At 46.4% G+C, this 53,315-nt stretch overlaps 4 protein-coding genes and 1 non-coding gene across 18 annotated transcripts; 3 read left to right on the top strand and 2 right to left on the bottom strand.

The window, feature by feature from the left end:
• Window positions 1–14,805: 14,805 nt before the first annotated feature.
• DEDD (death effector domain containing) lies at window positions 14,806–26,179 on the top strand. Of its 10 annotated transcripts, none has more exons than XM_064282846.1 (7): window positions 14,823–14,921; window positions 16,850–16,882; window positions 18,765–18,868; window positions 23,621–24,004; window positions 24,206–24,313; window positions 24,614–24,760; window positions 25,306–26,179. In XM_064282846.1, the coding sequence occupies exons 4-7, from the start codon at window positions 23,680–23,682 to the stop codon at window positions 25,680–25,682; spliced, it is 957 nt and encodes a 318-aa protein (XP_064138916.1). In that variant the 5' UTR covers window positions 14,823–14,921; window positions 16,850–16,882; window positions 18,765–18,868; window positions 23,621–23,679; the 3' UTR covers window positions 25,683–26,179. The 10 variants fall into 10 exon arrangements, with proteins under 10 accessions (XP_064138914.1, XP_064138910.1, XP_064138916.1 ...); XM_064282842.1 differs by having other exon boundaries at window positions 23,616–24,004; XM_064282840.1 differs by lacking the exon at window positions 18,765–18,868 and having other exon boundaries at window positions 14,821–14,921; window positions 23,616–24,004.
• Window positions 26,180–26,769: 590 nt separating this feature from the next.
• NIT1 (nitrilase 1) lies at window positions 26,770–29,733 on the bottom strand. 5 transcript variants are annotated; one of them, XM_010594885.3, is made up of 7 exons: window positions 29,627–29,733; window positions 28,961–29,059; window positions 28,439–28,693; window positions 28,227–28,330; window positions 27,865–27,998; window positions 27,584–27,709; window positions 26,770–27,305 (listed from the first exon to the last, which is right to left on the bottom strand). In XM_010594885.3, coding segments are annotated over exons 1-7 (987 nt in total). In that variant the 5' UTR covers window positions 29,629–29,733; the 3' UTR covers window positions 26,770–27,038. The 5 variants fall into 5 exon arrangements, with proteins under 5 accessions (XP_010593187.1, XP_010593188.1, XP_010593189.1 ...); XM_010594886.3 differs by having other exon boundaries at window positions 29,596–29,721; XM_010594887.3 differs by having other exon boundaries at window positions 29,580–29,703.
• On the top strand, window positions 29,732–50,790 carry PFDN2 (prefoldin subunit 2). The gene is made up of 4 exons (XM_003415193.3): window positions 29,732–29,854; window positions 49,418–49,506; window positions 49,615–49,738; window positions 50,485–50,790. Exons 1-4 carry the CDS (start codon window positions 29,780–29,782, stop codon window positions 50,659–50,661), a joined length of 465 nt encoding a protein of 154 aa, XP_003415241.1. The 5' UTR covers window positions 29,732–29,779; the 3' UTR covers window positions 50,662–50,790.
• TRNAN-GUU (transfer RNA asparagine (anticodon GUU)) lies at window positions 36,203–36,276 on the top strand. The gene has a single exon. It is a non-coding gene; the product is annotated as a tRNA-Asn (tRNA).
• Window positions 50,791–50,869: 79 nt separating the features above from the next.
• On the bottom strand, window positions 50,870–53,022 carry KLHDC9 (kelch domain containing 9). Its single transcript, XM_003415191.3, has 4 exons — window positions 52,455–53,022; window positions 52,002–52,161; window positions 51,712–51,910; window positions 50,870–51,265 (listed from the first exon to the last, which is right to left on the bottom strand). The coding sequence occupies exons 1-4, from the start codon at window positions 52,979–52,981 to the stop codon at window positions 51,099–51,101; spliced, it is 1,053 nt and encodes a 350-aa protein (XP_003415239.1). The 5' UTR covers window positions 52,982–53,022; the 3' UTR covers window positions 50,870–51,098.
• Window positions 53,023–53,315: the final 293 nt, after the last annotated feature.

Here is a 53,315-nt window from a genome sequence, read left to right as displayed (position 1 = left end):
CAGGGACTCTGAGTCCAAAGGACACACTCTGTTCCTGGCTCTTCTTGCTTGGCAATAATGAAGTCCCTCTGTCTCTCTGCTTCTCCTCTCTTTTATATCTCATAAGAGATTCAAGATACAACCTAATCACATAGACTGCATCCTGCTTCATTAACATAACTGCCTCTAATCCTGCCTCATTAACATCATAGAGACTAGGATTTCCAACACATAGGATAATCATTTTAGATCACAAAATGATGGACAATCACACAATACTGGGAATCATGGCCCAACCAAGTTGACTCACATTTTGAGGGGGCACGATTCAATCCATAACACAAGGCATTAACCCACTGCTTTCATTATTGTAGCTTCATAATACATTTTTAAATCTGGTTGGGCTAGCTTCCATTCACTACTTTTCTTTATAAGAATCTTTCTCTCAATTTCTGTTATTTTTCCACATGAACTTTAAAATTTGCTTGTTATATTTTTAAAAATCCTGCCAAGTCCACAGAAAACCTGCTCACAAATGTTTATGGCAACTTTACTCAAAATTGCCAAAAATTGTAAGCAACCAAGATATCCTTCAATAGGTGAATTGATAAACAGACTGAAGTATATCTATATAATGGAGTATTATTTAACAGTAAAAAAAAATCAAAAAACCTCTCGAGTCACAAAAAGACATGGAAGAACATTAAATGTATATTTCTAAGTGGAAGAAGCTAGTTTGACAAAGCTACACACTACATGATTCTAACTACAAGACATTTTGGAAAAGGCACAATTATAGAAACAGTAAAAAGGTCAGTGGTTGCCAGAGGTACAGGGACTCAAGAGGAGAGGGAAGTGAAGAATAGCTGGAGAACAGAGCAGTGAAACTATTCTGCATGATACTGTAATGGTGGACAGGTAACATTATATATTTGACAAAATCCATAGGACTGTGCAATACAAACTGTGAACCCTAATGTAAACTATGAACATTAGTTAAGAATAACGTATCAATATTAGTTCATCAACTGTAAGAAAAGAACCACAGGAATGCAAGATGTTAATAACAGAAGAAACAATGTGCAGAGCAGAGGGGGTATATAGGAACTCTCTGTACTTTCTTCATAATTAAAAAAAATGTGTATAAATGCCAAAGCTTGGAAGAAATAGGATGAGGATAATGTGGGTATTTAGGAAAATTATTTTTGTTTGTTGATACGTGAGTAATTTCTTTTATAAGGATCAACACAAAGCTGGTTCCTATGAGGGAGAGGTTAAAGATGTCCCAAATGTCCAAGTTTTCAGTTTTCTCTACTACTCCATCATCTCTGATATCAACTACCCCTCTTTTCCTCAGTACTCTCCCTCCTGTCTTTGGGTTCCTTAGTTCAGTGCAACATCTCACAGAACTCGAGAACAAACAAGGAAATGGCTCACATGGTTGTGGAGGGTGGCAAGTCCCAAAGCTGTGAGTCAGGCATAGGCTTCTGACTCATGTGGCCTCAGGGTCTGATGAACACAAATTAGTAGGTCAGACAACAGGCTGCTGGCTCATGAGGTTGCAGAAGCTGGCAAATCAGGTCAGATGATAGGCTGCTGGCTCACAGGGCTGCATTAGCTGGTGAATCCCCCAGTCTGCAGGTCAGATGGCAGGCCGCTGGCTCAAGTCCCAAGAACTGGAGGTCAGACAATGATGAGCCAGACCCAGGACCCAGATGCACAGAGAGAGAACCCCACTAGAGTACCCACATGTATATATTGGATGCAAACCATGCCCCAGGGATAGGCATGACTTGAGTAAGGGCGGGACTTGAGTCACACCTTCCTGCAAGGCTGTGATTCAAGATAAACCCCACAATAATCCTGCCCCATTAACATAGAGAGGTCAGGATTTACAACACATAAAATGGAAGATAATTAGGATAATTCCGTAAGATCACAAAATGGAAGACAGCCACACAATACTGGGAATCGTGGCCTAGCCAAGCCGACACACACCACCAACCACCACACCTTGTTAGGGCCCCACATACCTTATTTGCATGGTCTCACCAAAATCATTGTGTGGAAGTCAGAAAGACTATGGCTAGAAGGGTCATACTAATTCACTGCACTGCGGATGAAGGAAAATTATAACATTCCCAGGATTTTAAAGGAGTTCAGGGTCCTAGACCTGGACACAAAGTATTCCAGAAATCAGAAATATTATGTAAATGAAATTGTATACCCATGAGGTAACTGGAGAAACTCAGAACATTGCAAATATCTACATTTTCAAAGAGGGAAATTGTAGATGATAAATTCTGGAAACTTAAAACTACCATTATTGAGTCTAATAAAATTATAGAACTGTTATTGAAGAGTGACTCAGGGGCCCTGAGAAAAGCAGTGATCCCCAGAAGCCTACACTGTTTCATCACAATGTGACTGAGTCACTCAAGGTGTCATCTCTTCCTTGCCTCTGGACCTTGTGCAGGTATTCTTTCAGCCTAGGACACTCCTCCCCACTCTCTGTATGATGACCAGCCCCTTCATCTCCTTTGCATCTCATCTTCCATGTCAGCTTCTCAGAAAGAGACTTTCCTTGACCATTCATTTTTCTGTCACAGCATTCTGTTCTTTTATTTTTCTTTCATAGCACCTGTCTCTATTTAGAATTATGTACTTATATTCTTAATGTTTGTCTACCCACATAAACAGTGAGCACCATGAAGACATGAGCCATGTGTTTTTTTCACCACTGTGCATCCTATTCTATGGCCTATCATAGTATATGACATTACATACATACCAGTTGCTGTTGAGTCAGTTCTGACTCATGGCCACCCTATGTGTTTCAGAATAGAACTGATCTCCATAAGGTTTTCTGGAAGTTTATCATCAAGGGTAAAAATGGTGTGATGTAGTGAAGGCATCTCACTTCTAACTTCACAAGGGTGGGAGGAGAATCAACATCAACAGCCCCAGACTGATTCCTGTACGGAGGAGGTCAGACATGCCTCCTCTCTCTGTCATCTTTACCAATTCAGAAATCATTTGTCTCTCCCACTGTGTGTTAACTTCTCTGCTGAGTTTGATAATTCATTGCAATTCACAGACCATATTCACAGTTATGCAGTTTATTAGGGAAGCAATAGGTTACAATTCAGATTCAGGAACACTCAGGGATCAGTTCTTCGATCAGGGCAGCCTCTTCCCAGCTGTGCCTTCAGGCATGCTTCTCTCTGGCCCCTTGGCCTCTACCCTGCCGGCGTAAGTGTTAAAAAGCTCTTTTAGCTCTGCAGATAAGTGCCCAGAGGCACCCCACCCCACCAGTAAGCCTTGGCCCGATGGCGCTGAGCTGTAGCTTGTGGGTCAGCAAACCTAGCTCCACCAAGTACCTCTAGGCACCCTACTTCTCCAGCAAGCCTCCTGCCCGGAAGGCACTCAGCTTTCTCTCTCTGTGGGCTGGGCAGTCTCCTGCTGGTCTCCAGGCTCTCCTCCTGATTCTCACCATCTCCGGTGTTACAGCTCCTCTCTCGGTCTCCTGCTTTCAGGAGCTTCTCAGCACAGGGATTCTGGGTCCAAAGGACACACTCAGACCCTGGCTCATTTTCCTTGGTGGTAGTGAGATCCTCTCCTCCCACCTCTGGGATGGCTCATTTTAAGTCTAGTGGAATGACAAAACTGACCATTCCCTTCATTAGGGTTCCATATACCTTATTTGCATAGTCCCACTGAACCACTGTGTGTGAGTCACAAAGACTATAGCTAAAAAGGCTATATTAAGTAATTCATTGCACCACTCCAAGTCTTTCTGCTGGGTGGACTCAAACCTCCAAGTTTTTGATAAGTAGCTGAGTGCGTTACCTATTTGCACCATCCAGGTACCTTGTTGTTGTTGTTGTTGTTAGGTGCTGTTGAGTTGGTTCCAACTCATAGCGGCCCTATGCACAACAGAACAAAACACTGCCCGGTCCTGAGCCATCCTTACAGTCGTTGTTATGCTTGAGCTCATTGTTGCAGCCACTCTGTCAATCCACCTAGATGAGGGTCTTCCTCTTTTCCACTGACCCTGTACTCTGCCAAGCATGATGTTCTTCTCCAGGGACTGAACCCTCCTGACAACATGTCCAAAGTATGTAAGACACAGTCTCGCCATCTTTGTTTCTAAGGAGCATTCTGGCTGTACTTCCTCCAACACAAATTTGTTCATTCTTTTGGCAGTCCATGGTATATTCAATATTCTTTGCCAGCACCACATTTCAAAGGCGTCAATTCTTCATCGGTCTTCCTTAGCCATTGTCCACCTTTCACATGCATATGATGCGACTGAAAATACCATGGCTGGGGTCAGGCGCACCTTAGTCCTCAAGGTGACATCTTTGCTCTTCAACGCTTTAAAGAGGTCCTTTGCAACAGATTTACCCAATGCAATGAGTCTTTGGATTTCTTGACTGCTGCTTCCATGGCTGTTGATTGTGGACCCAAGTAAAATGAAATCCTTGACAAGTTCAATCTTTTCTCCGTTTATCATGAGGTTGCTCATTGGTCCAGTTGTGAGGATTTTTGTTTTCTTTATGTTGAGGTGTAATCCATACTGAAGGCTGTGGTTTTTGATCTTCATTAGTAAGAGCTTCAAGTCCTCTTCACTTTCAGCAAGCAAGGTTGTGTCATCTGCATAATGCAGGTTGTTAATGAGTCTTCCTCCAATCCAGATGCCCCGTTCTTCTTCATATAGTCCAGCTTCTCGTATTATTTGCTCAGCATACAGATTGAATAGGTATGGTGAAAGAATACAACCCTGAAGCACACCCTTCCTGATTTTAATCCAATCAGTATCCCCTTGTTCTGTCCAAACAACTGGCTCCAGATCTATGTACAGGTTTCTCATGAGCACAATTAAATGTTCTGGAATTCCCATTCTTCCCAATGTTATCCATAATTTGTTATGATCCACACAGTCGAATGCCTTTGCATAGTCAATAAAACACAGGTAAACATCCTTCTGGTATTCTCTGCTTTCAGCCAGCATCCATCTGACATCAGCAATGATATCCCTGGTTCCACGTCCTCTTTTGAAACTGGCCTGGATTTCTGGCAGTTCCCTGTCGATACACTGCTGCAGCCATTTTTGAATGATCTTCAGCAAAATTTTGCTTGCATGTGATATTAATGATATTGTTCTATAATTTCCATATTCGGTTGGATCACCTTTCTTGGGAATAGGCATAAATGTGGATCTCTTCCAGTCAGTTGGCCAGGAAGCTGTCTTCCACATTTCTTGGCATAGACGAGTGAGCACCTCTGAAGCTGCATCTGTTTGATGAAACATCTCAATTGATAGTCCATCAATTCCTGGGCCTTGTTTTTCACCAATGCCTTCAGAGCAGCTTGGACTTCTTCCTTCAGTACCAATTTGGTTCCTGATCATATGCCACCTCTTGAAATGGCTGCACATCAACTAATTCTTTTTGGTATAATGACTCTGTGTATTTCTTCCATCTTCTTTTGATGCTTCCTGCGTCGTTTAATATTTTCCCCATAGAATCCTTCACTATTGCAACTCGGGGCCTGAATTTTTTCTTCAGTTCTTTCAGCTTGAAAAACGCTGAGCATGTTCTTCCCTTTTGGTTTTCCATCTCCAGCTCTTTGCACATGTCATTATAATACTTTACTTTGTCTTCTCGACATGACCTTTGAAATCTTCAGTTCTTTTACTTCATCAATTCTTCCTTTTGCTTTAGCTACTCGACGTTTGAGCGCAAGTTTCCTCTGACATCCATCTTGGTCTTTTCTTTCTTTCCTGTGTTTTCAGTGACCTCTTGCTTTCTTCATGTATGATGTTCTTGATGTCATTCCACAACTCATCTGGTCTTCGATCACTAGTGTTCAATGCGTCAAACCTATTCTTGAGATGGTCTCTAAATTCAGGTGGGATGTACTCAAGGTCATATTTTGGCTCTTGTGGACTTGCTCTGATTTTCTTCATGTATCTGTCAGTTTGTCGTACTGTGGGGGCTTGCGTGTTGCTGTGATGCTGGAAGCTATGCCACGGTATTCAGATACCAGCAGGGTCACCCATGGAGGACAGGTTTCAGCTGAGCTTCCAGAGTAAGACAGAATAGGAAGAAGGACCCGACAGTCTACTTCTGAAAAGCATTAGCCAGTGAAAACCCAGGGACATTAGTAAATGCTTAATATATATTTATTAAGTTAGTGCCTGAATGATTTTCCTTTTTTGTCAGTTGTATTAGATTAACAAATTAGGAAACCTTCATTAAAAAAAACACAAAACAAAAAACCCGTTGCTGTCGAGTTGATTCCAGCTCATAGTGACCCTAGAGGACAGAGGAGAACTGCCCAATAAGGTTTCCAAGGCTGTAATCTTTGTGGACAAGGAGACCTGGTGGTGCACTGGCCTGCTAACTGAAAGGCCATTGGTTCAAACCAACTAGCTGCTCCGTGGAAGAAAGATGCACCAGTACGCTTTCATAAAGATTCAAAAAAAACCAAACACATTGCCGTCGAGTCAATTCCAACTCATAGTGGTCCTACAGGAGAGAGAGGAACTGCCCCATAGTGTTTCCAAGGAGCAGCTGATGGATTTGAACTGCCGACCTTTTGGCAAGCAGCTGTAGCTCTTAACTACTGTGCCACCAGGGATCCATAAAGATTAAAAAACCCACTGCCGTCCAGTCAATTCCAACTCAAAGCGACCCCATAGGGTTTCCAAAGCTGTAAATCTCTACAGAAGCAGGCTGCCACATCTTTCTCCTTCAATGCCACTGGTGGTTTCGAACCACCAACCCTTCAGTTAGCAGTCAATCTCTTTAAAAAATTACAGCTTTGGAAAACCTGTGGCACAGTTTTATTCTGTAATATAGGGTGGCTGAGTTGGGATCAACCAGACAGCAATGGGTACTCTTTAGGAAGGCAGATTGCTACATCTTCATCCTGTGGAGTGGCTAGTGGGTTCCAACCCCAGACCTCTAGGTCAATAGCTGAGTGCTTAACCACTGTGCCACCAGGGTTCCTTGGAGAGCACCATAGAGGCAGTATATTTCAGATAAATGTAAAAACATTTCCTGATATGTCCTTGTGAAAAAGATATATAATAGGTGTCTGGGGACAGGCCCAGCAAGGAAAGACCCTCGTTGTGCATCCCTAGCAGATAATCCGAAGAACTGACACATAGGCCTTTCTAGATTCATATGTTCAGGGAAACTTACTGACACAGGCAAGCAGTTGGTTTCTCCAGTGGCCGCCAGCTGGAGTATTTTCCGCAACCACCTAGCAAGGGACCCAAGCTTATATACCATTCCAGTTGGTACCAAGGCTCATTGTTTTCTCCCACGTCCTTGGGCAGTCAGTGTTCCCAGGGACTTCACGTCCAGGCCCAGATGTTTTCCTTCAATTTGCTAAGGCATTCCTCGGCCTTTGCCGCTGGCCCAGTCATGCCACTCCTGGCCTTGTACCTTAGCTTGAGCCCATCCCAAATTCATCCCCAGCATGCTTCAGGGAAGAACAAAGCTGATTCCATTAGGGAGGGGATGCATATAGCTGAATAGCATTACCCTACAATGGGCTAGAACATAGGATTTTTTTCTGGCTGAACAACCAACCAAAGAAGAGTTGATTAATGCTCTAATTTAGCTGGTGGGGTTGCTAAGAAGGCTTTTTGTTGTGGCCTGTAGGACAACCAATAACTTGGAAAAAGATTTCCCCATGAGGGCAGCAGAGAGTCATCAATAAACAGTCCCTTGAGTTTCTGACCTAGTGAAAACTGTTACATACATCATACAATAATAAATATTTTAGGTAACATTTATTGAGCACTTTCAATGCTAACACTTCATATACATTATTTCACATAAACATGACAACAGTGATCCATGAAGTGGGTGTTCTATTTTCCTCTTTTACAGAAAACAAGCTCAAAGAGGTTAAGGAACTTGGCCATATTAGTAAGGGTGAGAACTGAGAAAAGAAAAAAAGGGGAGACAGGTTGAAGAGATTTTTTGGACAGTAGATCATTAGGCACCATGATTCAGGGGTTGACTTGATGACCGCTAACAATAACAGGTCATTAGGATTCAGTGACTGATTGTGGTCCCTACTCTTCTATTCGTATCCAGAAGACACTAGAATTCTAGCTAAGGGCTTTGTCTTAGTTTCCTAGTTCTGCTTTCACAGAAATACCACAAGTGGGTGGGTTTAAAGAACATAAGTTCATTTTCTCACAGTTCTGGAGGCTAACAGTCTAAATCATGGTCTTAGCTGTGTTGATTCCTTCCTTGTAGGTAGTCCTGGGCTTTCCTTGACTTGGAGTCAATCATTCCATGATGCCTGCCTTCCACTGTGTGTGTCTGTGTCCCTGCACTGATATGACCTCGACCAATGGAATGCAAACATTAGTTTGCATTGTGGAAGATGATCACATGATATTAGATTACATTGTGGAAAGTGACTAAGTTGAATTACATTAGATGTAAGGTAATTATATTACATTAGATTAAATACACAGGTACATTAAAAAAGAAAAAAACCCTTGCCATCAAGTCCATTCTGGCCCTAGCTCTTAACCACTGCGTCACCAGGGTGCCATACACAGGCACAGGGGCTATGATTCTAACACACATTTGCGGGGGGGGGGGGCTGCAACTCAATCCTTAACAGGTTTACAGTTAGGTTTGAGGCTAAACTGAAGTTAGGAGCAACCAGCAAAATGCCTGGATGAAAATGAGTAACTGGAGCATCCTGGAGTTAGTGGGGAACCAAGAGCTAGAAAAGATCGTCAGGTTGGCAGGCCGTTGTAGGATGAAGTTCAAGACTAAAGCCCAGGGCAAGGACACAGGAATCAGAGTGGGCCCGAACAACTCAATCAGTTCCTTGTGACAATGTGTTGCTGACAGGGTAGACTTCTTTAAGTGAATGCCTGGTTTGGAAAGATCTTAAGTCTGGCAGAGTTGCTTTAATAGAGTACTTAGATCCAGGAAGGTGAGATTCACTGTACTTTGGATTAGTTCTTCCACTGACCTGGAAAAAATACTTAATAGGCACATAGAAGCTATCTGAAAAGCTGACATGTGGCTATGATGTGTTGACTTAGAGGGGAAAATAGGAACAATAAGTTACAAAGATTTATCTTTCTAAATACAGAAAAAAGGCCTTTCTAATCACTAAGATCTGAATTATAGAAGTTGGGAACTATAGCGCAGGACATAGTGGAAATAGGAGCATGTGTGAGGTGGCTGAAGGGTGTCAGGTTCAAGATTCTAGTGAAGGAAGAGCTCACTGCGGGACTAGAGTGTGCTGACAAACGGAAAAGGATGGGAGTCAGAATACAGCTAAAAGGGCCAGGTTTTGAGTTCTCAGTCTTCCTCGTGAAATTTTCCCAAGTTTTTAGTTGAAGCAAAGAGGCTGTGGAAAAAGGACATAAGGTAAGAGATGAAGTTGTTAACTATACAGATGATGTATAGTTTAAGCCAAGGAGGAACAGCTGTCCAGCTATGGCTAACAAAAGAATCAGACTGTCTGAAATAGTTCTCTTCAGTGATGGCTACTAGAGTGCACCATCTCTACACAGGTTCCTTTGGTATTCCACCCCGGGAAATCTGTGCTCTCTTTATGGCATTACAATTTCAAGGCTTCGTGTTGAAAGTATAAACTTTCAGGGCTTCCCACACAGAAAACATTGCTCTAAATGTAGCTATGAATGGATTAGCTAGCTTAGAAACAGCTGGCCAGGCAATTGTCTCAATGTCTGGAGTTCAGAAAATTTGGTTGTTAAGGTCTAGTCTCAGGGAAAAGGATTGAGTCCTGTGAGTCCTTTAGAGGAAGAGGGATTTCTTTGGCAGGCCTAATGAAGACCAACCCCAAGCCCTTCTTCAGCTTTCCATTCTGAGCGAAGAGGGCAATCTGTCTTTTTCTCTTAGGCTGCAAAGAATGGGCTAGACAGCATACTATGACCACTACAGGGTGGTTCTCAGCATGGACTGTCTTCTCTATACCCTTCTAAATGGAGTTGGGTTAGGTTTGGAGAGGTGAGGTGGGCTCCTGCAAAGAAATTAACACCAAGTTGCCAAGCTAGCTAGGTGTCAACCCACTTCAGGATATGGATATGGAAGGAGAACATGATTCTACTTTAAAAAGTAGTGCCTGTGTCTGCTTGTCTTGTGGGCTTATGTGGGTGGCATACATCCCCATTCCACACACCATAGCTAACTCTGTCCTGGTGACTCCTCCTCTGGGAAAATTTAGGGAGGAATCTGTGAAGAAAATGAGAAGACAGAGGAGGTTGTTCACAATGGAACAGACTTTCAGTGGGTACAGAGGGAAAAAATGGTCAGAGATGGGGTAGAATTTTTGGCTTTTTTAAACACCTTTGTAACCTTCTAAAGCAGAAGCTGTTCATCCTCCCACTCCCATAGGAGGGGGTGGCAGGATATCAGCCTTCCCTTTGCTCCCTACTGCTACTTTCAGGCCATTGCACTTCCACCCTGTGATGCAGTAAGTTACTTAATATGGTCCTACTAGCCATAGTTTTGCCATCCCACTAGGCTTAAAAGAAGAGCCAATTCCAGAGCAGAGAGAGGATCTCACTACCACCAGGGAAGAAGGTCCCAGACCTAGGATGCCTGAGCTGAGAAGCTCCTGTACCAGGAGACAGAGAGATAGAGAGAGAGAGGCAGAGCGAGAGAGAGCGCTTAAACACTGAAGACGTTGAAAAGTGGTGGCAGAGAAATGGCTGCAGAGAAGACCGGCAACAGATGGTGCAGTGGGCTTCCCTGCTCACGGAGCAAGAAAGCTGAGTGCCTTTGGGCAGGAGGCTTGCTGAAGTAGGGTGCCTCTGGGCACTTGGTAGAGTTAGGTTTGCTGACGCATGGAACTAAAGCTGAGTGCCTTCCAGCCAAGGCTCATTGGTGGAGTTGGTTGCCTTTGAGCACTTATTGGCAAAGCTAAAAGAGCTTTGTAACACTTGCCCAAGCAGGGCAGAGGCTGAGGGACCACAGAGAAGCATGCCTGTGGGCACGGCTGGGAAGAGGCTATCCTGATGGAAAAACTATATCCTGGGCATCCCTGAACCTGAATTGTAACCTGTTACTTCCCTTATAAACTCCATAATCATGAGTATTGTCTGTGAGTTCTGTGCAACTATTGCAATGAATTATCAAACCCAGCAGAGAAGTAGAGAGTGCCATGGGAAGGGCAGTTGGTATTAGAATTAGTAAAGATGGTGGAGAGAGGAGACATGTCTGGCCTTTGTCTCATAGGTATCAGCTTTGACTTTGATTCTCCTTCCCTTTGTAATTTAGAGGTCAGATGCTGCACCCCCTCCACGCCATTTTTACCTGGCCCACCAAGGTGACTGGACAGTTACTGCTTAAGTAAATAAAGTATATGGAACCTGTGATGGTTAAGGTTATGTGTGAACTTGGCTGGGCCATGATTTTTAGTGGTTCAGCAGTTGTGTAATGATATAATTTGGCAGTTACGTACTGATGTAGTTATCCTCCATTTTGTGGTCTGAAGTAGCTACCCTCTATTTTGTGATCTGATGTAATTATCCTCCATTTCGTAATATGTTATAAATTCTAGCCTCTATGCCTGTGGCTATGGTCCCATTTGGGAGTCAGCTGCCCATTATGTTAATGAGGCAGTATTAGGGTGGGATGTATCTTGAGTCACTGCCTTACTAGAGGGTGTGACTCAAGTCACACCCTTGTACCACCATGCTAAGTAAGGGGAGTTTCCTTGAGGGTATGGTCTGGATCCAATATATATATGAATGGCTAAACTTTCTCTCTTGCTCTGGATCCTCCATCTGGCTTGTCATCATCTGACCTCTGGTTCTTGGACTTGAGCCAGCAGCCTATCATCTGACCTGATTTGCCAGGTCTTGTGAGCAAGCAGCTTATTGTCTGACCTGCTGATTTGGGTTCATAGGCCCCTGCAGCCATGTGAGTCAGGAGAAGCCAACAGCCTGATAGCTTATCCACAGATTTGGGAATTGCCAGCCTCTACAACCGTGTGGACCATTTCCTTGATGGTTCATGAGTTCTGTGAGACATTGCAGTGAATTGTGGAACTCAAAGACAGGAGGGACTGTACCAAGAGGAGGAGTATAGTCAACGTTACAGATGATGGAGTGGTACAGCAGTTTGGAAAAGTTGGACATTTGGGACATCTTTAACCTCCGCTTCACATAGGAGCCAGCTTTGTGCTGATCCTTACAAAAGAAATTATTCATTCACATCCTTTTGCAAAAACTCTTCACCCTTTGAATCTTTATGCCATCTGGCTCTTTAGCTCTCATACTTACTGAGGACTGCACCTATTAAATAGCCTCTCTTTGTGCCAACTCTTCTGTCATCCTGGGTTGTTTTAGAAGAATCTATGCGACACCTAGTTCTTGACCTCCTCAGCTTCAACTCATACTCCTACTTTCAATTCCTTAACTTCACAATTTCTGGCAATGCAGGTTTTTCTCGGTGGCTATAGTAAGGAATGGGAAGAGGGTAGCATTCTTCAGTGTGGAAAGACTGGTGGTGCCAGAGCAGGCTGCTGCTCACTTCAGGATTCAGTGGGAGACTGGGACTGGCAGCCATGACACAAAAGGGTGGAATAGCACAGTAGCTGGATTGTCTTGTGACACTTGGAGAAAAGTCCACGATCTGGATTTGACCTTTGTGCTGAGCTTCCCTGATGTTCAGTAAACCTAGGTCCAGACGTAAAAGTTCCTTTCTTGTTACCTGCCTTTCTAGGAATATCTGACACTTTCGACAACTTCTACCTTCTTGTAACACAATCTTACTTCTGACTCTATAATTATCTCCCAGTTTTTGTTCTTCCTCATTGGCTGTTGCATTTCAAAGGTCCTCCAAGTGCCTTAAATGTTACAATCCCCGAAAGCACTCTTCTTAACCCTCTGCTCTTCTCTGTAGAGCCTGTCCAAATCTATGGCTTCAGTTACCACAGAAATACTGATGATTCAGAATTTTGGCCTAGACATCACTGGAGTTTTTAAAAAATAATTTTCTATAAAAGAAATACATCGACACAATAAAACAAATTTCAGGACAGTACAGATGGACCTAAAATAAAGAAAAAGTATAGTTTCATGCCGCCTAAGGCCCACATTGTAAGTAATTTTTCAATGTGTATGTAAACATGCCACATTTACTTTACAGCAATTGCTTTTCTTTACATTTAATATTTTTTTCTCATAAGTTTTAAATCTGTATATTCAACTGCCTCTTTTGGACATCTCCACCTGGGTGTCCCACAGGCACCTAAAATGCCTTCCCTCTCTTGGAATTCCTCCTCACTCTACAATCCTATCGCTAGCCTCCTTACAGTCAGCAGCTTAAAAAAATTGTCTTCATATATTATGCCTTTCCAGCCACTCAAGTAACCTCAACCTCCTTTCCACCCTACCATATCTCTGAAACAACTTTCTCCAAAATTACCAAACGTTGCAAACTCCAATGGACACATTTTAGCCCATATCTTACCTGATCTGTTACATTTTAACCAGCTTCCTTCATACTTCCCTCCTGGTTTTCCTTTCTATTTGCCCCTTCTCAGTGCCCTCTTTTCAGCGTCTTTCTCTAACTCATATATCAAATGCAGGTATTCCTCCTTCTAGACCGTCTTATCTACTCCCATGGCTTCAACTGTCATCCACACACACACAGAAACACCCCAAATCTCTTTTGGGTCCTAAACCCACGTTATCTAAGATTCAACTGTCTAATGGATATCTCTTTTGGATGTCCCACAGGCACCTCAAACTCCACATGTGCAAAAAGTGACTCTTTTCCCCAAAACAAACAAACAAAAAATGGCATTATTCTCAGTTTTTCAATCCAGAACACTGGGAATCATTTTGAGCTCCTCCCTCTGCCTCATACTCCCCAAATCCAATCTATTTCTCCCCATTCGCACTACGCCTTCTCTAGGTCAGACCACTGTCATCTCCCGCCTGGATAGGAACTTCCCAATTGTTCTCCTTGCTCCTAACATCACCCCAAACAAGACAACCAACTATGTTTCTAAAATGCAAACATAATTGTTCACATTTTTGCGGAGTTCCTTCAGACTCTTCATTGCCCTTAGAAAGAAGTCAATTAATTTACAAATCCTTGCGTGATCTGCCCCTGCCTACCTAACAGGTTTCATTTATTACCTTTCTTTTAGCCATACCAGGCTGCTGGCAGCTCCAGAACGTACCCAGCCTCCCAATTCCCAATAGTCCTTCAGGATTCAGCTCAGGCGACACCTCCTTTGGAAAGAGAGAGCTCAAAAGACAAACGCTGAAAGAATGAAATCCGAGACCGGATACGAGCAGCCCTTTCAACACCGGGCCCAGGTTTACGGAATGTCCAGGTTACCAGGAAGTTCAACACAAAGGTCAAATCCAGATCTTGAACCTCCCCCGAAAGATCGCGGGTCAACCCGACCCCCGAGCTATTCCATCCTTTTGAGTCACGGCTGCCAGTCCCAGTCTCTCAATGAGTCCTGAAGTCAACAGCAGCCTGCTCTGGCGCCACCAATCTTTCCACACTTAAGAATGCTACCCTCTTCCCATTCCTTGCTACGGCCCTGAAGCCGTCAAGAAAACCCTGCGTTGCCAGCTTGCCCCAAAGCAAGATGGCTGCCATTCTCTATTCTCTCCTCCCAAAGTGAAGCTCTCCACTCCCCGTTTAATGCCGCTGCCAGGCTGCCCTCACCTAGTATGGCTACCCCGGCTCATTTCTCACTATGGTCTCGAAGCCGCCACTAACCGGCCAGGTTCCGGGCGGCGCTGTTCAGGATGCAGCCACCCCCGCCCGTCTCTCCCCTCCCCCACGCCCGCGGCGGCGGCGGCGGCGGCTGGAGCCCGGATGCGGCGCCGTGAGCCAGGCCCGGGAGAGCGGCGCGGATGAATCCAACATGGCGGCGCCGAGCCTGAGCCGAGAGTGAGGCGACGGGGCGGCCGGAGTGGGGAGGGGGAGTCGAGCGGGACGGGGCGGGGCCGGGCGGGGCCGCAAAGGGCTTGGGGAAGGAAAGTGGAGGGGGAGGCGGTGGCGACGTCCAGCCTGAGAACCTCAAGAGGAGGAGGTGACGGGACGCTGCGAGGTGGGGGAGGGGAGCAGCCGAGGGGGGCGTGCGGGGGAGATGGCAACTGTGGGAGAGGGCAGGGGTCGAAGTGGAGGAGTGGGGACGTGAAGAGGGGCGTAAACAAGGGCCGAGGCTGGGCCGGGCTAGGGGTATAAGAGAGGCCGAGGTGGGGAGTGGGGCTGCGATCCGGATGGATTGAGGGGGGTAGGAGCGGAGGGGAGAGGCTGAGGGTGAGAAGGGGAAGGGGGCTTGTGGCATGTGGTTGGAAGGTGGACAGGACTCGTGTGTGTGGGGGGGTGTTGTGTAGAGGTGGAAAAGGTGAGAATGGGACCTCAGACGTTTGGGGGAAGGTTTTGAAAGTGTTAAATTGGGGGGAGGGGAAGGGTTTAGGGCAGAATTTGGGTAGAAAGGAAGAGAACAGAGGTTTGGGGAATGCAGAGTGTCGGTGTGACGAGGTAATGGAGAAAGTGAGGGACTGGGAGGAAAGTTTGGAAGGAAGAGGAATGGGATGGGAGACAGGACAGTGGAGCTCTACGGGTGACAGAGGTTCAGGGGTTTCCCTTTCCCCTGTGGAAAAGAAAGGACGGAGTTAAGCAGCATCACTTGTAGCCAATTCTAATTGCCAGGCCTTTAGCTTTTAATAGGGTGGGAAGGCAGAAGGAAATGGTCATGTGAGTTTGGAAAATTGGGCTTGGATGAGGGTTCAATTGGATTTGCTTACCAGAGGCTCCCTAGTTTATTGCTCCCTTGTTTTTCCTGGTTACGAAGAAAAGGGCGGGGGGGAATGGGGAAGCTGGTGTCGACAGTATGGAAGAAGTAAAGGACTTTTCTAGTTTTAGCAGTTAGTAAGTAAGAATGGGGAAACAGCTATGACTCTGTTGGAGGCTCTTTAAGGCTGAAGAGGGGAACAGAAGAGGCAGGATGGCATCCAGGCTAATTCAATGAGTGATTTAGTTTCCAGACCCTTCTTTTACTGTTAAAGTGCTAGGAGGGAGGGGTCAGTGTGCACATATAAAGTTTTCTGGTGAAATGTGGATGTATCAGTGGATGCCGCCCAGTGGATATTTTGTTCTCCCTGTGTGGTACGTAAAAACCAAAACCAAACTCACTGCCGTCGAGTCGATTCCGACTCGTAGCGACCCTATGGGACGGAGTGGAACTGCCCCATAGAGTTTCCAAGGAGCGCCTGGCGGATTCAAACTGCCGACGTTTGGGTTAGCAGCTGTAGCACTTAACCACAACGCCACCAGGGTTTCTGTGTGGTACGTAAGGGGAGGGGCAAATTTGGAAGATAATTCTTGGCCTGATGGGAAGAAAGTGACTTCTTTGGCTGTAGCCACCTTCCTCCTAGTTCTCTCTGAGGAAGATGAAAGTAAACATTAACATTGTAACAAGATAGGTGGATATTTTAAGGAATCCGGGGGAAGGTGAGAAGGGTTCAGAAAGTAATTGGTTTTTCCAGAAGTTGTTGAATTTGGGACCTTTCTTGCCACATGCCATTAAGAATGGAAATTCTTGAAGCTGGTATTGTTTTATGAAGGTTAGTAGAGAGTTAGGGAAGCCTGGTGTGTGTTTTTTTTTTTTTTTTGATGTGAGTTCTCTCATTTAGCTTAAAGTAGATCATTTCAGTAGAAATGGCTTTAGGCTTGTCTGTATTTTTGCAGCTGAGATTGACTAACTTTTTGGGGCTTTGAGGTTTCAAAGCAAAGCTTGAAAATTGACTTTTTCCCCCCTCCCTTATTTTATTTATTTATTTTTTTGCTGCTGGATTTGAACCTTGTGCTAGGAAGAGGCCTGGGAAATTAAGTTTCTTGCAGAGGTAAGTCTGGAACTTTTTATTGTTTTCAGACAATGGAAGGGAAAGGAAATGGCATGAGAAATGCAGTGGGGTTGAGCCCAGGAATGGGGTAGGCTCCAGGCAAAATGAATTTTCACCTACCCAGCTGAGTGCATAAAGCACAGAGAAGATCTGTTACAGTTACTGTCTTCTTAGGTAACTGGAGATAGGTGGAAAGGAGAGGGGAAATGAGGTGTCTTGGGGCAAACCTCCAGCTTTGGTTTGCTATTATCTTAATCTTGGTCAGCTCTGGGAGAAACATTTTTAACATATGGAACATTGTACGCCAGTACAATGTCTGCTAACTGTTGCCTTTGGAGTGTTGCTGGGGCACCTTCCATGGGAAAGTTTTGCCTTTAGTTTACTCTTTGTTCTAGTTGTTAAGAGTTCCTGGAATCTTTCTTTTGAAAACATAATATGGAATTCTGACTCTCAGATATTTGGTTACGTTTTCCTAGTCCCACCAGCAAGAAAGCTCTTTATTCTTAACCATCTATAAGATTTTCTATGTTGTTTTTAAAAATCACCCTTTTTTAGTTCTTCCATATGAATTTGCTCTGAAGGCTTCTGAGAGAGCCAAATACCTATTAGTTCTCCCATAAACATACAAATATCATCCCTGGTTGGGGTGAGACTAGGCTTTGCTTGGAAGTGGAATCTTTAGAGAACAGCCAATCAAGAGGAAATTCTGTAGATACATATAGACTCTCAGGTGGCCCTTGGCTGACTTGGACCTCCCTAAAGAAAAAAAAAAACAAAAACTATAACTCTCAGGAAATAAAGCAGTTCATCAGAGTCAATAATTTTTCTTGGAAAACTCTAGAGAGGGACCCACATGTTAGGATCTCAAATGGAACCAGATGAGCCTGCAGGATCAGGACTCTGTTTATTGGAGTGTTAGTCTCTTGGTATCTGGCAGTGTTTCAGACACCAAGATTCAGAAGCTCTGTCTAATTTTCTGTTTTGAGGAGTACATTGCCTCACTACCCTGAGACCTTTCATCTAGGATCTCTGCTGAGTTCTCCTGCCTCCCTGCCACAGAAAGCTGGGTATGTTTTGGTTTAAGAGGAAGTTGGTCACATTTTTCTGGTGCTGCAATTAGATTCCTGGAGCCCTATTTGTGCTGCTGAGTGAGTGAACTCATCATCTTAGCGGATAACCTAAGTTATCCTGCCAATTAGCCTGCATGCCAGCCTCCTGACATTTCTTGGGAATGGACTTGGAAAATTTACATTGCTAGTTTTGCTCTGCATAGGCAGTATATGTTTGGTCAGCAACATAAAAAGGAGGAGTCTGCTACTGGTTTAGTTTCAGGTTTTTAAAGGTGGCCCTAAGGGATAAGTGCAGGATCCTTTGTGTTTGTCTTGGAGAGGTTGGCATTTCTCTTATCCCCACAGAGATGCAGACTGAACTAGGTCAGAATAGACCTCCAGGGAGGAGACAGAAGGGAGTGTAGCCCTATACCTGCTGGTCACCTGAATGGCAACAGCAGGTGATGGAGCCAAGGTTGAAATGGGATGGAACTCCTTAGTGCTAGTTGGACTTATGAGTTACCATGAGCCTGTATCTAACTGGCCTTTCTTTTCTTATGAATATTACTTGATCGGTTTGGGTAGGAGGGACCAAATGGCCCCCTTCTTCAGATCTAGGGTAGAATGTGACACGCTGTCTCTTCTCTTGACCCTTCATCATGCTCTACCTAGAATAGGGTTTCTCTTCCTCAGCAATATTGACATTTTGGACTCGATAATTCTTTTTTGTGGGGGGTTGTCCTGTGCATTGTAGGAATTTAGCAGCATCCCTGGCCAATAGTACCACCCCCCACCCCCACCCAAAGTCATGACAATCAAAAATCTCTCCACAGATTACCACATGTCCCCCAGGGGGCAGAATCACCCCTGGTTGAGAACCACTGACCTAAAAGCTCTGACACCTTGAATGATCCAACCTGAGATCTAGGACTTAAAGGTGATTGGTTTCCTTTCTGAAATGTAGGGAATTAACTCTCAGGGGACTGAAGCCTCTTGTAGAATTGCATCCATTGATTAATAATTAGAACCACAGTGCTTTCCTGTGTTGTGCCTTATTTTCCAGTGGCCAGGAATGGGGGAAAATATTTCTTCATTGCCTGGGGTTTAGCTGGGACACTTTGAATTAGGGAGCGTTGGAGCAACCTGCTCTTCTGATTGATTGACTGTGAAACCTGCCCATCTGCTTTCTCAGGGATTCTCACAGTCAGCAGCTGGCCAAAGGGAACAGGTGGGCTAGGGAACAAGAAGTTGTAGGGGCTCTAAAGAGGCTCAGCTTTCTCATGTTGCCAGCTATGAGCAAGAAGCTATTTTCCCTCAGCTCCCTCCATTTGCACCCTGTGACAGCAGCAGGTGAAACAAGAGAGGAAGAGACAAGGAAAACCAGTCTACAGTTGAATAGCTATTTTCCAAGCTGTTTTCCATGCTTTGGGTATGGCATCTGGGATCTCAAAACTAGATATAGTTTATATTTATTTTCCACATATCAGAACCCATGGTATGGGGCTAAGTGATTCCAGTGTTGTAAAAATGGTGGCACAGGGTTGTGTGATCTCCTCTAACTTCAGGAGGGGGAGGAGAGAATCACCATCAACATTAGCCCAAGGCTGATTCCTATGAGGTGGAGGTCAAACACACCTTCACCCTCCAACCTTTTCACCAATTCTGATACCAGCCATCCCTCCCACAGCAGTCTCTACATTTCTGCTGGGTTCGATAATTCGTTGCAGTGACCATACAGAACTCAGGGGTGGATTACCCAGTAAGCAAGGTAGGTACGGGTTTAATTGTGTTTACTTAGTAAACTGTAGCTTGATGTAGTGAAACCCATGGAAAATTGTGTACTACAGATTAGTAAGTAAGCACAAGTAACCCCATGTGTACCTTACTTATTGGGTAATCCGTTGCTGCTCACAGACCATACTCAAAGTTATGGGGTTTATTAGGGAAGTAACAGGTTACAATTCACGATCAGGAATGACTCAGGATATAGTTCTTCAATCAGGACAGCCTGTTCTCAGCTATGCCTGCAGGCAGGCCTCTCTTGGCCCATCTGCCTGCCCTTTGCCCTGCTCAGACAAGTGTTATAAAGCTCTTTAGCTCTGCCAATAAGTGCCCAAAGGCATCCCACTCTGCCAGTAAGCATCAGCCCGAAGGTGCTCAGCCCTCTCGCTCTAAGTTGGCAAGCCTAGCTCTGCCGACAAGTGCTTAGAGGCACATCACTCTGTCAGGAGGCCTCCTGCCTGAAGGCACACAGCTCTCTCGCTCTGTGGGTCAGCATACCCACTGTAGCGGCCCTGCTCCGTGGGTCAGGAAGTACCACCGTCTCCCACTGGTCCCCTGGTTCTGTTGCCACCGTTTCTCTGCTGCTGCTTCATGCTGTCTTGCACCATCTCTGGTGTTACAGCTCTCTCTCTCTGTCTCCTGGGTCTAGTAGGTTCTCAGCACAGGAACCCTTGGTCCAAAGGACATACTCTCATCTCTTCTTCTTGGTGGGAACGAGGTCCCCCTCTGCTGTGGGATTGGCTCTCTTTTAAGCCTGGCAGGATGGCAAAACTGACCAGTCCCCATGTTAGGGTTCCATACGCCTTATTTGTATGGTCCCACTCAAGCAGGGGCTCCACACACCTTATTTGAATTATTAGCAGGCTGTCCAGTCCCCTTGGTGGGCCACAATCATCTTATTTGCATGGTCCCACCCAGTCATTGTATAGGAGTCACAAAAACTATGGCTGGAAGGGGCATATTAAGTAATTCACAGCACCACAAGGATGTACCTTCCCTTTTCTTAAGGGGATGAGCCCCTCTGTGCTTCCATTTTAGGTTTACTGAGGAAGAGAGGACCAGATCCAACTTGCTCTTCAACTTTCAGTCCCCATCAGTTTGGCTCTTCTGAAGTAGCTTATCATTTTATTTTCTTTCCTAACCTAGCCTCAGTTTCTTGGTGTGTAGAATGGGCAGAGCAACCTATCTTTCTGCTGAGTAGGGTACTTCTAGGTTGCATGTTGTGACGTGGGTAATTCTGCAGTGTGGGGGAGGCTGTGGCTAGCCAGAGTATATGTGTGGTAACTGAGTTGCATGCATTTTTAACAGGGCCCTCTCACTCTTGGACTTACATGAGTTTGTTTCTTAATTCGTGTTGCTTGTGATGATCTCTTGGAGATTGTTTAGTTCAACAACAGGACTCTATTCATAGCTAAAAAAAACCTAGTGTCGTTGAGTCAATTCCAACTCACAGCAACCCTACAGGACAGAGTAGAACTGCCCCATAGAGTTTCCAAGGAGTGCCTGGCGGATTTGAACCGCTGACCCTTTGGATAGCAGCCGTAGCACTAAACCACTACGCCACCAGGGTTTCCTAGGCACTAGGAATATTAAGATGAATATGACTCAGTCTCTCTCCATGAGTAGCTTAAGGTCTAATGGGATAATAAGTACACAAATAATCCCAGTTGATAGAGACAAATAATTCACTTTGATAGGGTTAAAGGAAGTATGCACAGGGTTCCATAGGAGCACAGGGACTACTTATCCCAGCATGCAGGTGTAGAGAATACGTTTTGAAGATGGCATCTGAGCTGATTCTTAAAGGATGAATAGAAGTTAGCTATCTGAAAAAGGGTGGTAATAGGGGTGTGGAATGGAGAGGGGAAAGGGGTATTCAGGCAAAGGGAATAGCCTGAAGAAAGGTATAAAGGACAAACAGATAATGTTAGAGAATAAAAGGTGGGGTATGGTTGGTGGAAAGGAGCCCTGGTGGCACAGTGGTTAAGCACTCGGCTGCTAACTGAAAGGTCAGCGGTTCGAACCCTTCAGCTGCTCTGTGGGAGAAAGATGTGGCAGTCTGCTTCCGTAGATTACAGCCTTGGAAACCCTGTGGGGCAGTTCTACTCTGCCCTATAGGGTCAGTATAAGTTGGAATTGACTTGATGGCAGTAGGTTGGTTTGTTTTTGTGGTGAGTGGTTAGATTGAAGAGGTAGGTAGGGCCTAACCTTGGAAGGCTTGGTAGCTTGTGTAAGGAATTTGGTGTGTTCTTATAGGTAAGGAGAGGGGTGTAGGCAGCTGTTAGGCAGGAAAGTGATGTGGTTAGTTTTGCATTTTAGATAGTTAATGGGATAGGGTAGATGGAATTAGGTGGGTTAAGATTGGTGGTAGAGAGAGCCCTTAAAGAGGCCATTACAGTAGCACAGGTGAGAGATTACTAGGACCTGACCCAGGGCAATGGCAGGAGAGGTGGAAAGATGGGGGAGATTTAAGAAATATTTAGAAGTTAGCATCAATAGGAATTTATAATTGGTTGGGTGGTGAAGGTTGTGGTTAGAGAATGAAACAGTATTGGGTTTTGCTGTCTGGCAGGGTAATAAGTATGAGTGATTAGAGGTGAAAGTTGCTGGTCTTGAGGCTTAGTTATTGGCTGGGTCACTGACATTACCAGTATCAAACCAGGGTGATGGAGGACCTTTATGACTCAAAGGCCAAGTTATGTAATGAGTGTAGGGCTGTGATTGGTCATTGACTGGGGATTGGTAAGTGGCAACCAGGAGGAAAGATTGGAAGATGGTGTATCCAAATGGCGTGAACATCAAATAATATTAGTGGCATAGGAGAATTACAAGAATGTTCAACATAGGAGTGTAAAAAATATTTATGGACTTAAATCCACAAGTTTTGTTGACTATTATTGATCAATCGTACTGAGCGGTTACGCTTCAGGACTTGGTTGGATTATAAGGAAAATGAGGATATGTTTGTGGAAGGATGAGTCCGGGCTGCAGAAGTCAAGGATGCTTATGTCTTTGAAATCTTTTTCATGACCGTTTATATGAGGCTTTTTTGTTTACAAAGTGATTTTACCTATACTCATTTGAGTCTTAACAACTCTCAAAAATAGGTTCTTTCGTCCCTGCTTTATAGATGAGGACACTAAAGCTTTGAAGTTAAGTGACTTGCTTAAGGTCACACAGCCAAACATGTTAATGATAGAATTGAAACTAGTTCTAACTCTAAAGATTTTCAGTTTCCCTATTGTCAGTCCCTGGGTACATCTCAGGGAGTGCTGGTGGTGCAGTGGTTTAAGCACTCGGCTGCTAGCTGAAAGGTCAGTGGTTCAAACTCATCAGTGGCTCCGTGAGAGAAGAGACCTGGTAGTCTGCTCCCCTAAGGATTATAGCCTAGGACATCCTATGAGACAGTCCTACTTTGTCCTGTCGGGCTCCTGTGAGTCGAAATCAGCCTGATGGCATACAACAAGAAGTGTGTTAAACGCAGCTTTCATGTTATAGCCAACGGTGATTTCTGCACTTCCTCCCAATTTTGCCTACATTTAAGAGGTGACTGACTGGTTGAAGGGACAGAATTCTCAAGGGACCAAGAGCAGCTTTTTGGTGTCAGGAGGAATACTTAGGGTAACAGCTAATAGCAACTTGTGCTGAGTATGTAGCACTGAAATTGCATAGAGCATTTTCACTTAGGGGAAGTGACTGTAATCGGCTCCAGTAGAGTCTGGACCTAGGGCAGCATCTGTCGGATATGGGCAGAGAGCTCGAGGCTCACAGTTTTGTTTTGTTTTAAATAAACTTAGAGCACTACACTGTGCCAGGCATTGTGTTAGGCACTGGGAATACAGGAATGAATGGCCTGGTTCCCGCCATCGAGTGGCTCACGTGTGCTTTTCCTGTCCTCGTAGTACAGTGGGGATTGCAGCTGCTGAGCAGGGATCCCGGAAGGCGCTGCGCACCTGAGCCCCCAGCATGGCGGGCCTAAAGCGGCAGGCAAGTCAGGTGTGGCCAGAAGAGCATGGCGAGCAGGAGCACGGGCTGTACAGCCTGCACCGCATGTTTGACATCGTGGGCACCCACCTGACACACAGAGATGTGCGCGTTCTTTCCTTTCTCTTTGTTGATGTCATTGACGACCACGAACGTGGCCTCATCCGAAATGGACGTGACTTCTTATTGGCGCTGGAGCGCCAGGGCCGCTGTGATGAGAGTAACTTTCGCCAGGTGCTGCAGCTGCTGCGCATCATCACTCGTCACGACCTGCTGCCCTATGTCACCCTCAAGAGGAGGCGGCCTGGTGAGGGTGCATTGGGGCTGGAGCCCTGGATCAGGGAGACTTGTGGGGGCCCAGGAGTGAGGAGCATAGGAGTCCAAGGGGAGGAGACATTGGCCCTGGGGGGTACCTAGGAGGAGAACAGGTTACGAGGCCCACTGGAGGGTTGGATTGGGAGGAGGGAGGAATGTGTCTTTTCCTGAATGACTCCCCCTCCCTGCGCAGTGTGCCCAGATCTTGTAGACAAGTACCTGGAGGAGACATCAATTCGCTATGTGACCCCCAGAGCCCTCAGTGATCCAGAACCGAGGCCTCCCCAGCCCCCCAAAACAGGTGAGATGTTAATTCCCCTTCATTTCCAGAATCAAGAGGACATTAATCCCATCACACTCAGCTTTGCCAACTTAAGTGAAAGGGTGCTTTCCCCTCACATCTAGCCCAACACAAATCAGGTGAGGCATTAATGCTTCGCCTAGGTCCTGTAATTATCCCCATACCATGTCCTCCTGTCAGGTCCCATCATTGACACTGCTTTTAGTACTAAGTCTAAAGGACCCCTTCCTCATTCCAGGAGAAGTGTGTGAATCTCTGCTTTCACCTTAATGTCTCTTCTCCCCTTTTACCTCTGGTCAGTGCCTCCCCACTATCCTGTGGTGTGCTGCCCCACTTCGGGCCCCCAGATGTGTAGCAAACGGCCAGCCCGAGGGAGAGCCACACTTGGGAGCCAGCGAAAACGCCGGAAGTCAGTGACACCAGATCCCAAGGAAAAGCAGACATGTGGTGAGAAGTTCAAGGGTTCCAGAGGTGGAGTAGACTTGAGGGAAAAATATAAAGAACTTCTAGTATACTGGGCAGTTGATGTTACTCGGTGCAAGGCTCACCTTGATTGCTGTTGCAAAGGGAGGTTGAATGGTATAGTGTCTGGCAGGAGAATTCCCGTTTATCTTTGCAGCATAGTAGTTTCAGTTCTTTTTAGCAAATACTAGATCAAAGCGATGCCGTTATAACATCCCTATTGTAGGGTGAACCAAGTCAGGATGGAGTATTAAAATGAACCGTTGTGCCTGTTAGGAATGTATCTCCTTGTAAGCAAGGTGCTGCTTGTGAGTGATGGGAATAATGCTAACCTGGGCATGTCGCATTTAAAGGAACCTGCTACATTCAGGCAAGGATTTCAGAGGTACATAGAAAAGAACTAGTCCTGCCAGAAAGGTAGAGAAGCTGTCAGATGATGCTCCCTACTTTGCTACTCTGCTGTTCTCTTCCACTTTTCAAACTTGCGTTGGAAACTCATCCCTCATTATAATCTCTTCACTTCCCCACAGACATCAGACTGCGGGTTCGGGCTGAATACTGCCAGCACGAGACTGCTCTGCAGGGCAATGTCTTCTCTAACAAGCAGGACCCACTTGAGCGCCAGTTTGAGCGCTTTAACCAGGCCAACACGATCCTCAAATCCCGGGACCTGGGCTCCATCATCTGTGACATCAAGTTCTCTGAGCTCACCTACCTCGATGCCTTCTGGCGCGACTACATCAATGGTTCATTACTAGAGGCACTTAAAGGTGTCTTCATCACAGACTCTCTCAAGCAGGCTGTGGGCCATGAAGCCATCAAGCTGCTGGTGAATGTGGACGAGGAGGACTATGAGCTGGGCCGACAGAAACTCCTGAGGAACTTGATGCTGCAAGCATTGCCCTGACCTTTCCCCCTTCTCACCTCTCTGGGGACTGTTCCCACCACCCACCTCTGGAGCTTACATACTGTTCTGGGGTTTGCTGTCTACCCTTCCAATCACATCCCCTGCCCCCCCCCCTTTTTTTTTCAAAGGAAAAGACGAAAGTGGAAGTGGTATACCCCACCCCTCCCTGTACCCATGTGCCTGGGCTTCCCCTTTGTTTCCCTTTTCCACTTACCCCAGTATGTGTCTCTACAGCCACCTTACCACTGAGCCGTAAGACAAACGTGTAGGGAGAAGCAAAGTCTATAGAACATAGTCTTTGTGAGGGATTGAAGTGAACACTGCTTGTGGGTGTGTTGAGGGGTTATCAATCCTTCTGGCTTTATGAGGGCTCTTAAATTTTGTCTGAAAAATGAAAGGGCTGTGAGAAAGGGAGCTATGTGGAAGGTGGGACTCTGAAGTGTATTTTGGAAATTAATCACCACCCTCTCCCAAATTATAGAATTTTTAAAAAACAAGCTGTGGCCCTTTCCACTCTCTCCTGGCCTCTGGTGCTGCTCCTCTCTGCCTCCTTTCCTCTCTTCCACGGCTTAAAGCCTCTGCCTGGTGTGGCTCCTTCCTTTTTCTCCCTTGCCAAACCCTCTTCAAGGGAGTAATAGGTGAGAGGACTGGATCAGCCTAGTCACTCCTCCCAACTGTGATGTTGTGTATACACATCCACAGGGTGGATGGAGAAGAGTCTGCTGATGAAAATACACTCCCCCTGAAAAGGGGAAGGGGGAGTGTGACATTTTCCTTCCATGTTCAAGTGAAAATAAATAATGTACCCTGCAGCCCTTTTCCCCTTTGCTTTCTTTTGACTTGGGCAAAGGGCATCATATGTGGAAGTGAAGTCATTCAGTATCAATTCCCTCCTTTTTCCTTCCCCATTCTCCAGCCCCTCTGCCAAGCTCGGGAGGACAGGGCTGGGACATGCACTGAATGTTGCACTTCCCTTCAGGTCGGGAGGCATGCTGAATAAGCCAGGAGGCCAACAACTAGGGCCCAGGCCAGCTGGTACAACACCACCGCCCCTTCCAACTCCCAAAGGAGATGTCCAAACACAAACTTAATGATTACATTTTTTTTTCAATGCCAGTGATGCTCAGCTCTCAGCGTAACTTCAGTTTTCACGAAATAAACAGTGACTATAAAATCCACCTTTCTGAAACTGAAATCTGAGCCCAGGTGAAAGTTTCTTTCCCAAAAAGCTGAGCACGTGTTCCATCAAAAAGAGTCAAAGTTGTCCAAGTGAGGGCTGCTGTGCCCGGGTCCTGCCTACAAGTCACAGCAGTATCGGCTCACAATGGGGGTCTCAACTCACAGAAGTTAAAATGCTTAATACAATGGTTGACCCAGACTGCCATAGAGGTCAGGCCTGCGGTGCTGGAACACAGGCAGGTGTTGGCGCAACTGTCGTAGATAGTTGAGATCGACTCGGGCAAGGCAGAGGCCTGGTCCTTCAGAGCAGCGGGCCACCACTGTTCCCCAGGGATCCACCACCATGCTGTGGCCGTAACTTGCTCTCTTCTCATGATGGTGGCCACACTGTGCTGCTGCCACTACATAGCACTGGGTTTCAATGGCCCGGGCCCTCAGCAACACCTGGGGGCGAGGAGATGCGTGTTCACTTAACTACACATAGCAGCTAATGGGAAAGTAATAGGTGGAGATTACAGGCCAAGTGCATAATCTACCCTTCGTGACTGTTCTGTCAATTGCCTAGGAAAAGTCAACTATCCTGTAACATATGAGAGCTAGACAACAGTTTGGAGAATGAAATTCGCACTAGGTGGAAAGGGGAAGAAAATCTATTAGTAGGGTCCAGGGAGGAGAATGAGGCTAAGAGACAGCCCTTAGGTTTCAAAGAGGCATCCTCTTACCTCCCAGTGGGCTGGGCCTGTAACAAATCCAAAGGCTGAAGGGTAGGTAAGTATTTCTGCACCAGCCTGAGCCAAGGCCAGAGAGAGTTCAGGGAACCGCATGTCATAGCAGATAGCTAGACCAATCTGGAATGAAAAGTCTATTTAGCCTCCCTGTCCTGTTTCCGACAGCATCTAGTCATACCTCTGCTGTTCCACTCCTTAGGGCTTTCCACCCTTTACCACCACTTTGAAAGTACTCCTATCCCCCCTCCTCCTTGTTCCTCTCTCACAACTCCCACCTTGCCTGCTGGTGTGCTGACAGGTGGCTCGAGACTGGGCCCAGGTATGGTAGAGTTGCTTTCATGCATGGGTGCCTGCCCTGGGATATCTACATCACACAGATGAGTCTTCCTATAAGTGGCCACTACTGATCCTACAGTAAGAAGGAGAAGAATTGCCAGTGCTGGTGCACTAGAAGCCCAGTTTAGCTCCTCCGCCCATCTCCAAACAGAAGATGGTTTGTTTATTGGCTAGGAAGAGAAGTACAAACACCCCTAAAACCCTGGGGCAAGGAATTAAAAGTTGAGAAAACAATTCTGGGGATCTAAGTTTAGGTAGAAGAGCCTGGGAAGAGGCAGGCTAAAGGGTTGTGAAGTCTCACCCTTGCTGTTCAGAAGCACATGACAATTGTAGATTTTCTGAGTCTGCTCCCAGTCTTGGCCACGCTCATGGAAACCACCCAAGGACAGCCAGAGTCCACATTCCCTGGGGGGAGGGGACACAGACAACTCTTCTCAAGGCTCTAGCCGCCTACTGGCAATCCAAGGATACTGCACAACAAAGGCTACCTCTCCCTCCCCTTTTCCCTGATACCTGGCAAGCTCCGTATATTCTCCCAAAAGTTTCCCACCCAGTGGCTCAGAGAGGTGTAGTGTCTCCGCAGGGTCCCGTGCAATGAAGTCAAATGCCTCAGGCAGGAAAGCCAGGCAAGCGCCCAGTCTGGCAGCCTCTCGAACCAGCTCAGCACATGTTTTAAAGTTCTGCTCCTTGTCTGGTGTCGATGTTACCTGGCACACAGCCACCAGGGGCAGTTCCCAGGAGGAAGAGGAGATGGCCATGGCTCTGGGCCTGTGAATGGCACAGACAGGATTCTCAGACATCCCAGCATGGGGAAATTCAAGTTTAATGATAAGGGGTTTAAATGGGGAGACAGGAAGGCTGGACTTCCCTTTGATTCTGCTCTTAACAGGGCACACTGACCAAAGCCTAGTGGGTTCACCAATCAAATGTTCTGTGGATGGTTGGCACCCCTGTGTCTCCCCACCATCCATTCATTTAACATTCACTGAGTATCTACTATGTGCCAGGCACTGAGGACACAACAAAACACATTACCTGTGCTGAGCACAAAGTACTGAGAGTCGAGGTATTCGGAGTCCAGGACACAGAAGGAGGGGCAGGAGCTGGTGACAAGGCCTGATGATGAAGCCCAGCCTGAGGAAGATGAAAAATCAGGACACCGATCCCTCCTTGAAGCCATACGTTTCTGGGATTCTCTAACTTCTCCCTTCACACTGTGAGGCTGAATCAGAACCCTGCCAGTAAAAACTCCCAAGTCTTCAAAACACTCTAAGCAATCATAGGCTACAGGAAGAGGTCACAAAGTAGGAAAGTAGAGGAAGGGGCTCTGCTGGGCGCCGGAATACTTGGACTTACAGCGATCTCACATTACACAGAAGCCCTTTTCCTCTGTCAAACGTTTCCGCAGTTCAAAAGTCACCTACGGGAAACTTCCTTGATTTTCCCAGGCCTTTCTTCTCGACTGTGCGTCTGCACAGCTTTATTGACTAAACGCATATTTCCCCCTCACACCGAGAATCTCCGAAGGGAAGTTCACCCTCCCTCGATCCCGGCCACGAGTACCCACATCCCAACCCGTGCCCCCACCCTCCAGTCAACCCATCCTTCTCCGCCTCTCCCAGGGGCCGCGTCTCTGTTGCACAAGTTAAAGCACCGCAGGTGGAATTCACCGCGGCCGGCGGGACGGGAAGCAGGTCCTACATCAGGATACAGCCGAAACCATCAGCAAGGTCCGGGGCGAAGAGCGGCCTGGAGCCAAAGGCGCCGGAGGCGAGTGGGCGGTAACTCCAAGACCGGACGTGACGCACGGCGGGGGCTGAGCCGCGCAGGCCGGAAACCCAGCAGGCGGCGAAGATGGCGGAGAACAGCGGTCGCGCCGGCAAGAGCAGCGGTAGCGGCGTCGGGAAGGGGGCGGTGTCGGCCGAACAGGTGAGAAGCGGAGAAAGCCAAGGAGAACAACCCCGGCTGGGTCCGTAGTTGATGCGAGGAGAGGGGGGCCTGTGGCTCGCATAGGCCTTTACCCGAGTTGCATATTTGCATGGCCACCTAGAGAGGGGAGGGTCCTTGGAAACGCCAGCCGGGCCCCCCGGGAGAGAGTGGGCCGGTGGGTAGGTGAGAGCCACGCCCCGCTGGGGTGATGGGTGAACCTGGGAGAGTGGAAAGCCCTGGGGTGCAGAGCCTGGGAGGTTGCACAAGTCTGAGGGAAGATGGGTCGTCACTTTCCCCACCTTTCCTCTGCACCCCCGAGGCAGGATATGGCCGGGCAAGGCTGCTCATAAGGAATCCTAGGGCCTTAGACAACGGGCTGGTTGTGTAGTATGTTGTTACGTGACCCTCGAACCACGTGGACAGTCGCCGCCACTCTGCAGAGCCACGTGACTCAAATACTCGAACAGCCTAGTGTTCTATACTAGATTCGGGTGTCATTACTAGATTGAATTTCTTAAGAGACCAAAAACCTTTTTCTGATCCAAGTTTGCGTTTCTCCCAGTGCTTAGCGTCAGAGACATTTGATAAATTAATCAGAAAGAACCTTTGTGGCTTGGAAACCATGGTTTGCTAATAGTGGAAAAAAAAATAGTGTTTAATCGGAATGGTAAGAAACCTACACAATAGAAATGAAAACATATTTAAACAGGATCAGTAATCAAGTGGCATAAGGTTGCATTTGAACTTAGCTGTATTAATTACAAGTTCATTCAATTATTTGTTGAACAGTTACTACAGGCAAAGGTACCTTGCATAAAAAATTTTAAAACCATCGGTGCTATCAAAGAGCTGATAGCCTGGTGGGGAAAATAAAACACAGAAAATACTCATATGAAGCAGAAGACAAGTGTCCCAAGAGAGATGTAAAGTGCTATGGAATTTTGGGGAGGAGGGAAGAGAGAGTTTCTTACTTAGGGGCAGGGCTTTGAACCGGTTCTTCCTGGGTCAGTCTTGGCCAAGGAAGCAACACGAAACAGACCCAGATTTTTAAAATTTTGGTGAACCGGAATGATACCCTGAAGGGAAAAAAATAGGTCGAAACCCTGCTAGAAAGCTAATCTCCGTCTTAGAAAACAAGGGCAGCATACGAAGTTGCACAGCAACCAAATCTCTTGCCGGTGGGATTTTGAGCGGAGTCAGAAACATTGGTGCCCCTCTCAAAGATGGCAGGAAACTGTGTGCGTTGCTCTCCGCAGTCCTGCCAGTAATCCAATTTCATGCCTCAGGCTCCTGAGAGGGGTCATTATGCCTTTTTTGAGTCTCCCATTCCAGGGCTTTGACCATTTTTCCTATTCCTAGTTAACATTCCGGAGCACCCAAATTGTAAAAATTGGAGTCTGTTCGGGTTGTGCTTCATCGGCCATGACTGAATCAGTTGGAACTACTTCAGGGCCCTGCTTAGGGGAAAAGCGGGAGGGACGGAAGTAACCTAGTACTTCTTAAGGGTCTGCCATGTACCAGGCACTCTCTTGGGTACAGGGAAACATACAAATGAAATTGTCTTTGTCTTCAAGTAGCTCACATGCTTACAAACCAAAGATTTTCAGTGTGCCTCACAGCCCCTCCTTTATGGTTGCTCAAGGAGTGACCCCTTAACTTAGCAAGAGGTTATGGAATTTTGGGAGCAGGTGGGCAAGGGAACCTGTGGTGTAGTGGGGGTGGCTAAGAGCATAAGAACAGTGCACTGAGATCAGACAGCCCGGGGTATGAATCTCATTTCTTCTGCTTACTCTCTATATATGATCTACAATGAGTTCCCTCAGCTTTTCCCATCTGTAAAAACATACTAAATAGAACTGACTTCATCACCGTATGTTGATAATTAGGCAAAACAACATAAAGTGTTTTCTAGAGGAGATTCTTCTTCAGCTCAGTTCTAAAAGATAAATTAGTTAAGGAAAGAAGGAAGTAGAAGATTTTCTAGATAGAGGAAATAATGTATTAAAAAGCACTAAAGTATGGAGTTGCCCAGCAATTTTGGGGAGCAGGTGGACTCAAAGTTTGAGATGGATTGCAAGATTGAGAGTGGAGTAAAAGAGGAATTGCTCTGGTTTTTGTCTTTGGTGGATAATGGTTCTTTGGGGAATGTAGGAGAGTGAACAAGTTTGTGGGGAAAAATGAGTTTAATTTAGGATTTTGAATTTCAGTTTCTCATGGGATATCCCAGTAGAGACATTTAGTAGGTGGTTTGATCTATAAATCTTGATTAATAAATCCTGAGTTACAGAAGGAAATTGAGTTGGAGATACAAATTAGAGAGTTATGAGCTTATGGATAGTAGATAAAGCCCTGGTTGTGGATGAAGTCACCTGGGGTATAAGAATGGTGTGGAGGCAGCATCTCTGGCCCCCTCTAACTTCACAAGGGGGAAGAATCATTATTATCAGTGTCAACAACCCAAGGCTGATTGCATGTCTCCACCCTCCAGCCTTTTTACCAACTCTGATACCATCTGTCACTCCCATGGCAGTCTACATCTTTGTTGGGTTTGATAATTTGCTGCAGTGGCCACCCAAAACTCACAGACCATACCCACAGTTATGGAGTTTATTAGGAATAAATAACAGGTTACAATTCACAATCAATCAGGAAAGTCTCAGGGTACAGTTTTTTGATCAGGATAGCCTCTTGTCAGCTGTTCTAGCAGGCAGGCCTTTCTCAGGACCTCGGCCCCTCTGCTCGGCCTCTGCCCTGCTTGAACAAGTGTTAAAAAGCTTTTTAGCTCTGACAGTAAGTGCCTGGAGGCACGCCACTCTGAGGAATCCTCCTGCCCAAAGGTGCAAAGCTTTTTCACTCTGTGGGCCAGGAAGCCCACCACGCCCCTTGTTTCCTAGTTCTGCTGCTGCTGTTTCCTTGCTGCTGCTTCTCACCGTCTTGCCGTCTCCAGTGTTACAGCTCTTTGTCTCCTGGGTCTAGGAGGGTCTCAGCACAGGGATCCAGGTCCAAAGGATGTGTTCTGCTCCTGTCTCTTCTTCTTGGTGGTAGTCAGGTTCCCCTCTGCTCTGGGATTGGTGCTCTTTTAAGCCTAGCAGGATGGCTGTTGGGAGATAGCCCCAGCAAGGGAAGACTCTCACTGTGTGTCCTGGCAGATAATCTGAAGAACTGACACATAGCCTTTTCCAGATTCATACGTTTATTCAGGGAAACTTACTGACACGGGCAGCTCTCTTCCAGTGGTGGCCGGCTGGAGTATTTTCCACAACCACCCGGCAAGGGACCCAAGCTTATATACCATTCCAACTGGGACCAAGGCTCATCGTTTTCTCCCACGTCCTTGGGCAGTCAGTGTTCCCAGGGACTTCACATCCAGGCCCAGATGTTTTCCTTCTTGTTGCTAAGGGATTCTTCGGCCTTGGCCATTGGCCCAGTCATGCCACTCCCGGCCTTGTACCTTAGCCCGAGTCCATCCCGAATTCATCCCCAGCATGCTTCAGGGAAGAGCAAAGCAGACTTCATTAGGGAGGGGATGCATATAGCTGAATAGCATTACCCTACAATGGCAAAACCGACCAGTCCCCTCGTTAGGGTTCCATATACCTTATTTGCGTGGTCTAACCCCCACAAGGGTGCCATGGACCTTATTTGTATTATTAGCAAACTGCCCAGTCTCCTTGGTGGGCCACAAGCACCTTATTTGCATAACCCAGTGCCGTCGAGTCAATTTTGAGTCATAGTGACCCTATAGGGTAGAGTAAAACTGACCCATAGAGTTTCCAAGGAGCATCTGGTGGATTTGAACTGCTGACCCTTTGGTTAGCAGCCGTAGCCTTTAACCACTACGCCACAAGGGTTTCCCCTTATTTGCGTAGTCCCATCTAATTGTTTGGTGGGAGTTACAAGACCATGGCCGAAAAGGGCCTTTAAAAATTGATCCATCACACCACAGGCCACTCCCTAGGTTTTCTAGCCATAGTTCTTTCAGTCTTGGAGGATAACATCCCCCTCTCAATCATTTTCCCTTTCCAAAACAGTCCTTAGCAATTAGTCCTTCAATAGGACAAAGAGCCCTCAGGGTGAGGTTACTTAGGTGCCAGCCATTCAGGTCTGCTGCAGGTGTCCATCTGATCTGATCAGGTTCCCAGAAATCGTCGTGGCTTCACCCTCTCTGGTGTCTGATAAAATTTAACTCAGAGAAGATTTTTCCGTTACTGTGAGTCTCTCTCAAGGTATCAGCATAGCAGAACCTTTAAGGGGCTTTATGTTCGGCCACTGTACTCCAGTCCAGCAGTGCCACCTCCTTAGTCCACTCTTCCACAGTTATGGCTTCTACTATTACAGTTTCTACAATTACAGTTAACCCTGTAAACAGTCATTATTCACAGCTGAGACATTTAATCCTGTCAGTACCTTCCCCCATTTCCTCTTCCCCAGACCCATCAGAAAAAGAGGAATCTATTCGGAGGGGATCCTCCTTTGTCCCGCTCATTTTGAATGTAAGCAGACCCACACAAGCCTGTTAGCCAGCCACTTCATGCCTTTGTATCCCCCCATTTTACATAGCCAATTTCTAAATTGCTCGTCCCATCACATGAGTACTCTGAGGTGACAGGCATGTTCCCGGATGTGATGAATCTTCTTCCACTTGGAACTTTGAGCATCTACATCCATAAGCAAAGTCCAGTCCAGAGCAAGCCATCAAATTGTAGCAATTTACACCAGCTCATGGTCTCAAACATCCGTTTCTGTCTTCTGTTAGTTAGGTTCTGCTCAGCTCATCCCTAGCCCCTGTGGGTTAGGTGAATGAGTACCAGCCGGAGGTTTGGGAGTCCACAGACTTCCCTGCACATCAGACCAGCCAGCCCTTTCTCTCTCATCCCTAGACCCTGTGGGCAAGGCCACCGGGCACCACTTGTGGGCTCAGGAGTCCACACAACTCCCTGCACTTCAGACCAGCCAGCCAGCCCTGTCTCTCTTTCTCTCATCCCTAGCTTCTGTGGACTAGGTCAGTGGGTGCCAGTGGAACATGTCCAAACTCAGCCCATCTATTCATTACTGCACCTCCCCCACTTCCACTCATCCAGTGGACCCAGGTGGTCACCACAAGTGAGCATACCAGGCCATCTACTCGCTGGCTCCCTTTAACTTCCAGTCCTAGAAGGGGGTTCTTCTGATGAGCGCTGACTTTTCCTGTCTCCATGTGTCCAATGGCAAATTGCTTGCTCAAAATTCAGAAAGCAAAACAGGCATTTTTTTTCCTGTAAGTCCTTCCTTCAAATGAGATTTCCTCCTCTGCCAGCAGCTCTGGGTAGGTCTGCATGTCTTTTCAAATGCAAATTTCCTGGGTTATTTCCAGAGGGAACACTGGGTAAAAAATAACATTAATCAGTGCTGCCACGTATGTCCCTTACAAACAAGATGGAAGCAAGTAACAACACATTGTGCCAGGTGCTTTACTTCTTTTTATGTGTTTACTTAATTACTGCCATTTGAAATAGGTTTCATTATCCTCCCGTTACAGATGACATTTAATCCTGGTGGCTAGTGGTTAAGTGCTACAGTTGCTAACCAAAAGGTCAGCAGTTCTAATCCACCAGGTGCTCCTTGGAAACTCTGTGTGGCAGTTTTACTCTGTCTTATAGGGTTGCTATGAGTCGGAATCGGCTCAATGGCAATGGGTTTGGTTTTTTGGTTTTTTAAGTTAACTTTCCCAGGGTCAGTAACTAGAGAGCAAGGCTTTTAATTGAGGGACTTCAGAATCAGACAGACCTATTTTTTCCACTTATACCATGATCATATAGAGATATTTGAGCTGAGCCCTGAAGGATAGGATACATTTAAACAGGTGGCAATAGGAATAGGGAATAGAGTAAGGGGAGGAGAGTAGGGGAAAGATATGAAGTACAGTGACGGGGTTAGTTTGGCTAAATCATGATATATAAGTTAAAAAGATGTGGTCCTTAAAGTTAAAGAAAAACCTGTTCTCTGGCGGTAACGATTATTATTTTGGATGTATCTTTTGAGTGTCCCATTTTCTCCCCCTTTATGTTTTTTGTACGTTACGTGTGTGGAGGGGAAGAAGGGCATTGTTTATATACTTCATTTTACAAAATTAGGATTATACCTACGATATGTTTTGTAATCTTTTTTATACGTAATAATGTATCATGAACATTTTTCTATGTCAGCCAACTGTTAGGAAGATTAAATTAGAGCAGTGTGTAGGACGAATTTGGAGAGCCCCAAAATAGGAAGCTCATTTAGAAGACTATTGCAGTAGACAAGAGGTAATGAAGGTCTGGACTACGGTGATGTTAGTGAGCCTAAGAGAAATTGCTGAGGTATGTGCCTGTCTCTGTGGCGCAGTCGGTTAGCGCGTTCGGCTGTTAACAGAAAGGTTGGTGGTTCGAGCGCACCCAGGGACGGAAGTGGTCACTTTGGAAACCCTGGTGGCGTAGTGGTTAAGTTCTACGGCTGCTAACCAAGAGGTCAGCAGTTCAAATCTGCCAGGCGCTCCTTGGAAACTCTATGGGGCAGTTCTACTCTGTCCTATAGGGTCACTATGAGTCGGAATTGACTGGACGGCAATGGGTTTTTTGGGTGGGTGCAATACAGTTGGCAGTTGATGGGATAAGGAAGTGTTCAAAGATGAAGCCAGAGTTTCCTACTTAGAAGGCTAGAGTGGTGTCATTAGCAGAAAAAAGGGAAACAAGAAGAGGAACAGTTTGGGGGTAAAATAATCAGCTCAACTTTGAGCATACTGAGTTTAAGGTATCCACAGACACTTAGGAGTCCTGCCAGTGTAGTGATTATGCGCTCGGCTGCTAACTGAAAAGTTGGCGGTAACATCAAGGTCGACAGTAAGAACCCACTAGCCATTCTGAGGGAGAAAGATGTGGTAGTCTGCTTCTGTAACGATTACAGCCTTGGAAACACTGGGGCAGTTGTCCCCTGTCCTACAGGGTCACTCTGAGTCAGAATCAACTCGAGAGCAATGGGTTTGATAGGACATTTAGGTGGAGATGTTCTGTAATAATGCCAGCTACCATTTATTGACAGCTTTTTTTTCTAAATTTTTATTGTGTGTTAAGTGAAAGTTTACGAATGAAGTCAGTCTCTCATACAAAAATTTATATATACCTTGCTATATACTCCTAATTGCTCTCCCCTTAATGAGACAGCACACTCCTTCCCTCTACTCTCTTTTAATGTCCATTTGGTCAGCTTCTGACCCCCTTTACCCTCATCTCCCCTCCAGACAGGAGATGCCAACATAGTTTCACGTGTCTACTTGATCCAAGAAGCTCACTGTTCACCAGTATCATTTTCTATCCCATTATCCAGTCCAGCCCCTGTCTGGAGAGTCAGCTTTGGGAATGGTTCCTGTCTTGGGCTAACAGAAGGTCTGGGGACCATGACCACTGGGGTCCTTCTAGTCTCAGTCAGACCCCTAAGTCTGGTCTTTTTATGAGAATCTGGGGTCTGCATCCCACTGCCCTCCTGCTCCCTCAGGAGTTCTCTGTTGTGTGTTCCCTATACGGGCAGTCATTGGTTGTAGCTGGACACCATCTAGTTCTTCCAGTCTCAGGCTGATATAGCCTCTGGTTTATGTGGCCCTTTCTGTCTCTTGGGCTCGTAATTACCGCGTGTCTTTGGTGTTCTTCATTCTGCTTTGCTCTAGGTGGGTTGAGATCAATTGATGCATCTTAGATGGGTGCTTGTATTGACAGCTTCTTATGTGCTGGATATTGTCCTTGATGTAATTTAATTAATTCTCCCAACATCCTATGAGACAGATTATTATTTCTGTCTTATTGGTGAAGTAATTTATATTCTGAGAGGTGCGGTGCAGTGAATTACTTAACATGGCCCTTCTAGCCACAGTCTTTCTGACTCCTACAAAATGATTGGGTGGGACCATGCAAATAAGGTATATGGAACCCTAACAAGATGTGGTGGTTGGTGTTGTGTGTCGGATTGGCTAGGCCATGATTCCCAGTTTGGGGTGGCTGCCTCCATTTTGTAATCTGATGTAATTATTCTCCATTTTTTGTTGTAAAGCCTAACCTCTATATGTTAATGAGGCAGGATTAGTGTGGGGTTTATCTTGAGTCACAGGCTTGCAGGACTCCCCAGTTTATGATCTGCATCGATTGTATATATGTGGGTGCTCTGGCAGGGCTCTCTCTGTGCATCTGGATCCTGCATCTGGCTCATCAATGTCTGACCTCCAGTTCTTGGGACTTGAGCTAGCGGCCTACCATCTGACCTGCAGGTTCAGGGATTTGTCAGCTTATGCAGCCCCATGGGCCAGCAGCCTATCGTCCGACCTTATTCACCAGCTTCTGCAGCCTTGTGAGCTAGCAGCCTGTCATCTGGTCTGCCAATTTGGGTTTGTTGGCCCCTGTGACCACGTGAGTTAGGCGAAGCCTATGCCTTACCCACCCCTGGATTTGGGACTTACCAGCCTACACAACCATGTGAGCCATTTCCTTGATTTGGTTTGTGAGTTCTGTGAGGCTTTGCGGTGAATTAAGGAAACCAAACATGGGAAAGAGAATACTGATGGGAGGAGTAGTTGATGTTAGAGATGGTAGAGTGGTACAGCAATTTGGAAAAATTGGACATTTGTGACATCTTTAACTTCCGCCTCATATTAACCAGCTTTGTGCTGATCCTTATAAAAGAAAGTATTCATGAAGAAGTAACTTGCTCATGGTCAGACTTCGAAGCCATTTCTCTCTGACTCCAAAGCTTCCTCTAAGTTGTAAACCTGGGCCTAGAATTTATGAGAAGGCCTGGGTTTGCAGGCAACTAGCATAAGGACAATTGTTGAAACCATAGAAGTGGCTAGGAATACCAACTGAAATAGTGTGGGTAGTAAAAGGTGAAGCACTATGAATAGAACCGTAGGTCCTTTTACATTGAAGGGGTGTAAAAAATGGCGTGGAGGCATCGTCAGACCTCTGACTTCACAGGGAGGAAGGAGGATCAAAATCAGCAGCCCAGGGCTGATTCCTGTGAGATGGAGGTGAGACATGCCTCTTCTCTCCAGCCTTTTTACCATCTTGACAGCAGCCCTCCTCCCATGGCACTCTTTCCTTCTCTGCTGGATTCAGGAATTCATTGCAATGGCTACAGAGAACTCACAGACCATACTCAACGATTATGGGATTTATTAGGGAGGTAACAGGTTACAACCCAGGGTACAGTTCTTTGATAAGGACAGCCTCCTCTCAGCTGTGCCTGTAGGCAGGCCTCTCTGGACCAAGTGCCTGGAGGCACCCCACTCTGTCAGCAAGCCTCCAGCCCGAAGGCACTAAGCTCTCTCGCTCTGTGGGCAGGGAAGCATACTGTGCTGTCTCCTTCCAGTCTCCTGGTTCTGCTGCCTCTGCTACTGCCATTTCTCTGCTGCTGCTTCTTGCTGTATTGCCGTCCGGTGTTACGGCTGTCTGTCTCCTGGATTTAGGAGATTCTCACTGCAGGGATCCCGAGTCCAAAAGACACACTCGTGGCTCTTCTTTCTTGGTGGTGGTGTGATCCTCTCCTCCCGCCTCTGGGATGGCTCATTTTAAGCCTAGTGGGAAGGCAAAACTGACCAGTCCCCTTGGTGGGCCACAATAAACCTTATTTGCATGGTGCCACTCCCACAAGCGTACTATGCACCTTATTTACATTATTAGCAGCTATCCATTCTCCTTTGTGGGCCACAAGTACCTCATTCTCATAGTCCCACCCAGTCATTAGGAGCCCTGGTGGCGTAGCGGTTAAGAGCTGGGCTGCTAACCAAAGAGTTGGCAGTTCATATCCACCAGCTGCACCTTGGAAACTCTGTGGGGCAGTTCTGCTCTGTCCTGTAGGGTCACTATGAGTCGGAATTGACTTGACTACTATGGGTTCGGTTTGTTTTAGGAAACCCTGGCAGCCCAGTGGTTAAGAGCTACAGCTGCTAACCAAAAGGTCGGCAGTTCGAATCCACCAGGTGCTTCTTGAAAACTCTGTGGGGCAGTTCTACTCTGTCCTATAGGGTCGCTATGAGTTGGAATCGACTTGATGGCAGTGGGGTTTTTTTTTTGTTTTTTTTTTTTTTGTACTCAGTCATTTGGTGCGAGTTACAAAGGCTATGGCTAGAATGGCCATATTAGGTAATTCACTGCTCCACAGGCCACCCCCTGGCTCTTCCAGCCATTGATGTTTTCATAATTGAAGGATTAACTTCCCCCTCCCAATCATTTTACCCATCCAAAACAGTCATTAACAAATAGTCCTTCAGTAGGGCAAAGAGCTGTTAAGGCGAGGTTACTCAGGTATGAGCCACTCAGGTCAGCTGCAGGTATCCATCTGATCTGGTCAGGTTCTCCAGAAGTTCATCTCATTCTCATCCTTTCTGGCCTCTGATAAATTTAACTGAGAGATTATTCTCTTGGTCTCAGCCTCATGAGGTAGCGGCATAGCAAAGGGATTTTAGGTTTGGCCACTGTACTCCAGTCCAGCAGTGCCTCCCCTTAGTCCACTCTTTCACAGTTACAGCTTCTACAATTACAGTTTTTACAATTACAATTAAACCTATTAACAATCAACACTCACAACTGAACCGTATAACCCTACGAACATGTTTCCCCATTTTCTCTTCCCTATACCCATCAGGAAAAGAGGATTCTATTCAGTGGGGATCCTCCCTTGTCCCTGTCATTTAATGTAAGCACACTCATGAAACTGTATAAGCCAGCCACTTCATGACTATGCACGCTTTAGATAGCCAATGTTTAAATCGCCCGTTCCTATCAAACAAGTACTCAGGAGACAGCCGTGTTCCTTGGTCTGAGAATCTTCTGTTCTGATTGGAACTTTGAGCATCTGCGTCCATAAACAAAGGCCAGCCCAGAGCAAGCCATCAAACTGCAGCAGTCTACACCAGCTCACAGTGTCAAACGTTTCTCTCTTCATTTAGTCAGCTTCTCTTTAGCTCATCCTTAGCCCCTGTAGGCCAGGTCAATGGTTGCTAGCCATAGGCTTGGAAATCCCACACCTCCTGGCACTTCAGACCAGCCAGCCCTTTCTCTTTCATCCTTAGCCCCCATGGAATAGGTCAGTGGGTCCCATCCATAGGCTCAGGAGTCTGCACAACTCCCTGCATTTCCGACCAGCCAGTCGTTTTTCTCTCTCTCTCAACCCTAGCCCCCACGGACTACTAGGTCAGTGGGTGCTAATGGAACATGTCCAGACTCAGCCCATCTATTTGTTATGGCACCTCCCTGACTTCTACTTACTGAGTGGACCCAGGTGGTCACCACAAGTGAGCATGTCAGGCTGTCCACTCACCGGCTCCCTTTAAATTCTGGTTCTAGGAGGGGGTTCTTTTGATGGGCAGAGACTTTTCCTGCCTCAGTACACTCCAAGACAAATCACTTGCTCAAAATTCAAAGTCTTTTTTTTTTTAATCCTGCAGGTCCTTCCTGCAAATGCAAATCTCCTGTTCTTTCAGTAGTTCTGGGTGTGTCTGCATGTCTTGAAATGTAAACTTCCTGGCTGGAAGAACCTGGGTAGGGCTCAGGTTTTGGACCTAAGCCCCCAATACTACATACATAGGGCTGCTGCATTCAAACCAACAGCCTGTGTATCATTCCTGCAAATCTTAGTTGCCCTTTTAGCACATCCAGTCAAGTCTTGGCTGAAGGCAGAGTTACATGCTCTGTGTTACCTATAAACCCAATTTTCATTTCTATCATACATTTAGGTCTACTTTACAACACTAGGTAGGAGAAACATTCATTATCCATAGTACATTCAAATAAACACATAACCCTTTTTAAAAAACATTCCAGTTTCCTCTTCACCCCTTGACTATCTTCTCATTCATAAGCAGATGGCCTTGGGCCTCTGGCTGGATGGAACCATTAGACCCTGGCCCCCCATCAATCATCTTGTTTAATCAACCTGGCTTTTGCCCCAGGCCCCTCCAGATGTGTTTTTTCTCCCCTCAGCTGCAACATAACATCTCTTATTTTCCTTTCAGCCATTACAGATAATAACAACCAAAGTAATCATCCAAGAATCAAAAGTTTCACTTCCCACGACCCTTCAGTCTTTCTCTTACAAAGTCCCATGCTTCCATGAGTTTGGAGCAATTGCAACGAATCCCACTTCTGATACCAACTGTAAAATTGGCAGAGGTCAGACACACGTCCACCATCCAACCTCTTTACCGATTCTGACACCACCCATCCCTCCAGAGTACTCTCCACTTCTCTGTGGAGTGTGATAATTCATTGCATTGGCCACACAGAACTCACAGACCATACTGATGATTATGGGATTTATTAGAGAAGTAACAGGTTCGGGAATGCTAGGATAGAGTTCTTTGATCAGGACAGCCACTTCTCAGCCACAATCCCGCAAGTGACACAAAGCTCATTTAGCTCTGCCGATGAGTAGCCATAAGCACCCCACTCTGCCAGTAAAACTTAGCCTGAAGGCACTCACGTCTCTTGCTCCATGGGTCATTGAGCCTAGCCCTGCTACCAAGTATCCAGAGGCACCCCACTCTGCTATCAACTCTCCTGCCCAGAGACACTCAGCTTTCTCTCTCCATGGGCCAGGAAGCCCACTGTGCTGTCTCTTGCCATTCTTCTGGTTCTCGTGCCTCTGTGCTGCTGCTTCTCGCTGTTTCCCATCAGCTCCTGTGTTTCAGGTCTCTCTCTCTGTCTCCTGGATCTAAGAGGTTCTCAATGGAGGGATCCTGAGACCAAAGGACGTGCTACATTCCTGGCTGTTCTTTCTTGGTACTGGTGAGATCCTCCCTTCCCACCTCTGGGATAGCTTATTTTAAGCCTAGCAGGATGGCAAAACTGACCAATTCCCTCATTAGGGTACCATACCCTTTATTTGCATGGCCCCACCTACCATCTCCCCCGGCCCCCCCCCCACACACACAAGGGTATCATGCACCTTATTGTCTGTGAGCTGTCCAATCCCTTGATGGTCTACAAGCACTTCATTTACATAGTTCCACCCAGTCATTTGGGAGTTAAATGGACTGTGGCTTCCTGTATACCAACCTGTTGCGGTAGGGTTTGTTCCAACTCATAGTGATCCTATAGGACAGAGTATAACTGACTGCCTCATAGGGTTTCCAAGGAGTGGCTGGCGGATTCGAATTGCCACCTTTTGGTTAGCACCCGAGCTCATCATCACTGTACCCCCAGAGCTCCAAAAGTAAAGAGTCTATGCATATTCCTGAGGGCAAGTGAATTAGGGGAACTACACTTGATTTAAGACAGCTAGGGTGGTGAGTGTAAGAGATGGAGAGAAGTATTGATTGGAATGGGGCAGGGCAGGTTGGAGAGATAAGCAGGGATCAACAAGTCTTTATAGGACTTTGTGCTCTGTTTAGAGGAGTTTGGATTTTATCCTGTGAAAGATGGGAAATCATTGAATGTTTTAGGCGTAGGAGTGATATGGTTAGATTTAAATCTTAGTCACTTGTGCTGCAGTGTGGGGAATAGATGGAAGGAGCAAATCTGGAGGCAGTGTGGAACTCAGCTAGGTGGCTACAATAGTATAGGTTAGAGAGAGAGTGAAACATGTTAGATAAACGTGGGTAGATTTGAGGTATTTAGCAGGTAGATATGATTTTAGAGATGAATAGGATGTGGAGGATGAAGTCAAAGGATGATTCCAGGTTTTTGCAATTAAGGTCCCATCCAACTCTAAAAATTATTAAATCGACAAAATAATAAAAGCTACCATTAGGGCCCTGGGAAAACAGACATTGCTGCTAGTAGTGCAGATTTTTCTGGTCATTCTGGAGAGCTTTCTGGCAATATGCAGTAGAAGCCTTAGTAATGTTAATACCCTTTTGATTAATTAATTTCACTTTTGGGAATATAATTTAAGGAAAATGGTCATAAAATTTTTGTACTATTTGTCCAAAGATGTTTTAACATTTGCTATAGAAAAATTGGAAACAACCTAAATGTCCAACAACAGGGGAATAGTTAGGCAGTTTTAACAAAATGTATCAATAGAGTATAGATGCTATGTAACTTTTAAAAATAAGAGAACCATGTCTTTATAGAATTGTTTGTATATTCCAATTACAGGACTGTAAAGAGGTCTGCATAGTTGTAAGGATTGAAGCTACTTTAGAAAAGGATAAATAGCTGGTCTTTTAATTGGATTCTTTTTTTGTAAGGGCACTTACATGTAAGATGATGATTTAATGGGGTTGAGAGAATCAGCAGTGACCTGGCTGTCCCTTTTCACACCAGACAACTTAAGGAGAATGAATGAAAGGGAAGGAGAATTAGATCTAGCTATGAGTCGAAATCGACTTGACAGCAGTGGGTTTGGTTTTGGGTATAGGGTAGAAGACCATTAGAAAAGTTGTACTTTTAAGTAGAAGAATGTGGGAGTAGAGCACTGCCTCTCTTGTCTTCATTACCTGGTAGACCCCAGAGATGGTAGGCTTATTTTGCATTTAACTTACAGTTAGGTTGCAGTTAGCTGTAACAGAATACCACAAGTGGATGGCTTTAACAAACAGAAGTTTATTCTTTCACAGTAGACTAGGAGTCCAAATTCAGGGCATCAGCTCCAGGGGAAGGCTTTCTATGTCAGCTCTGGAGGAAGGTCCTTGTCATCAATCTTCCCCTGGACTAGGAGCTTCTCCATGCAGGAGCCCTGGGTCCAAAGGACACTCTGTGCTCCCAGTGCTGCTTTCTTGGTGGTATGAGGTCCCTCTGTCTGTCTTCTCGCTTCTCTATATCTCACTAGAGATTGGTTTAAGACACAATCCAATCTCATGGATTGAGTCCTGCTTCATTAACATAACTGCCGCCTAGCCCACCTCATTAACATCATAGAGGTAGGATTTACAACACTTAGGAAAATCACATCAGATGACAAAATAGTGGACAGTCACACAATACTTGGACTCATGGCCTAGCCAGATCGATAAACATATTTTGGGGGTACACGGTTCAATCCATGACAGTTGCTAAGAGTTTTTAGCTCCTTTAAATATACCCTTGGAATCCATGAGTGGTACAAATGGGGTTAGTGCACTTTTGGTTAGCAGTTTCAGTCCACCCAGAGGCACCTCAGAAGAATGGCCTGGTGATCTACTTCTGAAAAATCAGCCCTAGAAAACTCTGTGAAGTGCCATTCTACTGATACATACAGGGTTGCCATGTTGGAATTGACTCAACGGCATCTGGTTAAATGCACCCTTGGCTGAAATTTTCCATGATGATTATGGATAACTCACTTTTGGGAATATAATTTAAATAGTTTTTTTTAGTTTGGTATTTGATTAAACGTTCATAAACTGAACCAAGAGGAAACGGGGGTTATTATTAGGGATAATGTTGAAGAAAAGTTTGAATTAAGAAATCTTTTTGCTTTTAGTTGTGTTAAATTAGTGGTTGAAAAGTAGATTCCTACTAATTGCTAAGGAAAATAAGATCAGCACTCAGAAATTTTAGACCCTTTAGGCTGATTTCACTCGTGTATTTACCCACAGATGTATTCACTAATGCTTTTAACTGGCAGAATGGGTCATTGAGGTGTTAAGAGAACATCTAGAATCTGGGTTAGCCGTGAAGGTGAAGGAAAAGCAGACTACAGATGAGTTCAGTTTCCAAGGTTTTTGTTGAAATGAGTGGATGAAGTAGATTGAGATGAAGAGGTAATGGGCAGGAGTAGGGAGCAAGTTGCTGGAATGGCAAGTTCCTAGTTGCAGTAAAATGGATCACCTTCATATGGCCTTTCTAGCCATGGTCTTGTAACTCCCACCAAAGATTGGGTGGGGGTATGCAAATAAGGTACTTGTGGCCCACCAAAGGGATTGGATAGCTTCCTAAAATTGCAAGTAAGGTGCATGGTATCCTTGTGGGGGTGGGGCTATGCAAATAAGGTGTATGGAACCCTAACGAGGGGATTGGTCAGTTTTGCCATCCCTCTAGGCTTAAAATGAGCCATCCCAGAGGTGGAAAGGGAGGGACGTTGCTACCACCAAGAAGAGACGGGAGCAAAGCACATCCTTTGGACCCGGGGTCCCTGGCCTGAGAACCTCCGAGACCCAGGAGACGGGGAGCTGTAACACCAGACATGGTGCAAGATGGCAAGATGGTGAGAAGCAGTGGCAGAGAAACAGTGGTAGCAGAACCAGGAAACCTGCGCAAGGTGGCGCAGGGCCCTCCCTGGCCCACGGAGCAAGGCAGTTAAAGTGTGTGCGCCAGCTCACAGAGTGAGAGAGCTGAGCGCCTTCAGGCCGAGGCTTATTGGCTGAGTGGAGTGCCCCTGGGCACTTACTGGCAGAACCAAAGGTCTTCATAACACTTGCCGGAATAGGGGAGAGGCCTGCCTGTAGGCACGGCCAAGAAGCTGTCCTGACCTGACTGAAGAACTATATCCTGAGTTGTTCTTGATCCTGAATTGTAACCTGTTACTTTCCTCATAAACCCTGTAACTCTGAGTATTGTCTGAGTTCTGTGCAGCCATTGCAACAAATTATCGAACCCAGTAGAGGAGTAGAGACTACCCTGGGAGGGATGGTTGGTATCAGAATTGGTAACAGGGTTGGAGAGTGGAGGTATGTCCGACCTTCACCTCATAGGAATCGCTTTGAGCTGGTGCTGATGGCGATTCTTCCCCTTGTGAAGTTAGAGGAGGTCAGATGCCCTAGTCACATATTATTCCTTGGTTTGTTGGACAGCAGAAGGGATATATGGTTTGTGCAGGTCAGCTGTTTGGATTATATTAGCTGTATATGAACGTTGTAGAAAGAACTGAAGGGCCCAGTAAAGATGAGATGGCTAGTCATTGAAACTAGGGTGAAGTTTCTAGAAGGAGACTGGAGATAATTTAAGTGGGGGCGAGATACTTGCAAATGATTTCTGACATTAACTACCCAGTTTAGTAGATTGTAGGCAAAACTTCACAGGTGAAGGGCACAGCCCTACAGAAGGCTGCATTTACTATAGATACCAGCAACAAGCTCAGGGCTCCCTGGGACACTCCCTTCTGAGCAGTTGGCTACAAATTTGGGGGTTCCCACTATCTTCTCAGGTTCAGTAGTTCGCTAGGATGGCTCACAAAAGAAAGAACTGTACTTAAAAATGTGGTTTTATTATAGCAAAAGGATACAGTCAGAACCGGCCAAAGGGAGAGAGACACATGGGGCAAAGTTTGGTAGAGTCCCAAATACGAAGCTTTTGTTATCCCCAGGGGTGCTTCACCCTCCGGGCACATTGACGTGTGGCAATATAGAAACCAAAACCAAACCCACTGCTGTCGAGTCAATTCTGACTCATAGCGACCCTGCAGGACAGAATAGAACTGCCCTACAGGGTTTCCAAGGAGCACCTGGTGGATTCGAACTGCTGACCTTTTGGTTAGCAGCCATAGCACTTAACCACTGTGCCACCAGGGTTTCCGTGGCAATACACAAGAAATTGTAAATCAGGGAAGTTCACCTGAGCCTTGGTGTCCAGACTTTTATTGAGGCCACAGTATGTGGCCATGGTTGATTTAATCATTGGCCATGTGATTGAACTCAACCTCCAGCCCGCCTCCTCTCTCTGGAGGTTGTGGCTCAAAGTCCCAACCCTCTAATCACATGGTTTGTCCTTCGGGCATGGCCAGCCGGCCATCCGGAGTTAGTCATTAGCATAAACTCTCAGGTGTGGTCCTAGGGTCCTGCCAGGAATAACAAAAATACTTAAGTCACCTGGGAAATCCCAAGGATTTTGAGGCTGTCTCCCAGGAACAAAGACCAGACCTCTCTTTGGGTAAAGTTAATTCTTCACTACACAAGACTGCAGGGAGATTTGGCAGTGGGTTAAATGGATGGCCCACTGCTCTCAGCTGACCACAGGGCCCAAGGGAGTACTTTTTATGTTTTGAGAGAAGGCATAATGGTAATCAATGTCCTTTACTGCTTATAAAGCTCTGTCATGCTCATTGGTTCACTTGCTACAACCACCCTGTGAAGTAGGTATCATTAGTAGCTACATTTCACAGGTGAGAAAAATAAGGCTTAAATAGGTTAACCCAGAGGTTCTCATATTAGAATTATGCTGGGATCTGTTTAAAAATACTGAGGCCTGGGCCTCATCCCCAGTGATTGTATAATGGTTCTGAGGCTCCCTAGTCATGTTTTGAAAATGCCCCCCAGGTGATTCTAAAATTCGAAAATGTAACCCCGGGGTTAAATATCTGTCCAAGGCCATGGAGCTATTAAGTGGCAGAGGCAGAACTTAAAACCTGGTCTTTTGTCTCAAGCTCCAAGTTTTCCTTTTTTTTAAAAAACCCTCCCTCCCCATTTTCTTTCCTTATTATATCTCCCAGTTTTCATCTGGTATTTCTTTCCAAACCCAATCATCCGAGCCCACACTGGATGTGATGGTGGTGTGGTGGTGGTACTAGTACCCAGTCTGGCTTTCATGCTCTGTTTTTCTCATGCCCAGTGTAGCTTCTGGGGAACTGAGCTGGTAGTAATCACTTGCCTGGGCCTTTACTTACGTTATTTCTTGTGTCTCTTCTGCGTAGCCTTTCATAATCCCACATCGTTCAGGCCTTAGTTAAGGCATTATCTCTCTGGAAGCCTGTATCAAGAGTTTGTAGGCCACAGAAAATGAGTCTGGCCAACTTATTTTTTTATTATTATTATTTTTTTTAGTGGGCGTCATTGAAGGATGATAGTAGGTAGTTCACAGAATTGAACACGATTAAGGAAAGGCTAAATAACTAGGCCACAAAAAGTGCAAGAACTAGGGCAGCTTCAGGGCTCTCGCGTAGGAACGGAGGATCATCTCTATAGGCCCGCTAGGTGTCTTAGCTCCAGCTGCCTTCTGTGTACCGTCTCTTTACCCAAAATTAAAATTCCTGTTCAGAGGCTCTGGCATACAATAGATCAGTGCCTCTGTGGTCAGAGGGTAAAGATGCTGTGATTAGTAGCCCTGCAAGAACCTCACAGAGTTAAGGAAGAGCAGTTCACCAGTAAGAGGGATCCTGGGCAGAACCGAACAAGTCATTCACTACAAGGCCCCTCCTGAAAGCCCTCCTTACCTGTAAGTCTAGATGCCCCTGTAGTTTTCCACCGCCATTCCTGTATTATAAATTCCTGTTCCTCAGCAAGGAGCCTGAGTGGCACAAATGGTTAGGCTTTTGACTACTAGCAAAATTTGGCAGCTGAACCTACCTCAGAAAATAGGCCTGGCAATCAGCTTCTGAAAGGTCATTTATAGGTTTGCTGTAGTTGGAACCTACTGAATGGCAACTAACAACAACATTCCTCACCGTTCTATAAGCTGTAGGGAGTCAGGTGCCAAATCTGTTACAGCCCTCAGTGCCTAGCAAATATCTGGCACCCAGTAGGCACTCAGCAAGTGTTTGGTGAATGGAATTTCAGATAGACTTGTTAGAAATCGCAAACTTGTGTTCTACTGTTTTTCCAAGGTAGGTGTCCACTAGTGCACCTTTGTAAAGCTTGCTACCCTATGTACTACCTTGATTGCCATTTCTACTGTCTCCTCCCTCTCTTATCTCTTATCACTTTTTTAGGTAATAGCCGGCTTTAACCGCCTTCGGCAGGAACAGCGGGGCCTAGCATCCAAAGCAGCTGAGCTGGAGATGGAGTTGAATGAGCACAGGTGAGGAAGTTGGGGAGAAGCAAACAATAGAGAGTTAGATGGGCCGTTTAAGAGGGACGGTTCGAGTAGGGCTGAATTCTCAGATCCTGCTTTGTCCTCCAACCCCAGCCTTGTGATCGATACGCTGAAGGAAGTAGATGAAACCCGCAAGTGCTACCGCATGGTTGGAGGGGTGCTGGTGGAGCGGACTGTCAAAGAGGTGCTGCCTGCCTTGGAGAACAACAAGGAGCAGGTGAGCAAGGGTCCCTGAGTAGAAGCTCTGGACAACAAAGGGGTAAGGAAGAAGGGGAGGCCAGGGAATGTGATGGAGGAAAGTCTAGGTAGGAACTCAGGTTGAAGATGGCATAAAGAGCCTAGAATTTCCTTGGATAAAGGAGTTGCTGGTTGTCTGCCTTTTTTCATGAGCTCTGTGACTTGGTTGAATGGGCTGGAGAACAGTGTTTCTCAGTGTGGTCCATGGATAACCCAAAATCAAACCCATTGTTATTGGGTCAGTCCTGACTCATAGCGATCCTGTAGGACAAAAGAGAACTGCCCCATAGGCTGTAATCTTTGCAGAAGCAGACTGCCACATCCTTCTCCCATGGAGTGGCTGGTGGGTTCGAACTACCAACCTTCTGGTTAGCAGCTGAGCACTTAACCATTGTGTCACCAGGGCTCCTTGGTCCGTGGATACCTGCATCACAATCACCTGGCAGACTAATTTAAAATGCAGCTTCCTGGACCGACTAAATCAGACCCTTTGGTCATGGAGCTCATAAAGGGGCATTTTAAAATAAGCAGCCCCGGTGATTTCTCACGTACGCTGAAGTTTGTAAACCACTGCATTTGAGAAGCGAGTAATTCCAGTGTCTGGGCTCCATTGTTAATACTTGGTTAAAGGTGAGTTTAGAGATGTGATCTTTCCTTCACTTCTCCCAACCAGGTGGGAGAAGGGGGCCCCGAAATCCTTATATAACCCCTGTCTCTTTCCTCTAGATCCAGAAGATCATTGAGACACTGACACAGCAGCTTCAGGCAAAGGGAAAAGAACTAAATGAATTCCGGGAAAAGCACAACATCCGTCTCATGGGGGAGGATGAGAAGCCAGCAGCCAAGGAGAACTCAGAAGGAGCTGGGGCTAAGACCAGCTCAGCCGGAGTGTTGGTCTCCTAGGGAGCAAGGCCTTTGCATTTTTTTCTACCCTGACTCCCACTTCTTCTAATTTTCTCTTTATTGTTATTATTATTTTATCTGCTATTGTAATATTTTTTTGTTAATTAAATGTTTTGGTCAGAATGCTTAGCTTTAGCCTGAAGCTTTCTCCCAACATTACGGGTGAAAACTGCATGAGGCAGGGGACAGCATATGATTTGTGGTTTCTGGTTCCACCAGGGTGATGACTCAGTATCAGAGTAGGACCCATATTTTATCCGTTCCTTGCAAATAAAGATGCATGTACTTATTTGCTGCCTCCCCAAAAAACATTTAGAGATAAACACAGATTCTGAGATTGAACTTTAATATGCATTTGAAATGAGGCAGTTAGCTCTGGTGATAATTCTTTACGGATTTGCAACACAACAGAGAATTTGGCAGTGTGTTTTGCCACTTCAGACAAAGAGGTCCAAGATGCAAACCTGTGGACTAGCTGTCTTGCCATCCTCACCAAAACCCCCAACCAGGTAAAGATGATCATTCCAAAGGTAGGTCCGATGGCCTACGCGTTTCAGCCCACGGTCTGCACAGGGGAAGTGGAACCACAGAGAAGGAGAATTTCCTGTTGGGTTGAGGTAAAACAAAACAAAAAAAAAAACTCGTTGCCATCAAGTTGATTCTGACTCACAGTGTCCCTACAGGACAGTAGAACTGCCCCATAGAGTTTCCAAAGAGCGCCTGGTGGATTTGAATTGCCGACCTTTTGTTTAGCAGCCTAGCACTTAACCACTACACCACAAGGATTTCCTTGGGTAGGGGTAGAGGGCAGTTACTGAGGCAGGAGCACTTTGGTACCCATGGGACTCTTACCAAGCAAGACCAAAAGCTTTCACATTATTTTTCTCCTCACTTGATTTGTGTTCCTCTTCAAATGTTTAATACTAGATGCACTCCTTTAATCTCATTCTCCTCCCTACCCTGTCACTCCATCCTCTTTATTTCTGCAGTCCTCATGTTCTCCTGTCTTCCCACCTTTTCCCCCTCAACCATCATTAAGCAGGCTCTCACGGGTATCATAGATGTAGAGGTCGTTGCAGATGGTGTCTCTAGTTCTGGTCAGAGTTTCTCCACCAAACAGCACAGCAAAGGGCCCCACCACAGAACACGAGTGATGCCGTAGTCCCCAGGGCCCCTGCTGGGACCCCTGCCCACTGCTTACAAGCCTTGCAAGCTGTTCCATCAAGCGGGGAGCAATAGGTGGTTCTTCCTTGGGGGAGAAGGAAGGGACTGTCTAAAGAAACTTGGGGATCACAATTTTAGCCCCCTTCTACCCTAAGCGAGATGGAATAGATTAATACCTTAATTTTCCCGTAACTCCAATGTCCAGCTACTTCTGGTTCAGCTGAGTTGCAACCCCCAAAGAGCAATAGCTGATGACCTGGGTGGGGCCCAGGAGTTTGGAGCAGGGCAGCACAGTGACCTGAGCGTGAGGCTGTGTGGCAGCCTTCTTCCTTGTAGCTGTGGATGTGCAAAAATTCAGGCCTGAGTTGGGTTTTCTGGAAAATATGAGTGCTGTACTGACTTAGTCCCACCCCCTTTTCAAGGATAGAAAGGCATGGGCCAGTGTGGTAGGTCGGATGACAGGGAAGGTCACACCGGTGGAGAGTTCAGCCTGCTTAGACATGGGTAGATTCCCAGGAAATGAGGGTGCTAGCGTGCGGATGTGGATAAATTCCCTGTGAAATTTGTTCGGTCTTCGCTTTTCCGGTGTGGATAAGGAAGGGTGACGGGTTTGGAAAGGGGTGTCATACCAATAGGTGCGGGCGCTGGGGTCCAGCTTTAACGTGTAGAGGCTTCCATAGCGACGCTGGGTGCGGGTACCACCCTCCCGGCCAGCTACCCGCAGCTCTCGGTCCGAGAGGCGAGTGCAGGTGTGACTACTGAGGCCAGCGGGCGGGCAGTTGCCGGGAGCCGCGGTCCACGCCTCCCACACTCCACGCTCCGCGTCCAGGGCGGCCACTGAGGCCACACGGCGCGACCCGTCCCAGCCGCCCACCACGCAGAGCCAGCGCCCACCTACCGGCGCCGCGTCGTGGTGGCTACGCCTCGGGCCGCCCCGGGCTTCTACCTTCACGGCCTGGCCCCCAGCCGGATCGAAGGCCACAGTATCACTGCTGGGGTCTTTCGCTCCTCCGGCTCGGAGACCTCCCACCAGATAGAAGCGTCCCCGCAGTTCGGTGCAGGAGTGGAACGCCCGCGCCAGAAGCGCGTCGCGCGCCACCGGCCGCCAGGCCCAGCCCGAGCCCCCCGCCCCGCCCGGGGGCACCGCCACCGCCATGGGCCCCGGGTAGGCGGGAGGGCTGTGGGCTCAGCGCGCCTGCATCGGGTCCAGGCACGTCGCCTTCCGTGGGCTTCCCCGGAAAGTGCCCCTCTACCGGCTGCCGGGCTTCTCCACGCCGTCGCTCAGCAACCACCACCGCGGCTGCAGTGCGACCGCTGCAAACTGAAGATCGCAAAGCACCGGTTACCGTGGAGACAGGAGACGTGGGTACGTGCCGGGAACAGTACTGTGCGAGGTGAATAAAAATCCTGAAAGATGGTTAACCTCGGAAAGTCGGGGGACGGCAGCCCCTTAGAAGGAACCCCGCTATCGCAGCTGCGAACTGACACGG

Source organism: Loxodonta africana, chromosome 3, assembly GCF_030014295.1.
Source record: "Loxodonta africana isolate mLoxAfr1 chromosome 3, mLoxAfr1.hap2, whole genome shotgun sequence".
Classification (NCBI taxonomy): domain Eukaryota; kingdom Metazoa; phylum Chordata; class Mammalia; order Proboscidea; family Elephantidae; genus Loxodonta; species Loxodonta africana.
The sequence above is the reverse complement of the archived record's forward strand: the minus strand, read 5'-3'. Positions and strand labels throughout refer to the sequence as shown.

Bases quoted from the DNA above. Each gene is read 5' to 3' on its own strand.
- DEDD (XM_064282844.1), top strand. From the start codon at position 23,680: ATGGCGGGCCTAAAGCGGCAGGCAAGTCAGGTGTGGCCAGAAGAGCAT. The intron at 24,314-24,613 runs GTGAGATGTTAA...ACCTCTGGTCAG, and splicing joins TCCCCAGCCCCCCAAAACAG to TGCCTCCCCACTATCCTGTG. The intron at 24,761-25,305 runs GTGAGAAGTTCA...ACTTCCCCACAG, and splicing joins CAAGGAAAAGCAGACATGTG to ACATCAGACTGCGGGTTCGG.
- NIT1 (XM_010594885.3), bottom strand. The intron at 28,694-28,960 runs GTAATGTGTTTT...TGCCATTCACAG, and splicing joins GTACTTTGTGCTCAGCACAG to GCCCAGAGCCATGGCCATCT. The intron at 27,710-27,864 runs GTGGGAGTTGTG...TTTTCATTCCAG, and splicing joins TCAGCACACCAGCAGGCAAG to ATTGGTCTAGCTATCTGCTA.
- PFDN2 (XM_003415193.3), top strand. From the start codon at position 29,780: ATGGCGGAGAACAGCGGTCGCGCCGGCAAGAGCAGCGGTAGCGGCGTC. The intron at 49,507-49,614 runs GTGAGGAAGTTG...CTCCAACCCCAG, and splicing joins ATGGAGTTGAATGAGCACAG to CCTTGTGATCGATACGCTGA. The intron at 49,739-50,484 runs GTGAGCAAGGGT...TCTTTCCTCTAG, and splicing joins TGGAGAACAACAAGGAGCAG to ATCCAGAAGATCATTGAGAC.
- KLHDC9 (XM_003415191.3), bottom strand. From the start codon at position 52,981: ATGGCGGTGGCGGTGCCCCCGGGCGGGGCGGGGGGCTCGGGCTGGGCC. The intron at 52,162-52,454 runs GTATGACACCCC...GCACATCCACAG, and splicing joins CCCAGCGCCCGCACCTATTG to CTACAAGGAAGAAGGCTGCC. The intron at 51,266-51,711 runs GTGAGAGCCTGC...TCAACCCAACAG, and splicing joins CCTCTACATCTATGATACCC to GAAATTCTCCTTCTCTGTGG.